This window comes from Lucilia sericata, unplaced genomic scaffold (genome assembly GCF_015586225.1).
Source record: "Lucilia sericata isolate MDLA Ls3-8-SP2 unplaced genomic scaffold, ASM1558622v1 Contig001768F_arrow, whole genome shotgun sequence".
Taxonomy (NCBI): domain Eukaryota; kingdom Metazoa; phylum Arthropoda; class Insecta; order Diptera; family Calliphoridae; genus Lucilia; species Lucilia sericata.
The window spans coordinates 19,959-92,047 of NW_023995668.1; the positions used below are offsets into that span (position 1 = coordinate 19,959).

At 30.5% G+C, this 72,089-nt stretch overlaps 1 protein-coding gene across 1 annotated transcript; it reads left to right on the plus strand.

The window, feature by feature from the left end:
* The first annotated feature begins 36,191 nt into the window (after positions 1 to 36,191).
* LOC119612620 lies at positions 36,192 to 58,690 on the plus strand. Its single transcript, XM_037968432.1, has 2 exons — positions 36,192 to 36,823; positions 56,794 to 58,690. The coding sequence occupies exons 1-2, from the start codon at positions 36,730 to 36,732 to the stop codon at positions 57,834 to 57,836; spliced, it is 1,137 nt and encodes a 378-aa protein (XP_037824360.1). The 5' UTR covers positions 36,192 to 36,729; the 3' UTR covers positions 57,837 to 58,690.
* The last annotated feature ends 13,399 nt before the right edge of the window (positions 58,691 to 72,089 follow it).

Below are 72,089 nucleotides of genomic sequence, written 5' to 3' on the forward strand. Positions count from 1 at the left end.
CTATGGTCAAGACTATAGACTTATCTATGGTCAAGTCTATAGACTTGTCTATAGTCAAGACTATAGACTTATCTATAGTCAAGACTATATACTTATCTATAGTCAAGACTATAGACTTGTCTATAGTCATGACTATAAACTGATCTATAGTGAAGACCATAGACTGATCTATAGTGAAGACTATAGACTGGTCTATAGTCAATAATATTGACTGATGTATAGTCAAGACTATAAACTGATGTATAGTCAAGACTATAGACTAAAATATAGTCAAAACTATAGATTGATCTATAGTCAAGAATATTGACTGACCTATAGTCAAGACTATAGACTTATCTATAGTCAACATTATAGACTTATCTATAGTCAAGAAAATAGACTTATATATGGTCAAGACTATGGACTTATCTATAGTCAAGACTATAGACTTATCTATAGTCAAGACTATAGACTTATCTATAGTCAAGATTATAGACTTATCTATAGTCAAGACTATAGCCTTATCTATAGTCAAGACAATAGACTTATCTATAGTCAAGACTATAGACTTATCTATGGTCAAGACTATAGACTTATCTACAGTCAAGGCTATAGACTTATCTACAGTCAATACAATAGACTTATCTATGATCAGGACTATAGACTTATCTATAGTCCAGACTATAGACTTATCTATAGTCAAGACGATAGACTTATCTATATTCAAGACTATAGACTTATCTATAGTCAAGACTATAGACTTATCTATAGTCAAGACTATAGACTTTTCTATAGTCAAGACTATAGACTTATCTATCGTCAAAACTATAGACTTATCTATAGTCAAGACTATAGACTGATCTATAGTGAAGACCATAGACTGATCTATATAGTGAAGACCATAGACTGATCTATAGTGAAGACTATAGACTGATCTATAGTGAAAACTATAGACTTATCTATAGTCAAGACTATAGACTGATCTATAGTGAAGACTATAGACTGATCTATAGTGAAAACCATAGGCTAATCTATAGTTAAGGTTATAGACTGGTCTATAGTCAAGAATATTGACTGATGTATAGTCAAGACTATAGACTGATGTATAGTCAAGACTACACAGAAAAAAATAACTAATATTAACAAGTAATTATATAAAATTGTTTAACTGTTAACTGATATTGTTAACAATTTTTTTATTAACAAGTTTGTAAATTATCATATTGACAATTTTCATAAGTTGATTAAAAATATTATATCAAAATATTAAAAATAAATGAAATTAAAAGTCAAAGTAAGAAACAATTGTTTCTATAAATTTCTTTTATAAGAAAAATAAAATATGGATGGCTGAAGAATGGAATTGCGCTAAACTAAGAGGTAAGACTAGTTATTGAGTTCACACAAGCAGCTATTACATTATCTGAGTTCTCATTTGAGTTGTACAGCCATTGAATTCATAAAAGTTATTTCAAGTTGATGGTTTTGGAATGTCCTATGCTAATAAAACCTTATACAAGTTATTTAAGCATACGACTCAAAAGCACAGACAGTGTAAAGGCAGCTTTATATTGGACTACTCATATACATATAATTAAACTAATCCATCATCTTTACTTTTAAGATTGTGAAACTTCCTGGTTAAGTTGGTGGTATCCATTGGACATATTTTGAAAAACCCACTAAATTTAATTTCAGAACACTGCATTTGCGATATATTCGTTACCAACATAAGCCTTCCCAACCGGGACACTGGTTTTAAATTTGTATATCTTAAGATAACAATTTGATAATGTAAAACTCCTAGCCAAATACGTTACAAATCTGGAAGCAGGAAGAATAGGTAGATCATATGTTTTTCCTTTTATACACTTTGAATTAGATATTCAATAATATTTTAAATAAAACTTGTCTTAATAGACTACAAAAATGGTTGTAAATGCAGTAACGAATTCTTTAACTGGGTACGATGTTTGTTCAAGATTCATAGCTTAGTGCAGAGTTATTATAAATTACAGTGGCCAACAAAATTTATAAAAAGTCGAACCCCAGAGACCAAAGTACACTTTTCTAAACTCAAATTTCTCTATCACATTAGGATTTGAGACGCTATAACATGGCAATCACATCTTTATTTATATTCTTGTGTCGTCTGAAAGTCCAATCTTTCGTCTTTTAAATAAAGGTTTAACTTTGTAATATTTTCTTCCTACTTTGAGATATCATAATCCAAAGTAAAAAACAGCTATAAATTCAAAAAATAAATTGTCTTTATTTTACAGCAAACATTTCAGCGGAAAATTCAAAAAGTATTATATATATTTCGATGAAAAAAAGATATATCTGAGGTTAAAGCTTTATTTTAAAGTCGACAGATCGAACACTAAGACAACATAACAAATTTTATAAATAAAGATGTCTTCGCGCTGTTATAACGGCTCAAATATGGCCAAAACGGGATCTTTTGATCTTAAAAACACGATAACTCGAAGTCAGCTTTGGATTCAGCGCAGCTCAATCCTTTAGAAAAAAATATTTTGGCCTTTGGGTTAAAATTTGTTAGCCTGTGTTATCTAAAACAAAGTAATTTGTAAAACCATTTATTTAAAATTTATAATAAAAATAATAGAAATGATATTAAAATTGCATTTTTTTATTTAAAAAAATATGACAAATTTATTATAGAAAGTAAAATTAACCACCAACAGTATAATTGTTCAATATAATAAATCCATTGTTTAAATAAAATTGTTGGTTGTCAACAATATAGTAGTTCTATTTTACAAACTAGTTGTTGAAAAATATTGTCAAAAGTTACCAATTTTAAATAACAAAAATATTTTTTGTATGCACAAAAACCGTTGTTGGTGCCTTTTCAATTAAAAAAATAATTGTATTTACAAATTTGGTTATTAATATGACAATTGATTTGTCGTAATTTTTTTTCTGTGTATAGACTGAAATATAGTCAAGACTGTATAGGCTGATCTATAGTTAAGGTTATAGACTGATCTATAGTCAAGAATATTGACTGACCTATAGTCAAGACTATAGACTGGTGTATAGTCAATACTATAGACTGATGTATATTGAAGACTATAGACTGAAATATAATCAAGACTATAGACTGATCTATAGTCAAGAATATTGACCGACCTATAGCCAAGACTATAGAGTTATCTATAGTCAAGACTATAACTGATCTATAGTACAGAGTATAGACTAATCTATAGTCAAGACTATAGACTGTTGAGACTACAGACTGATCTATTGTCAAGACTGATCTATAAACCAATTCTATAACTATATCTAGTCTAAAAACTGATTCATAGTCCAGAGTATAGACTGATCTATTGTCGGGACTGTAGACAGATCTATAATCAAAACTATTTAATGGTCTAAAGACAAGACTTTGGACAGATCTATAGTCAAAACTATTTAAAGATGCAAATACAATACTATAGACTGTCAAGACTATAGAGCATTCTAAAGCAAACTATAAGCTGATCTATAGTCTATATAGACTAGACTGATCTGCAGTCAAGACTGATCTATAGTACAGACTACAAACTGATCTTTTGTCAAATAGACTGATCTATAGTCCGGATTATAGACATATATATAGTATCTGCAGCTAAAGCTGACCTACAGTCAAAGCTATAGATTGCTTCAAGTTCTTAAATTTTTGGTAGGGTTCTACAAAAATTCTCTCTAACAAGTCTTCTAGAATTGATCACTAATTAATTCATTAGTCTATTAACTTCTTTTCTTTCGATTTCTTTACAGAATTTTAAATGATCATGCTTCCCATAATAAAATAGCAAAAATATATTCTTGTCTTAATCAGTATAAATATTGAAAACTGGAAATTAATATCCATGTTCCCAATTAATGCTGGAACTTAATGATGTATTAAGTTTCCTATAAAAACAAGACTCATAAACACAATTTCAAGTTTCATTCAAAATATTCAAATGATTCACAAAACATTTTTATACAATTCATTCAATCATTCGATTGCTGGCTCACTCGCTCGCTCGTTCACTTAATTATTTCAATATTTTTCAAAAGACATTTGATATTTCGATTGGAAATTCAAATAAATCCTGTTTCTAAACATATAAAAATTTCAAACGTGGGCGTTTTTTTTCTTAATTCCATTATATTTTGCAAAATTTTGTTTGTATATATATTTTTTTTTTGTGGGTATTTTATCAAATTTATTAAAAAAAAATATTTGTATTGTATTTCCAACAAATCTACTTATTGATGGCTATTAACTGTATATTTTGATACTTTTTCGTGTTTCTTTGAGGTTTTATTATGAAAACAAATTTATTTGTTTTTTTTTGTTGTTCATTTTTTTTGTGAAGATTCGTTTATAATTGAAAAATACAGTAGTTTTAGAAATGATCAGCATAAACAGTGTGGTTTGCATAACAATAATTGGCTTATTATTAAATGAAAACACAATAAAGATAGATTTAATAATATATGATATTTTGATGTTTCAAATTAACTAGAGGGTGTAAGTTTTATGAGATTTTAACAAACCAACTAAACAAAAAATCCATCTAACCATTCAACGAATAACCAAAGAGACAAAGTACCAGTCAGTTGGTTGCTGCGGGTTTTTATTTCTTCTTAAGCGGGTCATTAATATTTGGTATTTGAAAAATTATGATGTGATTAGTTTTAATAGAGAAGAAGTTAACAGATGAAGTTATTTGACAAAGAAGAATACAAACATTTTATCAATTGGTCTTTGTTTTGACAGCTTAAAATGAGGAGTGTCATCTCTTGTATGCTGGGTATTGATATATGTATAGCAATGACCTAAAAGTATTTTCATGTTTCTTTAAATATTGTTTAATATTTTACAGTGGGATTAAATTACAAATCAATAATACTTAAAAATTTAACAACTTCATTTCGAATAGAAAATTATGGAAAATTGTTTTAGAAACTAAAAAACACATGTATCGTTTAATAAACCTAAAGAGCTGTTAATGAGATACGGCGCCATTAAATATCAAATGTATGGGAACTATTTAAAATTTGCAATACAAATTCTATTCATTTGAAAAATTCGAAAGCCATACTAATTAGATAAATACATGTGATTTGTCGTCAAAAAGACAATAGAGCTTAAATGGGCTCGGCTCTATAAGGTATAGGATTTCATTTGCCTATTGTTCACTTATTTCGAGTTCTTTGTTTTGGAAGTTTGTTTTTTTTAGTAATGCTCGTGTACTAGGGCGTGGTTTTGCAAATTTCATAAATCTTAAGATTATTGTACAGAATTGTTATATATATTTTGAGGGATTAAAACTGTTACTTAAAGATGAAACCTGTAGTTTAAATATGTTTGGAGAAAACGCTTTAGTTTCTAAAGAAAGTAGTCATTTGTCTTTCACCAGAGAGAAAGCTTATTAGATTTGCAGTTTCACAGCTTTAACTTGCGGTTTCATCTAATTATATATAGCGGGAATTTTTTAATCCTTTCACGCGCAAAATTAAACCGCTGAGCACTTTACATGACAACTTTTGATGAAAAATGGATAAAGTGTTTTCGAAGGGTATCGCGAACTCAAAAGTATACGTCGAAAAATAAAAACAAAAACTTTGGAAATCGTGAAGGAGTTAAGCGATATCCTACTTTCAGTATGTAAGTTTTCCAGAACCCCAATTATTTTCACTTCGTAGACTTTCCTCAGTTCTTTTTCCATAAAGCTGTCACAAACCATAAAGGAATGAATTCTCTCCTGCGCTGATTTGAGATTCAACCTGTATGTTTATGTTGAACAGATCCCGAGTTGCAAATTTTACCGCTGAGGAATCGGGTATTCTGGTGAGGAGATCAAATATATCATTGCATAGTTAGTAGTTAATCATCGCATAGTAGTTAATATCGGATAGTTAGTTAGTTAGTTAGGTAGTAGTAGCGTAGTTAGTTCGTTAGTTAGTTAGTTAGTTAGTTAGTTAGTTAGTTAGTAGTTAGTAGTTAGTTAGTTAGTTAGTTAGTTAGTTAGTAGTTAGTTAGTTAGCTAGTTAGTTAGTTAGTTAGTTAGTTAGTTAGTTAGTTAGGTAGTTAGTTAGTTAGTTAGTTAGTTAGTTAGTAGTTAGTTAGTTAGTTAGTTAGTTAGTAGTTAGGTTAGTTAGTTAGTTAGTTAGTTAGTTAGTAGTTAGTAGTTAGTTAGTTAGTTAGTTAGTAGTTGTAGTTTAGTTAGTTAGTAGTTAGTTAGTTAGTAGTTAGTTAGTTAGTTAGTTAGTTAGTTAGTAGTTAGTTAGTTAGTTAGTTAGTTATTAGTTAGTTAGTTAGTTAGTTAGTTAGTAGTTAGTTAGTAGTTAGTAGTTAGTTGTTAGTTAGTTAGTTAGTTAGTTAGTTAGTTAGTAGTTAGTTAGTTAGTTAGTTAGTTAGTTAGTTAGTAGTTAGTTAGTTAGTTAGTTAGTTAGTAGTAGTTAGTTAGTTAGTTAGTTAGTTAGTTAGTGTTAGTAGTTAGTTAGTTAGTTAGTTAGTTAGTTAGTTAGTTAGTTAGTTAGTTAGTTAGTTAGTTAGTAGTAGTTAGTTAGTTAGTTAGTAGTTAGTTAGTTAGTTAGTTAGTTAGTTAGTTAGCTAGTTAGTTAGTTAGTTAGTAGTTAGTTAGTTAGTTAGTTAGTTAGTAGTTAGTTAGTTAGTAGTTAGTTAGTTAGTTAGTTAGTTAGTTAGTTAGTAGTTAGTTAGTTAGTTAGTTAGTTAGTTAGTTAGTTAGTTAGTTAGTTAGTTAGTTAGTAGTAGTTAGTTAGTTAGTAGTAGTAGTAGTTAGTAGTAGTTAGTTAGTGTTAGTTAGTAGTTAGTTAGTTAGTTAGTTAGTTAGTTAGTAGTTAGTTAGTTAGTTAGTTAGTTAGTTAGTTAGTTAGTTAGTTAGTTAGTAGTTAGTTAGTTAGTTAGTTAGTTATAGTTAGTTAGTCTAGTTAGTGTAGTTAGTTAGTTAGTTAGTTAGTAGTTAGTTAGTAGTTAGTAGTTAGTTAGTAGTTAGTTAGTTAGTTAGTTAGCTAGTTAGTTAGTAGTTAGTTAGTTAGTTAGTTAGTAGTTAGTTAGTTAGTTAGTAGTAGTTAGTTAGTTAGTTAGTTAGTTAGTTAGTTAGTAGTTAGTTAGTTAGTTAGTTAGTTAGTTAGTTAGTTAGTAGTTAGTTATTTAGTTAGTTAGTTAGTTAGTTAGTTAGTTAGTTAGTTAGTTAGTTAGTTAGTTAGTTAGTTAGTTAGTTAGTAGGTTAGTTAGTTAGTTAGTTAGTTAGTTAGTTAGTTAGTTAGTTAGTTTAGTTAGTTAGTTAGTTAGTTAGTTAGTTAGTTAGTTAGTTAGTTAGTTAGTTAGTAGGTAGTTAGTTAGTTAGTTAGTTAGTTAGTTAGTTAGTTAGTTAGTTAGTTAGTTAGTAGTTAGTTAGTTAGTTAGTTAGTAGTTAGTAGTTAGTTAGTTAGTTAGTTAGTTAGTTAGTTAGTTAGTAGTTAGTTAGTAGTTAGTTAGTTAGTTAGTTAGTTAGTTAGTTAGTTAGTTAGTAGTAGTTAGTTAGTTAGTTAGTAGTTAGTTAGTTAGTAGTTAGTTAGTTAGTTAGTTAGTAGTTAGTTAGTTAGTAGTTAGTTAGTAGTTAGTTAGTTAGTTAGTTAGTTAGTAGTTAGTTAGTTAGTTAGTTAGTTAGTTAGTTAGTTAGTTAGTTAGTAGTAGTTAGTTAGTTAGTTAGTAGTTAGTTAGGTTAGTAGTTAGTTAGTTAGTTAGTTAGTTAGTTAGTTAGTTAGTTAGTTAGTTAGTAGTTAGTTAGTTAGTTAGTTAGTAGTAGTTAGTAGTTAGTTAGTTAGTTAGTTCGTTAGTTAGTAGTTAGTTAGTAGTTAGTTAGTAGTTAGTTAGTTAGTTAGTTAGTTAGTTAGTTAGTTAGTTAGTTAGTTAGTTAGTTAGTTAGTTAGTTAGTTAGGTAGTTAGTTAGTTAGTTAGTTAGTTTAGTTAGTTAGTTAGTTAGTTAGTTAGTTAGTTAGTTAGTTAGTAGTTAGTTAGTTAGTTAGTTAGTTAGTTAGTTAGTTAGTTAGTTAGTTAGTTAGTTAGTTAGTTAGTTAGTTAGTTAGTTAGTTAGTTAGGTTAGTAGTTAGTTAGTAGTTAGTTAGTTAGTTAGTTAGTTAGTTAGTTAGTTAGTTAGTTAGTTAGTTAGTTAGTTAGTTAGTTAGTTAGTTAGTTAGTTAGTTAGTTAGTTAGTTAGTTAGTAGTTAGTTAGTTAGTTAGTTAGGTTAGTTAGTTTAGTTAGTTAGTTAGTTAGTTAGTTAGTTAGTTAGTTAGTTAGTTAGTTAGTTAGTTAGTAGTTAGTAGTTAGTTAGTAGTTAGTTAGTTAGTTAGTTAGTAGTAGTTAGTTAGTTAGTTAGTTAGTTAGTTTAGTTAGTTAGTTAGTTAGTTAGTGTAGTTAGTTAGTTAGTTAGTAGTTAGTTAGTTAGTTAGTTAGTTAGTTAGTTAGTTAGTTAGTTAGTTAGTTAGTTAGTTAGTTAGTTAGTTAGTTAGTTAGTTAGTAGTTAGTTAGTTAGTTAGTTAGTTAGTTAGTTAGTTAGTTAGTTAGTTAGTTAGTTAGTAGTTAGTTAGTTAGTTAGTTAGTTAGTTAGTTAGTTAGTTAGTTAGTTAGTTAGTTAGTTAGTAGTTAGTTAGTTAGTTAGTTAGTTAGTAGTTAGTTAGTTAGTAGTTAGTTAGTTAGTAGTTAGTTAGTTAGTTAGTTAGTTAGTTAGTAGTTAGTTAGTTAGTTAGTTAGTTAGTTAGTTAGTTAGTTAGTTAGTTAGTAGTTAGTTAGTTAGTTAGTTAGTTAGTTAGTTAGTTAGTTAGTTAGTTAGTTAGTTAGTTAGTTAGTTAGTTAGTTAGTTAGTTAGTTAGTTAGTTAGTTAGTTAGTTAGTAGTTAGTTAGTTAGTTAGTTAGTTAGTTAGTTAGTTAGTAGTTAGTTAGTTAGTAGTTAGTAGTTAGTTAGTTAGTTAGTTAGTTAGTTAGTTAGTAGTTAGTTAGTTAGTTAGTTAGTTAGTTAGTTAGTTAGTTAGTTAGTTTGAAAAGAGAATGTTTTAAACATTCATCACATCCTAAGAAATACATCTAGGCTTCTATAGGACCTGTTATGCGTTCCTTCATTATTGCCTCGACCTCACGACCAGAGGCCACACATCTTTTCTCTTCTTTTGGCTACAACTTCCAGTTAATCTACCTGATAATCTTCGTTTAAATGAGAATCACACCGTTTCGCTGCGATAATATGTGGGAACGCAATTCTTTATGTTCAGTCCTATGCTGCCTAGGTTAAGTCCAATTAGGCAGTTTATCAAAATTGATTTTCCCACGAAAAAAATCCGTCCCAAATAACTTTAAAACAAGAGGGAGTTATAACCTACTTATAGCATTCACAACTTCAGCAACAATCCCCCTACAACTAAATAACTCAATTATGGCAAAATATTTGTCTCACGATAAATTCGCACCTGACATTATCCCCAACGAATAACTTCAATATTCCCCCCTTTTTTGAACATTCTCAAGCTAATGATCATAATTTAAATTTATTTATAAACAATTTGTGTACAAAACACAAGCCAAAGAATGAAAAAGATATAATTTGTTGTTAACGTAATAACTTACAACATTCGCATCTCCCTCCCAAAAAACAACAGAACCCAACTCATCACATCACAGTCAACGAGTAACAAAAGCAAATCAATAAATATGTTCACGATGATGATTATTGCCCACGCACACATGAATTACGTTCATTTGTTCCATCCGTTCGGTTGTCTGCTTGAATTTTTTCTTTGACTCTAGTAAGCGACCATTCGTCCAACCATCCAGCCAGCCGTTCGTCTGTTTGTATATATATTTTTTTGTTTAGTCTATAAAGTAATCAAAAATACCCCAGGTGTACAAAATATGTATAGTAAATACGTTTAGCATTGGACAATCAAGAAAAAGGATACTGACACAAACAGACACCACTCAGTGGAGAGTGAGTGAGTGGCTAGCAAATAAAACAGACGCCGCCGCCACCATCGCCACCAACACCATGCAGAGTTAGTGGGGTCATACTAAAACTAACGCAGATTAAGTTGAGGAAGAGTTAGTTGAAGATGAGCTAAAACAGAAACCCCCATCAAGCCAATAACTAAATTTATTATTGAAAGTCGAAGAAGTATTAACAACCAGCTACATTTTTACCATGAGTGGAAAAAAAAAGCATACAAAATTTCAAATGCTAAGCAAATGATGCAAGTTGTTGGTTGCAAGGGAGAAAAAAATAAAAACAAGATTTCCGAAGCCGTAAAAAACATATAAATCCCTATGTTTAAAAAAGAAGAAAAAAGCAAGGAAAGCAACAACATTGAAGCCGATGCACAGTGTTACCTTAATTGAAGTTTTGATTTTGAAGGATTTGACCCAGTCTTCCGAAAATAAAGGTTTTTTGCTAATCCGTTGATAACTTTTTTGGCGGAGCGCCGTCTCAAAAAGGCTCTTCTGGAAGGAGTAATATGATTGAGGATTTTTGCTTGCCTTGCTGGAATTGAGACACAGCTTGGGAACCCAAAATCTGGTTTGCAGCTCTTTTACAGTAAGGGGCTGGTGTTGCAAGGTTGCCCGAAATTTTGTTCGCAACACCTTTGCCCACAATAGGCACTGGGCCGGCAATCAAGCGAGAGTTCGCACTGGAGGCCCTCGCAACAAAGTTTTCCATCGACATGTCCATACGGGTCAATGCAGCTGTTTTGGTAATTGGTTTGAAGTTCAGAGGTACCTCGCGGCGTATAGTGGGGCAACCCTTTTTATAGGATGACTTTTTTGTGCAGCTGGCGGATTTACTTCCCCTTATATCTTCCTGCTATTAATTCGCAGATTAGCCTGACTCAGCGCAGAGGGCGAACTAACCTGGATTTCATTGGCTTTGATTCACCGCAACCGGAAGACATCACCGTGCGAATAGGGTCTCAGGAGGTTGTAAGGCCGCCAATGTCTTCTCTGACATTCGAAAACTCGGAAATTTTAGAGAGACTGCCAGCCTTAGGACTGACAGAACACCAAGGCGCCCAATGTGGGAACATACGCTGGTGGATTTGACCTCATGAGATGGAGACAGCTGCATCCAGAAATCATTTTATTGCCTTCTTATAGGGAACAGACGATATCAGATATTGGGGGGTAATTCTTTATTAGTGATTACCATGAGCCCTTTTAGTATGGGTGTTCCTATCCATTATGGCCTACATAAGTCCATCTTATCAAGATGACTACAAGTCAAGAAATTGTGCTACTCCTCTCAACTTAATAGTTTAGGTGAATACATATAATCAACTTTCCGGATTATCCTTGGGAAAGACTTCACATATATGATTATGAAGTTCAATGACATCTCAGTCATTATTACAATAATTCTATAGAAATACTACGAGACTTCTGGACAGCTACGACGTGATTATAATAATATATATGTACAACTTGAAATCATTGTAGAACATTAGAAGTTGAACATGAATGGACAAAAAGAGCAACATTTTTAATTCTGCGGACCCTCATTTGGAAACGATTGTCATCATCAAACGACATCATCACTTTAAAAAATTGCTCGAACTCAGCCATTTTTAATTTTGTATATTTTGACAATTTATCGGAGGCTGTTAAGATCACATGATTTGAACATTCTTCATTTTGGGGGTCTTCCTTTGAGAATGTACATATCAGTCATGGTTGTCAGAACAATAGAAAATTTCATTCGGGCATGGTTCGCAGTGGATTCCTCGCTTTATTGACTTTTATGAATCTAAAATACAACTTTGCTCCTTCCCGGTACTACTCCGGGGTCATGTTACCTTAATGAATCATCTCATCTTATTTTTATTGCAATCCTGGAGAAAAGAGGAGCGACCAGTACTTCTAGTCTGCCGTGACTAAAAACTGGTGATGATCAAATGTATTCTCGGTTGAACCAGAGAACCACATAATCTGGTACCACGGGAACCAGTCGTCTACAGGGCACATTTTCGGACTTTGTCGTAATTGTGAAATGCCTGGATACACCTTGTATTTTAGTTTTCAAACTTTAAATCAGAATTATTCCATTGGGACTTGCGCTTCCAAGAATCTGGTTTTCTTTACATTCTAAACAAATTAAAATTCTAACGAAACCTAGACCACTGTGCAATGGATTATTTGCAAAACTAAAATAAATCTACAAACGAGGTAAAAACAAGTGAAAATTTACGCGAATTGTGAGGTAACTTAAGTGCATCATCACACAAACATTGAAGACGTTGCCGTCGTCGTCGTTACGTCGTCATCAATGGTGCTGTTTTTGCCACGGGTGACGATGATGATGTTGATGATGACGACTAAGCAACAACTATGTGGTAGTGGTTGATATTTACGTTAATCCATATGAAGAAGATGATACTTCTTTTTTGTTGTTGCTTCAAAAGAAGCAATAATGTAGAGAATGTTAAGCTTCTGGTGGTTATGCACGTATTTGTCTTTTTTTTTTTGTTTTGTTGCCAGCTTTTTTTTTGCTGTTGCTGCTGTCGTGAGCCCAGTTTTATGATACAAGTATGTACAAGATATGGAAACTTGCATACACACATACAGACTCACAATATTGAAATGACGTGAATGCCACCAACTGTGGAAATTGTGCGTATGTACATACATATATATATTTTTTTCATTTTAGATATTTTTATGCAAATCCTTTAAACGAATGTTGGTTTGTATGGTTGTAGATATATGTATGTATGTATCTTTTAAGTTTTATTTCTTTGTGGCTTTAGTCGCAAAACATGTTAAAGACACGACTGTCAGACTGTTTTCGTATATATGTTTGTATGTATTTATGATTGTGCATCATGTTGTGTGTGTTTAGTTTTGTTGGCGGTGTTGGCGTCAATGGCATAAGCCATTATAATTGTGGTAACACCAACGATTGCCAGTTGCAGACAACATCAAGAGAATATTAAATATACGATACAGTGTATGCAAAATGTGAGAAAGTTGCCATGTATATGAAAAATTTTGGAGCATGAATTTAAATGGTATTATTTTCAAAATTCTGAATTTTTTGAGCTTTAGAGTCGGCAGGATTTTATGCTTTCAGAGCGTTGCTTTTTCTGTTCCTGCTTTTGTGATGGTTTAAATATAGAGAAATCTGACGTTCTGTTCAAGAGAATTTATTATTGGAACTATCAATTTCTAAAATTTTGCATTATTATAAGTAATATAGAGTTATTTACAAACCATTATCTATGTATTTCTGATAGGTAGATATCTCGTTACCTTCTAAGCACATACTTAGGACCACGGTAAAACAGCGATTAGTTAGTTAGTTAGTTAGTTAGTTAGTTATTAGTTAGTTAGGTAGTTAGTTAGTTAGTTTAGTTAGTTAGTAGTTAGTTAGTTAGTTAGTTAGTTAGTTAGTTTGTTAGTTAGTTAGTTTGTTAGTTAGTTAGTTAGTTAGTTAGTTAGTTTTAGTTAGTTAGTTAGTTAGTTCGTTCGTTCGTTAGTTAGTTCGTTTAGTTAGTTAGTTCGTTGTTAGTTCGTTAGTTCGTTCGTTCGTTAGTTCGTTCTTAGTTTAGTTAGTTAGTTCGTTCGTTCGTTAGTTCGTTCGTTTAGTTAGTTAGTTAGTTAGTTCGTTATTCGTTCGTTTCGTTCGTTCGTTAGTTTTCGTTAGTTAGTTAGTTTAGTTCGTTCGTTTTTCGTTCGTTCGTTCGTTCGTTCGTTCGTTCGTTCGTTCGTTTTGTTTTCGTTTTCGTTCGTTCGTTCGTTCGTTTCTAGTTAGTTCGTTAGTTCGTTCGTTCTCGTTCGTTCGTTCGTTCGTTGTTCGTTTTTTCGTTCGTTCGTTCGTTCGTTCTTGTTCGTTCGTTCGTTCGTTCGTTCGTTCGTTCGTTCGTTCGTTCGTTCGTTTTTTTCGTTCGTTTCGTTCGTTCGTTTTCGTTCGTTCGTTCGTTCGTTTCGTTTCTTCGTTCGTTCGTTCGTTCTTTTCGTTTCTCGTTCGTTCGTTCGTTTTTCGTTCGTTCGTTCGTTTCGTTTTCGTTCTTCTTTCGTTCGTTTTCGTTCTTTCGTTCGTTTTTCTTCGTGTTCGTTCGTTCGTTCGTTCGTTCTTTCGTTCGTTCGTTCTTCGTTCGTTCGTCGTTTTCGTTCGTTCGTTCTCGCGGTGCTCCCCTTCTCCCCGTCTTTCCTGTTCGCTCCTGTCCCCTTCCGCTCTCTCTTTTGATGTATATCCCTTCATTCTTATGACATTTATAGCTCCAATAACCAACATCCTTGATTATTTAGACATCCGACCTGAAGGGCCGATCAAAGTCGCTAGTCAAAATCCACCAAGGTTACAATTGATTCCGACCTCGGTTAATAACTTTAAGAGTAACCAAAACTAATATCCCCTTAGTTATCCTTCACAACCTGTTGTTATGTCGGGACAACCCTGTTTGTTACGCAAAAAAGCGAATGTTTTTCATTTTCGGAAAAAAGTGTAAACTTTAAACTTTTGTACCATGCAAATGGAAATGCATGCGTTAAGATTTTTTTCAGTTTCAGCTAAAATCGCAAACGACATCATCAGAATATTTACACGAGTTGTTTGTTTGTATGAGCAACAACTACACCAACAACAACAATGAATCAAGTTGGCGTAGGCTGTATTAGCATGATGTTGTTTGGTTGCTGGATTGGTTTGGAAATGTACGTGAAATATGGTCGTATGGTTGTTATGGACCAGATGTGTTTGCACACAAACTTGCTATTGGTGTTGTTGTTGCTGGTGCAGCATGCATGCTTAAGTGGCACGACAACTGGCACTTATACCCTGAGAAGTAGATGATGATGATGAAGAAAAAAGAACAGACGAAATAACGATGCTGCTGTTTCTGGTGCTATTGTTGTTGTTGCTGTTGATGATGTGGAGGATAATACTGATGTTGTTGTAGTTTAGTGCCTCGTTTTCTTCTTATTTTTGTTGCTGCAGCGCCTTTATTGTTGTTTTATTTCGCAAGATTATAGAGACTAGTGGCGCTGATGAAGATGATGTTGTTGATGATAGTAGCTATGGTGCTGATGCTGGTGATGGCGGTGGTGTTGGTGGCAATTCTCTACTCTTACGTTATTCACACATGTATGCATGCATGGCTGCATGCTTGCATGCATGTGCATATTGTTTGCATATGAAACGTGCTGTTAATGTTACATTGAATTTATATGCATAACGTTCGTCGTTTATTTGTTTTCCCAACACAGCAACCCAAAGTACCAATCATTGCCAGTCAGCCAGCCAAGGCATACAAGCCTGCATACATAGTTGTCGAGATGTATGCATACTTGAATAATCCAACACTGACTCTGGTCAGTACTACCGTCAAAACCCAACACAGTCATATGTGCCTTCTAAAACGAATTGTGGTAAAATACTAAAAGAATGATAATCAACCTTCTAAACGTAAGTAGTAAAATGTCTAAATAACTGAATGGCAATTGTGTTAGAAGTTACAGAGTTAGTTGAACTTCAAAACAACAAATGATTTAATCCCAAAAATAAATCCTCTGCTCTTTTTTATGCGAAAATTGGCAAAACAATAGTATGTACATTGTATGAACATAGTTGTTTGTTTTGTTTTTGTTGAACCACAATTGGAATCTGCTTTCGCTTTTATAGACTTAATTCATAGTTTGCTAGTAGTGTCTTCCATACTGTTTATAACAATTCCAAATCTATTGTTAACACATCTCCACCATAAAAAGCACCTCCACTTTAGAAAACAAAGTTAAATAAAACGAGAACGAGAAAAAAAAGATACAACGCCGACAATCCTTATTGTTACGACTACTATTGACGACGATGCTGCTATTCCTTGGACAAAACGTGGTTGCATGCATCTGATAAAGCACATTTGTGGTACACAAACAAGCAAACTACCAACAACATGAGTAACTATGACGACGACTGCTGCTATAACTACAACTTCTGAATGCACCTACACGTATTGTATACAAAACTACTACATCCCTCCCTACAATCGTACACTCGCCACCGACATGATTATTTGAACATACTACTAGTTTGTTTAACCATTACGTGGCTGCCACATGTATTCTGATTGTATGCAGCTCTGAAGGATTTATTTAAATTTTCCAAATGCGTTGTTCATGTTTTCTGCCTTTTTTGCATTTTGGATTTGATCTGTTCGGTTTTTTTTTCTGTGCAATTTTTTCCTTAGTACATGTACGACTTAAGAAACAACACACTCGCACTAAGTATTGATGATGTTGTCTGAAAATTTAGTATGTAAGTAGTACCTCGTAACGAGGCAACAACATGAATCGAGGGGGTGTATGTTTAGTAAATCACTTTGGATGTAACAAGGATTTATTCTCTTTAAATACATTTCTTTTCCAAATTTATAGATGGATAATGCTTTTGATAATCATTGCGATTTCAAATCATAATTTTTAAATTTCGTTAGGAAGTCGTTCTAAAGAAATTTGTTTTGATAGTGTGATCCCAACTTTCCACTTGAGAAGAAAGAAGGTTAGAGTTCGCTAATGGATAGATTTTAATGACTAGAATGTGAGCAGATAACTCGATTGTTTATCATCAAATTTCGGCTACTGTATGGATGAAACGATCATCCAAAATTGTCAATTCCTGTACGTAACTTTGCGGACCATGTACCTACATGTACCTACTCCTTATAAGTATGTACAGGATCCCAACTCTTTAAAAGAGAGTTATGACCGAGTTTGAGTTCGCTGATGGGTAGATTTTTAAGGGTGAATGCCTCTGCTAAGTAATATAACGTGTGGGCTACTGTATTGACGAAATGACCTACCAAACTGGCTAGTAGCTGCCGTGAAGAAGTTCGGCTCTTATTACCTTGCTATACTAGCAGTGAAGCTGGTAAAACATGGTACCAGGCGCCTTTTACTCTCCCGGCTTATTTCCCCCCGGGGCCATGTTACCTTGGTGAAATCACCATCTTCGTGTTATTACAATATCCCGGGGAAAAGAGGTGCTACCAATACCTCTAGTCTGTCGGGACTATAAACTGGTGATGATCAAATGTATCCTCGGCCTTTCCTTGGAATGATTTGACATGTGGTCGAACCAGAGCACCATATAATCTGACACTACGGGTGGCCAGTTGCCAGATCTTGTCCTGGCTGGTCTGTTGTTTAAGGTTCCTTCGAGATCCACGTAGTGTCTGTGGCTTAAACCCAAATTCGCGGGGAGAGAACGTTGGTTTAAGGACTGATATATCCTATGCCATATATGTCTGGATTCTCTCTCCGGTGCTGTTGCCATCTCAACATATGTCACAGAGCAACTTATACATTCCTGAACCCATTCAGTATCTCTTACCCTTCCCCTAGTAGGGCGCCAGTATAGGTTGGGGAATTTTGACACTTGGAAGTTTCCTGTCATTCTGTAGATCGTTTTTTATGGTTTCAGAATGAAACTGATGAAAGTTGGTGAATGATCGGGAAAGACTTCTACCCGACAGGAGACTAGTACTGTTTTACTAAACCTTTTATTTCAGGGAAGTTCTTGGTGCTGTTGTCATCTCAACAGGATGCATATTGTTTCATGATACGCAACTTACGGTTGATGCCCACCACTCAACTTGTCGGTGCAATTATTGGGTTCGAATTGACTTTAGAAATTCCTTAGTAGTGTGGTTGCGCGGGCTTTAAAAGGTTAAGGAATGCATTGGAATGGGTCATTAGTTGATTGGGATTGCATTTTAAATAATGCAATTTTTCATGGTATCTAAAGGGTGGTCACCTTCCGGTATACCAGAAGATTGATTTCACCTGATGTTGGGGTTGTCTCTCCTTCTATTGACTTTAGAGCAGTAAATTTTTCCTTGTCGGGGTTTGAATTGGGATTGATCCCATGCTGCCTGTCATTCTGCAACGGGGCTTCTGTGGCAAGAGACATGTACCGGCACAGCTAATATAAAAATTAACACCTGAGATGGATGTAGGTGTATGCGAGCCTCAACCACCCTGGATTGAGTGTATCGAATATGTTTTTCTTAATGAGTGTGTCGAATGAATGAGAAATGTTGAATGATGATGGATGTATGGTACATTATACAAGTGATACCTTGTTTGGACATATTCAGAGTTTACTCTGTTCATGACAGATTTAACACTGTATGTTCTCTGTTAGTAAGACCAGTCTTTAGTGCTGTCGCAGAATTAACAGAGGCCATCCCAGAGGAAGTGATGTGTTTGTATCTCAGAAGTTAAGCAACAGAGGAGCAATGTTCAGAGTTTGGAAATATCGAGTACTTAAGCAAAATGCTTCTACATGGCGTGGCAGAACCATGTACAAAAATTTACACCGGCGTGTAAGGAGCAGATGTGGTTGTAAAAGTACCACCGTGAAATGAGTCCAACACGGCAGATGTTCCCGCAAGGCACTTCGACTTCTTGTCCCGGCTTGTGTCCCTAAGATACCATCTATATTGTTGTAGCACAAGGGAAACCGTAGTGTCCGAACCTTAGCAGCTATAACCATTGTTTCCGTCCAAAAGTCAGTCACTCGTCACTCACAAATATCTCACCCAATATCACCCACACCACACACAAGAACCTAATTACTATTTTAACCATCCAGAAACCAGACCCTGTTTATCCATATCACAAACATTGTGCTCGTCAGCACGTTGAACTAATGAATAGAAATAGCATACCACTATTGCCGCAGGATAGTCCAGGACAAATTACTTTTCTGATTAGCAATATCCGAGAAAAAACTGTGTTTATCCTTGCTGAAAATGTAGCATATTTTGCCACTTTCCGACTTCTATACCGGCATATGTGAGACAACTATGATGTCACTATCATTAAAACCATCCAATTCGATCTACTGATCACACATGCATAAATACCTATACACTTTTCTAAATATCGAAGCCAAGAATACGTCTAGAAGCCAGAAACCGATCACTCTTACCATAAACCTTTTTCGAACTTTAAACCCAAACTGTTTGGGTCCTAAGTGGCAATTGAAGCTAATCTTCGGATACTCAACTAACATTATCTCCACTTTCATGTCTCTCGAATGCTAAAGACAAACACCCAGTGCGAACTAGAATAGTATCGTTAAAAAGAAAGACATTAATCTTTGAACCAACATTTGCGCGACGCAATTTGATTTTTAATTAATTAACTACTTGACTTGGAAGCACAGTTCGGTTTCAATCACTTTTTTGAGAAAATATTCGAAATTTTAAATATGAAGTCCATATATTTATTTCAAAGTTGAGAAGGTTTCTAAAATTCGTCTTCAGCCTTTCTTACAAAAAAGCTTTTATACGTTGGTACTAAATTTAGAGATTTGCATCACTAGCGTCGCAGCACACATCTGTTATAACAATACAACTATAAATAATCCAACTCCAAGTAGACTCTACTACTCTCCTCACTTCTTAACAATACATAAATATTTTGTTTGCAATGATTATTGTTGCAGTGAATTTAAAATTCAAGGTTCGATAAAGTATAAAAAAATATGTGCATAAATATTTTGTGTTAATTTTCAAGAAGTGTAAATGTTTTTTTTATTTTATTTCATTTTTTAAAATTGCATATTGGGTGGTCAGCTGCGATACGAAGTTAAATTTACATACAGAAATTAAAATGCCAATAAAACTAGGATTCTAGTGCAAATCTATAGTGTAGAAGGGTAAGCAGTTAACAAGAGTCTTGTGTTAAAAACTAAGTGATTGAATGCATGAATGAGTGACACAGAAATGCACTTCCTCTTAAATACTAGATTGAGTGAGAATTGTTGAAAAAATCATGGAGACATTTATAAACTATTTACGTGTCTAGCATTGACAGTCAAGTGTGGGCCAGTAACGTGATAGTAAAACTGATATAGACTACAAGTGTATGGAATTATGGTTGACTATAAATAGGTGTTGATTTATTTTGCAAGTCATTAAATGTGACAGATTAGTAAGAATGGTGACATTTAAATATTATGCAAAATAATGATGAAGGCTATGATTGTGATATACGAATACTTAAGATCAAATAATATTATTATGGGTTATATGATGAGCAGTGATGTCGGAAAGTTAGGTTACTTTTAGGACCTGATGTTCATATAAGATATAGTGAAAAGTTGTTACTGACTTAACAAACCGACCTTTTGCTGGAGTCGTGTCTGAATATAAAAGGCTGTCGGTCTTTCAAATAGTCTACATACATACGTATTATGGAAATGCCGATCACATATTACCTCCGCTGTTTAATATTACGTTTCAGCATTAGAATGGACGAAATGTCATCGGCCACCTTTTACTAAACCCGGCTTATTCCCCGAGAGCATGTTACCTTGAGATTGGTGGTTCAAACTCAAATTCGCGGGAATAAGTCCGGTGCTGTTGCCGAGACAACAACAGATACTCTGCAGAGGAGTGATTGTGGGACTCAGCATTTGAAATGAGTTAGTGTACGCATACGGGATGTACGAACGGATATGCGGGCCTCACCATCTGTATACCGAGAGTGAGTGTGTCGTATGAAGTGTGCTGGGTTCAATAATTATGGATGTAGATATCTATTGGAGTAGATATCATTGAATTTTACTTCCTTGTCCGAGTATGTCCAAGGTTAACTCTGTTCATATTAGATTTACCACATACATACGTATTATGGAAATACCCCCTGGCAAAAATTACCTTTGGTCTTCTACTTTATACTTCAAACTGTAAGGCTTTGTTATATTAATGAAATTTCAGAAATTACAGTTTGTTTGTCATTTTCTCAAACTTTCAAAGGGTAAATTCCGTTGAATACTAACTCCATTATCCCTTTTTTTATTGCTTTTCGTTGGTGTCTACGAGAACGAACTTTTGCAACAATGCCATTTGGCACCACTTCTCATCCCAAGGAAATTGAGAACGATCGACATATTGTCCGTCAAAAACATGAAACATCCTTACGGACTTTCTGCAAATAATCTTTGACCACCACTTAAACGATGAAAAGAAGGTCCTCCCAGTCAAGGAATATAATGTTATGCTGACTAAACAATTACTCCTGGAATGTCACCAAAGAAGCATTAAGGAAGGACCTTCGATACCAGGAGAGAAAACGAAATTGTGTGAAGGATCCTTTGGATCTTACTTCATATACAGCAGTTTTGAAAGACATTCATAGCTGAGATCAGGATGGAGCAACAGGATCAATATCCTATTAGACCTATATGTATAGTTTTGAATCTAATATACTATACCCAGAATATGGGCAGGGGCAACTGCGAGCCCACCCTAGTTCACTTACACCAATGGATTAATAGACCAATCCAGTAGAAATAGCGCAATTTCAAAGCTAGGACCTCAATACAGAATTCCTGGATTAAAATTATATATAATTAGCAATTACAACAAAAACATGAGCTTCTTGCCTGCATTTGAGTCATCGTGGCTTATTAGACTTAACGAAAACCAACTTCATTTCCCAAAAAACAACCATCAAAGGACACTCCCTGAATATTTGCTAACCCTTAACAATAATAAACCGTCAATATTAAAATTTATTTCCACAAATCCAACATCTACAATGTTTCAATTAATTCTTATTAAAACGAATTCCCCAAAAAAAACGAAAAAGTAGCAATAATCTTAAACAAACAAAAAAATGCTCTTATCATGACAATGAAATCCTCCAAAAAAAGTACAAACAATACGGAAAAAAATTAAAAGAAAAACACCGATCCATATGTGACCATTTTCACAATAATATAAAACACATCAAAAACAATGTGTTATTCAGGTTCTTGGGTTTTATTTTACTTTTTGAATTTTGCAAAGCAAGTAGCAAACCAAGCCACCTTAAACAACACCCGTTGTTGCAACCAACTAACCAACAAAAAAACAACACAATAAACAAATGAATTTGAAGGCTGATTACAATAGAGCTAAAGCCGCCCCAGCTACAAACCAAAAAAATATAAAAATTTTATTAAAAATAAAAAACAACGTAAACTTGTAACATCAATGCTCAATGTCTGAGATACAGCAAAATATATAAATGAAAACCATATTGAAATCGAAAAAAAAAATAAGAAAACAATTCCCTAAAGCTTCTACAATGACGTTACAATTGAAAATACAAAACGCATTATAATAAAGGTAATGGAAAAAAAACTCCAAAAAAGCAGAAAAAAAAAACAGTTGATAAAATTTCGAATTGAACTTGCAAAAGATAAAAATATAAAACAACCCGAAATGAAGAGTAACCTCAACCTTTTTGTTTCATCTTTATGGTGACTGCCAAAAACAGCATGCGACACTTGAGGGCACATTCGGCAAACATTGTTTTGGGTTGTGGATCCATAAGCTCTTCAGTATTAGCGAATGACCATGGATGTTGCTCGTAGGACACAAGCACACAAATATGTATATGGATGAATAAATGAGACGGACATTTGTGAAGAAAATCGCAATTGCAAACATAAGGACCTACTGGTCAATGATTGGAAAAAGGAAATTTAAAATAAAAATCATCAACAACAATAATAAAATGCAGTTAAAAAGCGAGGGTTGTGTGATATATTTCAGGATTTGGTCGAAATTTGACTACAGTATCACCTTTTGCCAAAAAATTCCTTTTACGTTACAGATTAACTAGAACTGTACTAGAACTGCGCTGGAACTGAACTAGAACTGAACTAGAACTGAAGTAGAACTGAACTAGAACTGAACTAGAACTGAACTAGAACTGAACTAGAACTGAACTAGAACTGAACTAGAACTGAACTAGAACTGAAGTAGAACTGAACTAGAACTGAACTAGAACTAGAACTGAACTAGAACTGAACTAGAACTGAACTAGAACTGAACTAGAACTGAACTAGAACTGAACTAGAACTGAACTAGAACTGAACTGAACTAGAACTGAACTAGAACTGAACTAGAACTGAACTAGAACTGAACTAGAACTGAACTAGAACTGAACTAGAACTGAACTAGAACTGAACTAGAACTGAACTAGAACTGAACTAGAACTAGAACTGAACTAGAACTGAACTAGAACTGAACTAGAACTGAACTAGAACTGAACTAGAACTGAACTAGAACTGAACTAGAACTGAACTAGAACTGAACTAGAACTGAACTAGAACTGAACTAGAACTGAACTAGAACTGAACTAGAACTGAACTAGAACTGAACTAGAACTGAACTAGAACTGAACTAGAACTGAACTAGAACTGAACTAGAACTGAACTAGAACTGAACTAGAACTGAACTAGAACTGAACTAGAACTGAACTAGAACTGAACTAGAACTGAACTAGAACTGAACTAGAACTGAACTAGAACTGAACTAGAACTGAACTAGAACTGAACTAGAACTGAACTAGAACTGAACTAGAACTGAACTAGAACTGAACTAGAACTGAACTAGAACTGAACTAGAACTGAACTAGAACTGAACTAGAACTGAACTAGAACTGAACTAGAACTGAACTAGAACTGAACTAGAACTGAACTAGAACTGAACTAGAACTGAACTAGAACTGAACTAGAACTGAACTAGAACTGAACTAGAACTGAACTAGAACTGAACTAGAACTGAACTAGAACTGAACTAGAACTGAACTAGAACTGAACTAGAACTGAACTAGAACTGAACTGAACTAGAACTGAACTAGAACTGAACTAGAACTGAACTAGAACTGAACTAGAACTGAACTAGAACTGAACTAGAACTGAACTAGAACTGAACTAGAACTGAACTAGAACTGAACTAGAACTGAACTAGAACTGAACTAGAACTGAACTAGAACTGAACTAGAACTGAACTAGAACTGAACTAGAACTGAACTAGAACTGAACTAGAACTGAACTAGAACTGAACTAGAACTGAACTAGAACTGAACTAGAACTGAACTAGAACTGAACTAGATCTGAACTAAAACTTAACTAGAAATGAACTAGAACTAGACAAAGCGAAGCCATTAAACGATACAATAACAAGTAGTGACTTCGAAAATTCTGGAATCAGCAATGATACATATATCAGCGATAAACGGTCATAGTATACTGAAGTCAGCTTCAAATTAAAATGCAACTCCACCGCAGAAGCTGGATAGAATCTATGAACAACTAGTATTTAGAGATTTTTACACATCTACTTTATTTATTCGAATCTTTAAGCAACCCTCCTAAATTCTTACAGTATCAACTTGCTCTTACAATCGCATCGTTCAATATTTTGTTTGCAACAGTAACAAACTCACACATTTATTTAATATCGCAAACAATAATAACAGCAACAACAATAACAAAACAGCAACAGCAGAAGTTATCAACTAACAACAGATCCACATACACGCACACAATACAATATTCCTACAGCAAAAACAACAATAACGACAACATAAAACACAGCAACATTGAAGAAACAAACGAACAACAGCAGTTGGCAATGGTCCGTGCGGCGCCAGTTGTGTCATATTTTTGTGGAATGTGCTGCTGAATGTTGCTGCTGCTTATTGACTTGACTCGACTACCACACAAACACATACACACAAATATTCGTGCAATATGAAAATGAGTACGACCATGCCACCGCATGCCATTGCTATAGTATAGCCAACGCCAAAATCATACATATCCAAGCAACTGGCATGGCAATTCAGCCAAGCAGTCATGGTTAACTTTTTAAACCATATTTCCTTAATATGAGTGTACTTGTAGTGAGTGTGAGTGCTTGTTACTGTGTATTTGTTGGTTAAATTTTATAACAAGGAATAATGTTAAACCAAAAATAAAAATTAAAACAAATAAAGAAACTAAGTAGGAGAAGGGAGAGAGTGAAATGCTTTAATAATGATATCGACCTTTAAATACGCTGCTCCATTTCTAATGTTGTTTTAGAAATTAGATTAATGTCTTCGTTATGAAAGACAAATCGTTTAACTGTTTAAAATTTGCCATTGGATCAGTGTTCGGTATCCATATTCTGATTAAGGAACTCGGGCAGATCAGTAAGCAGTGACGACCGCAATGATCATCTTCATAGACTTTCTCATAGCTGTTGAGCATAAATGTTCCGGAGCAGAGGACCCAAAATTATCAATAAATCTTTCACAATTTGAAACGTCAGTCTATGCCACTTAATCATGACAAGATACATGCTTCAGGAATGTTTGTAAAAAGACGTGTGATTTAGACTCTTCAGCAACGTTAGATACAAACATCATTTTAACGCAGGAATGTTATTGTCGTATTAGTCCAAATAAAGAATTTTCCGTAAAATGCGTTCAGTGGTAGATAAAGGATTAATGTGATGTAAGTGTATGTCATGTATCGCGCGTGATTATTAGAGTAGAGTCCACTTTTGGCCGATGTTCAATTGAACTGTTTCGTTACCTATCAGATTAGCCATCCTTCTTTGGACCCCGTCATGCAGCTTAAGACTAGTCCTTGAAGCTCTAGTTCTTAATTGAAAGTAGAAGGGATGCAGTAAATAAAGTATTGTCAATCCTTATATAGATGTCAGATACATCGACAGGGTCGGGGCACCAATGAAGACGTATGAGGTCAGAGAAATTGACACGGTTTAGTTTAGATCATAAGATTATCGTCAATAGGTCGCGATGTAATGATAGTGTAATCTTGAACGTCGATGTTCCAGAGAATCAACAGAACCGAAGTCAGTTTAGTCATCTATAACACAGACCATCTTTCTGTTGACCCTTTCAAGCAACTCAAGTTATAGTTGAAGGCGGCAGCCCTCACGTAGAAATTATATTCCATTGAAGATGTGGGAAGTTCATATACAGTGTATATTGCGGTGAGTAATGTTGTGCAACGTCTCAATCGGTAGAATGTGAGAAGTAGCTAAAAGTTGATAATAATGGTGTCTCAAGTAATTTTTCTATTTAGAATATTGGTTTTTGCGAGCATTAAAATTGACTCGGTTTGGTTTGTCCCATGGAGTTATCATCTTTTGATAGCGATTTAATGAGATATTGAGAATCGAGACAAATTTCATATGGGTAAAAAATTGTAGAGAATACAAAGTTCTATGGAACTCCGAAATTTAGTATATAGTCATTAGAATTGATCTCTGCAGTACTATGCAGACTATAGTATGTTCGCTTTCACTAGCGCTTTGTTTTTATCGACAACACTGCTCTGAGAGTAACGTCATTAATTCGCCGGTAGATCGAGCGGGGCGAAAACTGAAACCAGCAGATCTAATCCTTTAATTAAAGCACATGCTTACCTTCCACTTCTACATATACTGTCGTTGGTTATCGTGGTAGTTTACCCCTCGCAAACGGTCAAGTAGAGTCAAAGAGATTCCGTTTTGACCCTACTATATTGTCACTTAAGCTTTGATTTCATTGGAACCTCTGATCAGAGAGAAATAGCATTAGTTCGCCGCGATCCTTTTCTTCAATTTTCTTGCTTTCTATTAGGAAACTCTTTCAGTGAAGAGATCGACAGATCTAAACCTTACATACAATCCTAGTGCGGAGATTACTTGATCCTCATTAGTTCACCTGTGGATCGACCGGGGCGAAAACTGAAACCAGAAGATCAAATCCTTTAATTGGATCACCTGCTTACCTTCCACTTCCATACTGTCGTTGGTTATCGTGGTAGTTTACCATGTGGAAACAGTCAAGTAGAGTCAAAGAGACTCCATTTTGACCCTACTATACAAGCGTTGATTTTATTGGAACCACTGATAAGAGAAAAATATGATTAGTTCGCCGCTGGATCGACTAGTGAGAAAACTGAAACCAGAAGATCCGTTTCTTCAATTTTCTTGCTTTCTATTAAGAAACTCTTTCAGTGAAGAAATCGACAGATCTAATCCTTACATATAATGCGGAGATTACTAGATCCTCATTAGTTCGCCTGTGGATCCCCTGGGGCGAAAACTGAAACCAGAAGATCAAATCCTTCAAATTGGATCACCTCTATACTGTCGTTGGTTATCGTGGTAGTTTATAGCGCGCAGTCGGTCAAGTTATACTGTCACTCAAGCGTTGATCTCATCGGAACACTGCTCTGAGAGAAATATCATTAGTTCCCCGCCGGATCGACTAGTGGGAAAACTGAAACCAGAAGATCCTATTCTTCAATATTCTTGCTTTCTATTAGGAAACTCTTTCAGTGAAGAGATCAACATATCTAAACCTTACATACAGTTCCAGTGCGGAGATTACTACATCCTCATTAGTTCGCCTGGGAGAAAACTGAAATCAGAAGATCAAATCCTTTTGGTTGTCGTGGTAGTTTACCGCGCTCGAGCAGTCAAGTAGAGTCAAAGAGACTCTGTTTTGACCCTATAATACTATCACTCAAGCGCTGATTTCATTGGAACCACTGATCAGAGAGAAATATCATTCTTAAAAATTCCTGCTTTCTATTAGAAAACTCTTCCAGTGAAGAGATCGACAGATCTGATCCTAGTGCGGTGATTACTAGATCCTCCATCTAGACTCTCTCATTAACGAATTGGGGTTGCTCATCATATTGTTGCAATATAAAGGACTCTGTGGAAATAAAATATCTAGGGGTAACCAAAATCTAATCTAAAAAATAGCTCCTGGATCTTAAGTATCATGAGAAGGTAAAGATTGAAACAACTAGTATGCTTACTTATGAAATTGCACACTGTGCCGTGGTATCCACGGCAACGGTATGTGTACAGCGAAAAGCAGTCTTTGGGCGCATCCCTCATCTTTATAAAGTTACAAGCACAATATTACACCTAATATACCCATTTAAACAGATATAGTTCTTTTTCATAAAAATTCATAAAAATCAGAAGCTTTAAAAACCATTTGCCTTTACTAAGCCATGCAAGAGAAGTGCATGGTTTAATACCTTTGATTACCAGATGAAGTGGAAGTAAAGAAAGAACTAAACAAAAACCTAAAAGCGAGAAGTATTAACATGAGCCCAGAGCAGCAGCAAACAACGACAACAACATTATCATCATCATCATCAGCTGTAGTGGTGGTGGTGGCACAACCAACAGCTCTGCAACAAACTCCATGCTACATTGGCAAAAATCCATGCAAAACAAGCAGTGGGCGCATTTTAAGAAATAGCAAAAAAACAATATAAATTCTTTCTGTTATTCAATGTTTTCTGAGTTTTATTTTCATATATTTGTTGTTATTTTGTTTTTGTTTTCACAATCATATAACAAATGCCGCATGTTGCACTTATCATAGTCATATAAACATACAACCAACAAACATATTGTTGCAAACAACAAATGTGGTTGTTCTTTTTATTTGTTCCTGCTGCTGCTGTTGTAGCCCCTTCCGTTTAGAATCTTATATAAATGTGTCCGCATGACCATTGTATTGTGTCTTAGAGAGAAGAGCCGTAATGACGGTGGCGGCATTTTTATAAAATTTTCAAAAGAATCTAGCAAAAAAAAAAACCCTCCTCATCAGCATTATCCATACCTATTTATACACATCCTCATATAATCATTGAAAGTTTGCCTGGCTGGTTGGCTGGCTGATGCTTCCCAATTGCTTATGACTTTTTCAACGTTATTGCCAGCCAGCACCACCAGCACGTTCTCTGTGCAACCACACAACAGCAACAACAACAACACCAACAGCAATATAATCTTGGCATTGCACAACTGTTGCGGTAATATATGCCTTTTAGGTTGTGGTTTTATAAGTAGATGAATAATTTAAACAAGTGACGATTTGGATTATCCCATCTCTGCACATTTTAGAATTAGCATTAAAATATCAATTGCTAATTTGTATTATAAGCTCGCTCGCTCCCTCTTACGAAAGCTATTTTTTTTAAGTTTTATTATACCCTACACCACTTTAGTGGGGAGGGTATATTGGGTTTGTGCTGATGTTTGTAACGCACAATAATATTGGTCCTATACCCACCTTAAAGTATACCAATCGGCTCAGAATCATTTTCTGAGTCGATTTAGCTATGTCCGTCCGTCTGTCCGTCCGTCTGTCCGTCCGTCTGTCCGTCCGTCTGTCCGTCCGTCTGTCCGTCCGTCCGTCCATGTAAACCTTGTAATCAAACTACAGGTCGCAATTTTGAAGATAATTCAATGAAATTTGGTACATGATCTTCTATTGCCCCAGTGACGAAGCCTATTGAAAATGGTTAAGATCGGTCCATTATTTCACCTAGCCCCCATACAACTGAACCCCCCAATAGGGCTTGTAATCCTTGTAATCAAACTACAGGTCGCAATTTTGAAGATAATTCAATGAAATTTGGTACATGATCTTTTATTGTCCCAGGGACGAAGCCTATTGAAAATGGTTAACATCGGTCCATTATTTCACCTAGCCCCCATACAACTGAACCCCTCGAATAGGGCTTTTAAAACTTGTAATCAAACTACAGGTCGCAATTTTGGAGATAATTCAATGAAATTTGGCACATGATATTTTATGGTACCGTAGATGAAGCCTGTTGAAAATGGTTTACATTGGTCCATTATTTCACCTAGCCCCCATACAACTGAACCCCTCGAATAGGGCTTTGAAACTTTGTAATCACACTACAGGTCGAAATTTTGGAGATAATTCAATGAAATTTGTCACATGCTCGTTTATGGTACCGTAGACAAAGTCTATTGAAAATGGTTAACATCGGTCCATTATTTCACCTAGCCTCCATACGACTGAACCCCCCGAATAGGGCTTTTAAACTTTGTAATCAAACTACAGGTCGCAATTTTGGAGATAATTCAATGAAATTTGGCACATGATCTTTTATGGTATCGTAGACGAAGCTTATTGAAAATGGTTAACATCGGTCCATTATTTCACCTAGCCCCCATACAACTGAACCCCCAAATAGAAATGATCAAACTACAGATCGCAATTTTGAAGATAATTTAATGACATTTGACACACGATCTTCTGTTGTACTAGAGACGAAGCGTTTTAAAAATGGTTAATTTCGGTCCTTTATTTCACCTAGCCCCCATACAACTGAAACCATCAAATAGGGCCTTTAAGTTCATCTCGACAAGAACCTGCAAAACCAAATTCTATACTAGCCTTGATAACCCTCATGAATTTTATAATTATAAGGCTCCTTTAGACCCTACCTCCTAAACAATTTCCTCTTCAAAATATGTGTTACATGACTGCAATTGTATTCAACAAGTATGAAGTTATAGTCGAGCGAAGCCGACCAGTTATAAACATAAAAGTTCCCATTAGAATCTTTAACGCCCATAGTTCAATTATAAATAATCAGAATATATCTTCAACGTCCATAGTTCAATTATAAATATTAGCATCACGATAATATTCGACGTAAATGACTTTTAGGTAAACATAAATCACTTGTTTTTTTTTTTGTATTTCATTTTTAATGCCGTCTTGATGGAGTCTTTGGATAATGAGATCTAGTCTTAGATCCATACCACCAACCTAAAATATTTATATAAACTTCAACGTGTTTTATTTGTTGGTTTCGTTTATTCATTAAGGCGGTGTGTGAGTTCTTTATAAATGCAGTTAGTTACAACAGCATGCCTGCATAAATATATTTTCTGGAATGATTACATTACTTTTTTTCCAATGCAGCTCCTCATCTTCAAGTAGTATGTTGTATAATCTGTGCTGGGCTACAGTTTAAACTGATAAATATTTATCTATTTGCATTGGGCTGGACTTTGTGTTAAGTTTTTCGTAGAATAAATCTTTGATTATTTGAAGATTTGTTAGAATTTCTTTTTTCTTTCTATCATTTGCAAATCAATTTTGTCCAGTTTTGGGTGCGTTCGTTCGTTCATAACACCACATGGCTGCTTAGTAAGCAAAAGGGAGTTTGTTGTATAATCTTAAAGTTGTTACGAGTCAAAAGTTTGGAATTAGCATGCAGTGAAAGCATGGCGATAATGTTAAAGGGTTTTGCATTAGGATATGTTTTCAATTTGCTAAAGCTATAAGTATTTGTTGCGAAATTTTCTCTAAGTGACTCCAATAACCCAGCAAAATGATGTTCCTACCCAAAAACTTACTTTTCTAAGACTACTACATACCATCTGCATTACTTAGAAGGTGTATTTTAATGACTTACAATTAACTAGCCTTGATATTTGTATGTAAAAGCTATTAGTAGAAACGATGGAAGTATTTTCGTCGGTTTTTGAACTTAAAGTAGTTTCGTATTCTGTAGGGTGTACGATAGCTACTTAAATCTCTTTAAATTTTGAAATTTGCATTTATTGATAGAAATTTTGGAAAAACACATGTTTCTTATTTCAATTTTACTTTTCATTTTATTCAGGTAAAAATTTGCTTTATTAAGGATACAATGTCAACCAAGGGTGTAAAATTTGGTTCGACTACCTGAAAATTAGTACAAGCAATAAAGCACAGATTTACTTATAGGTTTATATTAGGGTAAATTCTATTACTTATGTCTTAAGTAACAATGTATTATAAAATTTAAACTAATTTAAATTAAATACTAGTTGGTCATTTTAATTGTATATAAATTGTCTGTCATTGGTCGTATTTTGGGGTAATCAACGTTTGTGGGGAATCGTGGCGAATTACTTAATAATTACGTCTATGCCTTGTAATACTTTATTGCAAGTCAATGTTCTTTCTATTTAATTATATTCGATTCAAAATAGATACGAAATACGGACATATGCATATCGCTAAATCGACTCCTATATCAAAAATACCAGAATATATAAAATTATGTCTTATAACGCTGATGCACTGAAAGTGCAAGTTTTTATACCTTACACCACTATAGTGGGGAGGGTATTATGCGTTTGTGCTGATGTTTGTAACGCATAAAAATATTGATCCTACAACCACCTTGAAGTATACCGACCAGAATCATTTCCTGAGTCGATTAAGACATGTCCATATTATCCATGTAAACCTTGAGCACAAGCTACAGGCCACAGTTTTCAAGATATTTTGATTAAATTTGAACCATACGAGTTTTTCGGCACAAGGACGATGCCTATTGAAAATGGTTGAAATCCTGACCTTCCGGTTTGGGGTATTTAACTCATAATACTACAATCTCACCAAAAATTCTCACCAAAACTCCCTTTAAAAAAATATCTTAAACATCCAAAAATGTACTTATAACCATTAGTATCGCGATTAAATTCAGCATAACTAACTTTTATATAAAAATACATCCCTCTTATAATAGTATCTCGTAGAGATTACATGATTGGATTTCCTGTAAGATTTTCTATTGGATTGCTTTAAATAATCTCATCCAAAAAAATCGTAAGAAGACGCGGAAAGATATTCCCGCAAGTAGCATAAAGAATTACTTCTACTGTGCAAAGTTCTATGTAATTACTCTCGATCCTACCCAAACCAGTTTGTCAAGAGTATAAAGTGATTATCATATGACAGATTGTAGGGTTATCTACAAAGAATTTTGATTAGATATGTAAATCTTAATATAACCTGTAATAATTTTGGAAAAAATCTTTCACACATAGAAAAGTTGATATGCATGTGAAACTAGATTCCATTTATAACAATTCTGCGTACTACGATTTTTATAATCAGCTCTTATGTCCTTATAAAAGGACTTCAAAGTTTAAAGGACTAATAATTTCAAACGAAAATTTATATCCTACACCACTTTAGTGGGTAGGATATACCCTGGGTTTGTGCTGATGTTTGTAACACATAAAAATATTCGTCCTATATCTTAAAGTTTATCAATCGGTTTAGAATCATTTTCTGAATCGATTAAGCTTTGTCCGTCCGTCTGGCTGGTTGTCCATGTAAACCTTATGCCTTTTTACAGAGTAGGCTTAGACTTTTCGAGTTATTTTTAAATTCGCAACGGATTGTTTGTCAATAGTAAGCTTACCACGTTTGTTAACATTTAGACAACGGTTGTGTATAAGATTTCGACAACGAACTGTTGCAATGTTGTCAACATTACATATGTATATATGTACTTTGATAACGGATGGTATTGACAAATTATAAACAGTTTGGTGTCAATTTGGTACCAGGCGTTTATATTTCTTTTTCCCTCTGTATACATATCTTATCAACATTATGGCGAAAAAGGTGCATTGACTCTAGATTTTAGATAAAACTTAATCACAGTACTTACTATATTTTTAAAATAATAACTATTAGACATTTAAAAATTTTTTAAACGAAATACATATTAATTGATTATAATTACCTCAGCAACCACATAAGTAGTACTTAATTAGTTTTGAAATATTTCACTTACCCAGCAACATACTTTTCAATGATAACTCAATGCGTTTTCAAGACATAGAAGTAGTTTTATAATAACTTTTAAATACAATAATAGTAATTGCTAATTAGCAGGAAAACCAAAATATGCAAATGCATGTTTTTTATGCTCGTATGGACTCATGGAGAAGATATTTATACGTTTCAGAACAATTTAAGAATTTTGGCATCGATTTCTTATTACATACATATATTTGCATATTTTAGCTTTTAGAGCATATTTTTGCATGACTTGATTTTAACATCATATTTTCACGTTTTTAAAGCATATTTTACACGCATAGCGCATATTTTAATATTTCATGATTTTTTCCTGGGTACGTTTGTCATTACGAGTCCTTGTAGATAGCGGAGTTGTTTAAGCTATGTCCGTCCGTCTGTCTGCTTCTTTATACAAACAAAGCAAAGAAAGAACTACACGTTACGAATGAACCAGTGTGTTATTGCCTAGAAACATGAAATTAAGCATATAGAGTCCGAATTAAGTGGGAACCTATAAAAGGGGACTTTCTGGTACTTTTTCGTTCTTTAAAAGGTACCTTTTGAATTTTCTATAATATTGAACCTAGAAATATGAAAGTGAGCATGGATTTTTGGTACGTTTTCGTTCTATGGCTGATACTGTTTGGTTTTCATATGACACAAAGACTTGAAATAGCACTTAATCCACTAAGTCGATTAAGTGTGAATCCGAGAAAAACTAAGCTTGCACTCTATACTAGGAAATACAACATCGATAACTTCACGCTACCTCGATTAAACGGGGTCCTACTCTCACTTTCGGATAGTGCGATACTTGATAATAAACTATCATGCAAACCCAACATCACGGCCAGGGTGAATAAGGCCCTAACAGCAATGTACATTTGCAGGAAAGCTATAGCCAAATGATGTGGTATAAACTTCAAACTAGTAAACTGGATTTATTTCATTTCTTTTCATTAAATAGACTCTTCCAAGGAGTGGTTGTCTGGTGGAAAGCACTGGAAAAAAACTCCAACTCTATACTCCTTGACAAAGTCCATAGGAGGATATGAATCCTTATAACAGGATCTCTAAGTGAAACATCAACCAAATTTCTATTCGCACTACTGAACTGGATCTAAACTGATCTGTTGGCCATAAAATTACCACTTGGCATTGCCTTTAGACTCAATGCAATAGGTGCATGGACTCACAGGCCTTACGTTCATGCGAGTATTATAGAGGATATCCCTATTCTCCTAGCTCATATAAATGACTGGACTCCAAAACTCTTCTTCCATAGAAACTTCGGCTACATCATCTCCGAAAACTATTTACTGGAGGAAGACAGCTCCCCAAGAATCCTTTAACCCTGAATTTGGGATTAAAATAAATTTCAGAATACAATATTAATGTAGTCCATTACAGGCTGAACTATCGGCCATAAAAATAGCAGCAAACTGGCTTTGGTACTAGAGAATATCAAATAGAGATACTCAAATCTGTAACGATAGTCAAGCTGCTATTAAATCTCTGTATATATACACTACATCCACACTAGTCCAGGAATGCCGGACATCTTTAAATAGGATGGCGAGACATTCAACAATCGTGCTCAAATGGATACGGGAACACGGGAATTTGTGTGACCGATGAATTGGCAAAAGAGGAGTCTCTCTCTAACACATTTTATGAGGATAGTTCCATAATTGGCCATATCTCCATATTCATTCTTTAAAATTTTGTAATGCTCAATAAACCCGAGCTGTATGATACGGGCCTTTTAAAAATTATTATGAAATTAATATGTATAAGCAACAGTTATCTATTTTTTCCCCGATTTCCTGTTTGTTATAATATTCCTAATTTGCGTACATACTTGTTGCTGTCGAACAAGATCTTTTGATTAATATCTTGAAATCGAAAACGGAAATCATAAAAAATCTCGAAAAATCGTTATCATATAATTTTCAATTTATGCCCGTGTCCACTATGATTGTAATAGGAATTGTCTCCCGGGTTTCCTGTTTTAAATAAAAATTTTAATATTTTCTTTGAAAGCTAATTAATATGAATAAAAAAGAGTTTCATAACAAATTTCGCCAATCTAATAAGGCTTTATTAGAAAAAAAATTGCAATATATTTTATAATAAGATAACAAATAACCAAAAAAGGTTGATGTTTATTATCTTATCAATTTTATTCACTAAACACTAAATAATAAACGCAATCATGGGGCAAAGAAAAAGTACACATGCACTTTGATATAAAAGCCAGAAAAATATCGCATGCTAGAAAAAATATCTCTATAGTCAAACTGTTAAATACAAAATAAAGCAGCAATAAAACAATTTTCATTCATAAAAATTTCAACACGAACAAAACACATGAAAAGTTACGAATACGTTAAAAAGGTGTGATTAATAGCACCCGAACCTCAAACGAACCGGGCATAATGTTAGAAATATAAGAAAAAAACGAAGTATGAGCCCGAACGATTTGCAACCTCAAACGAGAAATGCAAAACTTTTACAAAAACAACAATAACAATATGGAAAAATATGACTTTAATGCAGGCGCCAATTAAGAGAAGAAGCAACAACTACAACAACAACAACAACATTTGCATAGTATCTACAAATTTGTTACTAGAAGATGCAAAGATATTCAAACAAACATACTAACTACACTTTAAAACATTTGTTGAGTCATTACCAACATGTGGCTTTGCAAAGTCAAACACATGTATGAGTTTGAAGGGTCGAGTTTTAGTTTCCCATAACGAGTGGGTGTTTGTGTTGTACACTGTATGGTAGGTTTGTGTGTTTGTTTGTTTACAACGGTGTGATGTTCGTGTTCGCTGGAAGTTGCAGGTAAAGCCGGGCGCAGACTGTTCTTTACTTTGCCGGGTCATACATTATTGTGCGAAATGTTTACACAGCATTTGTTGTATAGTCGTGCTCGATAACATTTCAGTCCGTTAACGACTACAAATGCTGACGGATGTTGATAGCGCGTGTGGACAAAATTTAATATAACACATGTTCTTTAGAAAAGAAATAAATAATTTGAAAAAAAACTAAAATCGGAAATATTTTGTATTAACAAACAAAAACTTTTATGTTAAAATTTATTGTACTAAAAAAAATACTATCCAAACAGTGTTTAAAAATTATTGAAAAAGTTAAAAAAATTAACAACATACAATTATGTTAAAATATTATGAATTTATTTAAATATTAACAAATTTTTAAAGTGTTGTGTTGTTTCATGTTAATAACAACCATTAAAATTAAATATATAAACAAACAACTTTAAACAATTTAAAGCAAAAAGAAAAAACCCCCCCATAAACAAAAAGTGCTAAATATTTTTTTTGTTCTAAATATCAAACAAACCGACCGCCTATATTTTTTGGATTACGCGCAAACTTTGGATTAATTTATCTACTATATATAGCTTTTGGGATTATATTTATTGTGACAAATACCTCGCTTTAATATGGCTGCTGATTTAACAACATCGACTACCGCCTCAACGGAAAATCTTTATATGCATTTAAATGCTTCTGAATTGTCGGCGATTATAATGAAAGGTAAGTTGAAACAACTTTTTTTATAGAAATTTTATTACTTTTTTATATATATTTTGCAAAGAGAGTTTGAGGTTTTAGATTTTGCTATGACTTAAAAAAAAAAAATATCGACAAAATTTTCAAAAATCTTGATTTTAGGAAAAAAGTAAATATTGATGTAAAAGTTGGAATGATCATGACCTCAGTTAAGTCTTTACAACTTTTGAATAGTCGAGATAACTTGAATCTTCCGACGGCTTTTATTTGATAAAAACAAATTTTAAAGTTAAAACTTGAAATTTAACAAAAAATTTAAAATTTACAAAATTTTATTAAATTTTAAAAAATTTATTGAAAAATTAAAAAAAAATTATTTAAAATTTTTAAATAATTTATTTAAAAATTTCAAAAATTTTTAAAAAATTAAAAGAATTTATTTAAAAACTTCAAAAATTTTATTCAAAAACTTAAAAAAAAAAATTTAATAAAAATTTATTTAAAAATTACAAAAAATTTTATTTAAAAATGAAAAAAATTTTATTTAAAAATTAAAAAAAAATTTATTTAAAAATTAAAAAAATTTTATTTAAAAATTAAAAAAAATTTATTTAAAAATTAAAAAAATTCTATTTAAAAATTTCAAACATTTTATTTAAAAATTTCAAAATAATTAAAATTAAAACATACAAAATATCCCATCAATAGAACGAAACCGTTTTAACGATCGTCACAATACTTCCTCGAGTTTCTTAGTTCGATCAGTAATAGTTCTGGATGCGATCGGTATTAGGTGATCTTCAGCATACAAAATATCCCATCAATACAACGAAACCGTTTTAACGATCGTCACAATACTTCCTCGAGTTTCTTAGTTAGATCAGTAACAGTTCTGGATGCGATCGGTATTAGGCGATCTTCAACATAAAATATTTCCCATCAACAGAAAAAAGCGTTTTAACGATCAACAGAGTGAGTGATCAGCATAAAACTTCCTTGAGTTTCTTAGTTTGATCTAGTAGTGATTAGTAATAGTTTTAGACGCGATCGATTAAAACTAAAGTTACATACAAAATTTCCAATGAATGGAACGAAAGCATTTTAGCGATCAACCATAGAGAGTGATCACAAATCTTTCCTGAATTTCTAAGTTTGATTACGTAGTAGTGATCAGTAATAATTTTGTACGCGATCGGTATTAAGTGAATTGCATTTGTAATCCTTTTTAAAAGCAACAACTTCTTGAAACAAATTAAATATAAAAAATTTTAATTCAAAGTGCTTTCGATCACTTTTCTATTCCAAAAAACTTAGCAGTGATAGTTTACGAAAGCATTTTAGCGATCAATATACAGAGTGATCATTTGCACAAATCTTCCCTGAGTTTCTAAGTTTTATCTAGTAGTGATCAGTAATTATTTACGACACGATCGGTATTAAGTGATCTTCATTTGTGATATTTTCTAAAACAAATAAAACATACAAAATTTCTAATCTAAAGATCGTAAACGTTTTAGCGATCAATATAGTATAGAGTGATCACTTTTACAAACCCTGCATTAGTTTCTAAAGATCAGCAACTTTGTTTTAGTAGTGAAATGGCATAAGTTAGTTGATCTTTACTTTAGTACTAAGTGATCTTCATTTGTGAACTTTTTAAACTTTAAAATAAATATTAAAAAATTTGCAATCTTAAGATCCAAAGCGTTTTAGTGATCAGCATAGAGAGGGATAGTTTTCACAAATATTCTATAAGTTTTTAAAGATCAGCTTTTTTTGATATGTTATAATTTTAGAACCTATTGCAATTAGATGATCTTCATTTGTGATCTTTTTAATAAAATTTTTGCAAATAGTAATTCGACGGCCTTTTATCAATTAAATCTTCCTTCCTTCAGCCTTTTAGTGATCAAAATGGACTGTGATCATTTATACAAATATAATAGTTTTTAAAGATCACAATATTACTTTTAGAGATCATTACGATCGGTATTAATTGATATTTTGTAATACTATGCATAAAGATCAGCAATTCTAAAGACGAACGTTATTAACTGAGATTCTGTTTTAGAACTTTATAAAGATCTCTATTACTATTACCGATCGTTTAGCTAAATCTTGTTTTAGAAACTATGAAAAGAAGATCTTTATTTAACAAAAATTTCTGTTTAAAGCCGACGGCATTTAAATTTTATTCTAATAAACTTTTTGCACTTTAAAATTATTAAAATTTTTTTTTTGGGAAATTTGTTAAGCAAAAGTCTAGACAACTATTTATACTATTAATTCGACTATAAAAAAACACATTTAAATAAACACACATGACCATAAAAATTACACCTAAATTAAGCAATCAATTTAAACAATTATAAAGTTTAAACTATAGAAAAAAAAGCCAAACAATTGTATACGTTAAAAAAACCCAACAACACCTGTTTATTATTTGAAAAAGCGCAACAAAAAAATAATATTGAAATTAAAATAATAAACACCCACTTAACAAAAATAATAATAATAATAAAACATTTTATAAACAAATAATAACATTTGCTAGCTGGCTTCCAAGAGAGGAACAATGTATCTGTTTAAGAAATAAGTTAAAATTATTTATCAAAAAGAAAATTAATAATGAAATGAAATGAAATGAGGTTTTTTTGTATAGCAATTATGGGGAAATGGAAATTAAATTAAAATAAATAATTAAAAAAAAAATTGAAATAAATAACAAATTTTTTTCGGATAGAAAAGGAAATGTGAATTTACAGTTTTTCTCTCTTGCTTATGTGTTAATTAATATGTTAGTAATGCTTAGTAGTTGTCTTTATCTCTGGTTTAAGTATAAATTAAAATCTATAGCCTAGCTTTAGGCTTTAGAATGCATAACCAACTTTAAGGCGGCTTTTTTTTTCCTATATATATAGAATGAAATGTAAAGGAAATGTAAATGTACCGTTTTTCTCTCTTGCTTATGTGTTAATTAATATGTCAGTAATGCTTAGTTGTTGTCTTTCTCTCTGGTTTAGATATAAATTAAAATCTATAGCCTAGCTTTAGGCTTTAGAATGTATAACCAACTTTAAGGCGGCTTTTTTTTCTATACTTCATAAAATTTTTATTTTCTGCTTTTAAATTAATTATTATTTTGTTAATAAACTTTCGAAATTATCAACATTTACACACACACACTCACAATTTAATTCATTATAATTAAAACGTTGAATGAACTTAATTTAAATATAATGAATAAATTTACTCCATAAAATCGTAACAAATTAAAAACTCATAAATTGTTGCTGATTTTTTTTTTTAAATGACACTTTAAAATGTTTCTTTAAAACAAACGAAACGACCTTAAAAAGTTTAAAAACCTTTTTTTCTCTCTCTCTCCCTCTCTCTTTCTCTTCCTCCAAAAAGTATGTAATTTATATCTTAACTGTTAATATCTATTAAAAATAAATATAGTTTCTAAATTTTTAAAACATTTTTCCAAAGGTTTCTTTTTAATTAATAAAAAATACAATATTTTTCTTTAAAAATTTTTTTGCTCCTTTTTTTGTTGAAATTCGATAAGTCAATGTGCCAATTTATTTAATGTTTATTTAATTTTTTGTTTTCTTTGAAATTTTTGCATTTCGTTAAAATTTTTATTTTTTTCATTTCGTTTAAGTAAATTGTAAAGAAATGTGTTAAAAATTCATTACAAAATTCAATACAACCCCTTATATTTTTTTTAAATATTTATTTTGCATTTCATTTGCTTTAGCTGTACGTCTGTCGGTTTGTATAAATTACACACGCAAAAAAAAAAGTGTCAACAGGTGTCAGCTATTAATGTGAAACTCAAAAAGTTTTATAAAAAATAAAAGCAAATTATTGTATATTTTTTGGCATTTTTTTCAAACAATTTTTTTAAGCTTTTTGTTTCGGTTAGTCAATTTTGATTTTTAAGGTGTAATCTGATATTTATTTATTTTTTTGGAACTTAAATTTTTTTTACTTCAGTTTTTTTGTTGAGGTTTGTCATTTATTTAAATTTTTGCTGACGTTTATTTTATTATACATATTTTTTTTGTTGTTTTAACTCAATCAATAAATAATTTAGAAAGAAACTGAAAATAACAACAAGAAAAAAATTAGCAATTTATATACAGTTTGACATAAATTTTTTTTGAAATTTTAAATAATCTTTTGACTGGAGTTAAAAATAAATAACATTTTTGTAGTTTATTTAATAAACTTTGAACTTTAAATTTAAATTTTTATTTTTTTAGAAAATGTTTAAGTTTTTTTATTAAAAGAAACATATTTATAGATCTTAGCTTTCCATTTTCTATTGCATAACTTAAGGTGTTGTAAAGAACACCTAAGCATTTACTTACTAATAGCAAAATATACACTTACTATTGAGATTTATGTATTTTTTGGCTTAAAACTTAAACTTTCTCTTTCATTCTCTCCTTTTAACTGCTTAAATATTGATTTAAAATGTATAGTATAACTTAAGGTGTTGTAAACAACAACCAAGCAATGATCGACAACTGACAACATACACATAAGCTGTTAAACATTGTGTACTCATTAGCTAACACAACATTTTCTCTTTCATTCTCTCTTTAACTACTTAAATTCTTTTTAAAATCTAAAGCATACCTTAAGGCGTTCTAAAAAAGCTTTTAAAACCAGTTGTTTAAGACATTATGCCCCAGATAAACGTTATTCATATGCATATTTGCTTTAATTCCAAAATTTTCTCTTTTATTAACTTTTAAATTTTCAAAAAATTAATTTAAAATATGTAGTATACCTTAGGGTGTTGTAAATAACGTTCAAGCAATTACTTAAGAGTTGTATACTCATTAACTTAGACATCAAACTTCTCTCTTTCATTCTCTCTTTAACTGCTTAAGTTCAATATAAAACGCGTAGCATACCTTTAGGTGTTTGAAAAAAGACGCTTAAGCTTTTTAAAATGAAATTATACACATTTCCTCAATTTGACTACAAACAAAGTAACAAATAAAATGATTAATTCTATGACCCGCACCCTTCACTATTGTCTATAAGACTCCACTCAATTACACAAAAATATTTACGAAATTCAAAAAAAAAAAAAAATTACTATTACAAAACAGATGGCGCCAAAACGCACACACACAAACAAAAATTTACACTTTAACAAATTATGGGGTCTCTATTACACAAAGCAAAAAGGAAACAAAAAAACAAATATAAAAACACAATGAAAAACTTTTTCTTTTACAATAAAAACAAAAAAATGAAAATTGGCAAAATGTGAAGGAAGCAAAAAAATTATAGACACACTGACTGACGTTTTAACTGAACAGAATTTGGGAGTTGTAGGGAAAAAAATTTAAATAACAATGTGGCAGAATGTTGCAGGGCTTTTGGGAGAAGCAGGAGGAGAAGGTTGGTAACTAAAAAAAGTAGGAAGTAGCAGTGGCAGCTTCTATAAATTCTTGCCCGAACAAATAGAAAAAAAAGTGAAATAAAAATCTTGTTTATAAAACACATAAAAACAGAGAAATATACCAAACGAGATGACACAGCTGTGTGTCATAAATGTGGGTTTTACTAAAACGAAAAAAAAGCATGAAATGGGTGGTTAAATGGGGATGATGGTGGATATGAAATTTCTGAATAATATTTCAATGATGTTACACACACACACACACACACAACAAAAGGGACCCCAAATGAGAAAAGAAAAACGAAGAAAAACAGATGAGCAAAATAAGAATGAAAAACTAATGTGATTGCCATGTGGCGCCACAAAATAATATTTCGATTTTTCTTACAATTTTGCTGATAATTTTTTCGTGTTTTTTTAGAGCAAGAAAAAAAACAGTAGTAAATCTTTTAATAATTAAAAAAAAATTAAAACACAACGCAGCAAATCTTTAGTGGTTTCTTTGCCATTAAAATTATAGAGATTTTTTCTTAAGCGTCATACATATTTACTCATGGGGGAAATATGTTATGTACTTTGTATGAGTATGTCTCAAGGAAGTGATTAATAATATGAAATTCTTGACATTACATTTGGTTTTAGCATAAAAATAGATCAAAATATAAATAAATTTCAATTTAATCATATACAACACCTCATCATCAACAGCAACAACATCATTATTATTATTGAATTCATCATTTGATTAGACATTTTTTACAAATGCGACAAATTTACCTCTAAACAACCGCAGACTTAAGTAAATACTCATCATCAGCAGCAGCCATAACAAAATCTAAAATGCATTTATATATATTTCTCTTAATGATGACAATTAAAAAAGTAAATTTATGCAATCATATTATTAAAACGTATCAATCAAATAGCCCACTCATTAAATTGAAAATAAATTTAGAAGGAAATTGTTAAAATGATTCATTATAATCAAAGAAATCGTAAATAGAAAGTTGACATTTAAGAAAAAACTGCTTAATAAAAGGATAATTATAACTTAAATTGGAACTCAAGGTTCTTTACATAATGATTTTAAATGCCTAAAGTAACTTTAACTTAGAATTAACACAAGTTTACATATTATTTAGCTGATTTTACGCAAAATATTCATTAATTACATTGTTGACATATGGTAAATATTAATTTTTTTTTTTGGAAATTTCTTTATATATTTGTTAATATTAAATTGAAAACATTTATAGCAAGATATGACATTGTTTACCCAATATTTACCTTGTTTTACTGTAAAAATAAGTTATTTTTACAATTATTTACATTGTTGACATTGGGTAAATGTAAACAAATTTAAGAAATTTCATTATTTATTTGTTAATATAAAATGGGAAACATTTGTTATAAGTTATAACATTGTTTACCTAATTTAATACCATGTTTTACTGTAAAATTATGTTATTTTAACCATTATTTACATTGTTGACATTGGGTAAATGTACGAAATTTAAGAAATGTCATTATATATATGATAATATGAAATTGGAAACATTTGTAACTAGTTATAACATTGTTTACCCAATATTTACCTTGCTTTACTGTCAAATTATGTTATTTTAACCATTATTTACATTGTTGACACTTGGTGTTTATTAAAATTTTTCTCAATTTTCATTATTTATACGTTAACATTAATTTTAAGACATTTGCAGCTAGAAATAACATTGTTTACCTATTGTTTACATTAGGTAAAAAATGTAATTTTTTGAAAAATTTAAAATTTTACTTAACAAAATGTTGCTTTTTTTAAATAGTTCAATAAAATTTCAAAATTTACATTATTTACATAAGGTAAAATATGTAAACAATAAAATTTAAAGCTTTTTTGAATAGAATTTTGTTGTTTTGAAAAGTTTAACTTAAAATGTAAATGTTTTTACATATTTTACATCATGTAAACAATATGATTTAGAGTAAATAATGAAATTTTAGCAAGTTTTTATTATGTTTTCTTAAAAAAAAATTAAGCAAAAATTCTTAAAATTTTAATATTTTACATAGTTGACATTATGTAAAATAGGTTTGCCTTGGTTTTCATAGATTATTCAATAACAAAATAAAAAAACTTTTCATTTTTGTTCAAAATTTTAAGAAATTTTACATATAAATTTGTAAGTTGTCATTGTTTACATTTTTGACATGATGTAAAAAATGAAATTTTGTAAACTATTAAATAATGTGAACATTTTGAGAACAAAAATCTTTAATTTTTCAATTGTTTACATTTTTGACATTGTGTAAACAATAATTTTTATTCAAAATTTCTTTTTCTTTACATGTTTTGAAAATGTAATTAGTAAATTCCTTTTAGATTTTACAATTTTTACATAGTTTACTTAGGTAAATAATGTAAAATTTCATTATTTACACCATATTTGAAAAATCTTTAACATTTTCATAATATTTAAACAAAGTTGTACATTTTTTAAAATTTTTACATTGTTGACATGATGCAAACTAGTATGTATGTATATAATCTTAGAATTTTGTTTATTTTACTTGGGTAACCAATGAAGTAAAAATCATTAGTTTTATTGTTTTTGTTTTTCATTTCTTAATTACTTGACACTTGTTTATAATTTACCCTGTACAATTACCATAAATATAAACAAGTGCCAACTTATTTGTACTAAACTACATTAATATGTTTATACTTACGTATGTAGGTATGTAAAAATCTATGTATATGAAATCAATTATTCAAAGCGCCATGGCATGATTAATTAAAAATGCGTTAAACGTTTTTAATAAAACAGAAACATATAAAATAATTATATTTATAGGAAAAAAACATAACAAATGTTTTGCAATCATTTAAATGATGGACGGCGACAACATGACATTTGTTAGTTGTTATTTGTATGCTCATTGTAATTGTTGTTGTTTGGTTTTTGGAATTAGTTATAAAATGGCTAATTATTTTAATAAAAATTTAACAATTAATAAACATGTTAATTTTTGGATTTTTTTTTTTCACAAAAACACCAAAAACTTGTCTTGTCAAATTTTAAATAAAACATGTTAATCTTACTTAAAAATTAAATTTAAAAAAATTTCTACATTTAAAAAGATTAACTACTTACAAAATAAGAAAAACAGCTGTTAATTTTAATCAAATTATGACTATTAATTCCTTTAGCTGTCACAAAAACTCATCTGTTTTATTAGTCATCAAAAAGTTTACTCTTTGATGACTACAACTACTACAAACACATGTTAACTAAAAGCAAACAAATAAACAAACAGCAGCAGCAACAACAATAACAACTATCAATTGTTAACTTAAGTTAACACCACTTTTACTTCTACAAACAACTATGAAAACCCAACGTCTTCTTTTTTCTTTTACTTTACAACAAATGTAAATTGTTGTTTTATTGCTCAATTTACCAAAAATGTATGTAAAGAAAACAAATGTTTTACTTTGTTTACAACAACTACTATACATTGTTTATAGTAGTAGAACAAAGCTAAAGTTGACAATAATTTGAACAAAATACAACAACAACTACAATCATAAATTGTTACCACTTCCTCTTTTGATACAAAACCTACATACCTCCCCCTCCGCTCAAAAGAGCGGCAATAAAACATGAAGATGACAATAAAAGTAAAACTTTTTTTTATTATCATAATCATCATCTGTTTTTTGTTGTCGTTGTCAATGTAACAGAAGGAAGAAAAAAACTTCAAGAGATTTAAACAATAGAAATGTAAATGTGTTTGAAAGAGAGTGGGAAGGGAGGGCAGGGATGAGAGAGAGAGACATATCCCAGCAGTTTTACAAGGAGTCTAAGTAATGCTTTTATCCTAATGAAAAGCCCTTGTAAAGATTCTTGTAATGCAGAGAGCAAGTTAAGTGTCGCTTTAGTGTCTCCAAGTAATCTATAAAGTAGACACTTTATATCATTATATTTAGACTCATAGATCAGATTTAGATTAAAGCTTAGAAAGTGGAAAGAAAATGACAAGAAGATGACAATAAAAGTAATAAATTTTCTTTATTATAATGTATATGAAAGAGAGGAGTGGTAAGAGAGAATGAGATACAGAGAGAGAAAGAGAGCTTTTAATAGTTTTACAGGCAGTCAATGTAAAGTTTTTCCTTAAATGTCTTAATTACTCGGTGGAAACGAATTTATAAGTATATTTTTACATCATTTGTATCGCAGGTACTTCTTGTACTGAAGATATTCAGTAATGTGTCACTTTAGTGTCCCTAAGTAATCTATAAAGTAGACACTTTAAATCATTATGTTCAAACTATAGTTTAGTAAGTGGAAGGAAGACAATGATAAAAAGATGACGATAAAAGTTATAAATCTTCATTATTATAATGTATATGAAAGAGAGAAGTGGTAAGAGAGAGAGAGAGAGAGAGAGAGAGAGAAAGAAAGAGAGTTTTTAATAGTTTTACGGGGAATCAATGTAAAGTTTTCCTTAAATGTCTTAATTACTCGGTGGACTCAAAATTTTACATCATTTGTATCGTAAGTAATTCTTGTACTAAAGAGAGCAAATTAAGCGTCACTTTAGTGTCCCTGAGTAATCTATAAAGTAGACACTTTAAATCATTGTGTTTAAACTAAGTCTTGGAAAGTGAAAATAAGTTAACAAGAAGAATATAACACTACAAATTCTTCTTTATAATAATGTATATGAAAGAGAGAAGGGTTGAGAGAGAGAGAGAAAGAGATAGAGCGAAAGATATTTCTTAAAATTTTTACTATAACGCTTTAAATCATATTTACAACTTATTCTTGAAAGTGAATTTATATATATTATGATCATTCGTATTGTATGCACTCTTTGTAATGCGGAGAGCTAGTTAAGCACTTCTTTAGTGTCCCCAAGTAATCTATAAAGTAGACACTTTAAAACATTATGTTGAAACTAGAGTTTGGAAAGTGAAAATAAGTTAACAAGAAGAATATAATACTACAACGTTGTTTATAGGTACATTTTCTTTATAATAATGTATATGAAACAGAAAAGGACAAAGAGAGAAAGAGAGCGAGAGAGAAAGAGATTTCTTAAAATTTTTACAAGAAACCTATATAACTCTTTAATCAAATTTGCAACTTATTCTTGAAGGTGAATTTATTTATATTTAGATCATTTGTAATGTATGTACTCTTTGTAATGCGGAGAGCTAGTTAAACACCACTCTAGTGTCCCCAAGTAATCTAGGGAGTAGACACTTTACAACTTCTTTTGTGAACTAAAGCTTAAAAAGTACTTAATGTTTTTCACAATTTTAGCTAAACTAAGGGATCAATTAATTTCATCCTAAAACAAGCCTAGGCTAATACAAAATACCCGCTAAAATTATTAGTTTGAGATTTATCTTCACAAACTGCAGGGTTAGAAAACAGTAGTTATCCAGCAATATGGTTAAATAAAAGGAAATATTGTGGGGGGAATATTTAATAAAGTTATTGTGTGTTTTATAAAATGAGGGGTAAATATGACGCCTGTCTGGTTTATTAAGACTTTTTCTTTACATTTAATACAATAAAGTTGGATTTAATAAATTTTGTTAAAATGTTGTAATGTTACTAAAACAAAAGACTTTTATAGGAAATTAATTACATTCGGTAATATACGTACAAACGCTTAAAATGTAAATTTAAAGGATTTCTTAAAAAAAATCTAAAAATCTTGCGAATTGAGGCAATAATCTTATTGTTTACATTAGGTAAACTAAGTAAATAATTAGAAAAATATTTAGTTTCTCTGCAGGTTTTAGCTAGAAACAAATTTAACTAAAATATGCAATTGTTTACCTTGTGTAAAAAATGATTTTATCCTCTTTTGCCTTTCTTAGATTAGATGAAAAACCTCTCTTGTTAACTATACTTTTTGAACACCATTTATGGTAAATGACTTAAATAATATGAAGAAGTTAAAAGAAAATCTTGAAATAAATTGCTGCTCATTGTATTTTGTTTTTATATTCACATATAATTTTCCACATGTCATCTTTGACATTACTAAACAACAATGACCAACTTTGGTATTTTAACTAAACAATTCTTTTATTATTATTATATATATTTTTTTTGCCCACAAATTCCTTACTTATTTGTGTATGGGTTCTTTTTTTTTTTTTTTTTTTTTTTTTGTTTAAGGTAAAGTATAAAAAATCACAAATTTCTGTCAATAACTAAGTAACTAGACAATAAAAAAAAATACAAAGACATTAAATGACAGTTTGTTTAAATTGCAAAACTATGCCTAATTAACCTTAAAAGGAGTGGGGGAGAGAGAAATGAACAAGTGCGTAGAGAAAATAAGAAAAAAATATTAATATAATGATGTATAGTTTACAATGAGGAAGTAAATTGTTAAGTCTTATCTGTTAAAGATTTTAGTTTTTTGTAAATAAATTGGTTTTAAATTTAGAATACAATATACTCAGGCTTTTGAAGAGTCATTTAGTATATAAAACTCTTAGGCTTAAACGTTGTTTGTTTGAGCTTTTTACTCTTTTTACACTAATGTTAGTATCAGCTAATTGTTCTTTGCTAAGAGTGTCTACTTCAGCTCTCTTATTGCTTACACATTTATTTTTAATCTGTTAGCTTAGTTGTTGCTCGCTGCCGATCCCTGGTCTTTTTGATGGGAGAGTTTGTTTACATTTTTATTGTCTTTTCTTTAGCCAGCCAAGATTTAAATACTTTACTGTTTTATATAAATAGAGCTTGTTTTCCTTTGCTTTCAATTGCTTATGTGTTATTTTGTTACTTAGAGAGAGAGAGAAAGGGTAGCAGCTATCAGTTAGTTTACTATTCTATTCTCTTTTCTTTAGTCAAGATTTATGTTTAATCATTTATATAAACAGAGCTTTTGTTGTTTTGTTATTTAGAGAGAGAGCGAGAGTAGCAGCTATCAGTTAGTTTACTATTCTATTCTCTTTTCTTTAGTCAAGATTTAAGTTTAATATAAACAGATCATTTTTTTCTTTGCTTTCAATTGCTTAAGTGTTCTTTTGTTATTTAGAGAGAGAGAGAGAGTATCTGCTATAAGTTTGTTTACTATTCTATTCTCTTTTCTTTAGTCAAGATTTTATTGTTTAAGTTTACTCATTTATATAATGACAACTTTTCAAATTTGCTTTCAATTGCTTAAGTGTTGTTTTGTTATTTATAGAGAGCGCGAGCGTACCAGCTCTGAGTTTGTTTACATCTCCAATTCTCTTTTCTTTAGTCAAGATTTTATTGTTTAAGTTTAGCCATTTATATAAAGAGAGTTTTTTTCTACATATTCTTTCAATTGCTTAAGTGTTGTTTTGTTATTTAGAGAGATAGAGGAAGAGAAAGAGTAGCAGCTATGAGTTTGCCAGCCAAGATTTTATAGCTTTAGTTTACATTTTTTTTATAAACAGAGCTTTTTTCTTTGCTTCCAATTGCTCAAGTGTTGTTTTGTTATTTAGAGAGAGCGAGAGAGTAGCAGCTATGAGTTTCTTTGCTTTCAATTGTTCAAGTGTTGTTTTGTTATATAGAGAGAGCGAGAGAGTAGCAGCTATGAGTTTGTTTACATTTCTGTTCTCTTTTCTTTAGTCAAAATTTTATTGTTTTAGTTTAATTATTTATATAAAGAGAGCTTTTTAACTTTGCCCAAGTGTTGTTTTGTTGGGTTTTTCTTATTTAAAGAGAGAGAGAGTAGCAGCTATGTCAGATAGTAAAAACTAAGTTCACTGACTTGTTTTGTTTGTTTTTAAACATGTGTGAGTATACATTGTTTTAGTGAGTAAGTTTATCGGTTAATGAGAGTTTCTCTTCTTATTTGCAATTGCTGAGGTGTTGTTTTCTCACTGCTATTGCAGATAAGGGCGAGACAGCACTGCTGTTTAAGTACTTTTCATTTCATTTTTCTTTATTAATTTTTATTAATTTGTTATTTTATTTTAATTATGTAAAAATTTAGTTCAAAGTCTTTTCTTGTGTTTATTTTTGGCAAATTTAAACATTAGCTAATGATTAATATATATTTTATTTAAAAATTATTAAATATAAATATGAAACTAAAATAATTTCAGTTTATAAGGAAACCTACCAGACAAAACAAAAATTCTCTAAAAAAATTCAAACACAAAATCTATGTCAAATCTGTGGTATTTAAATGGCCAAGACCTGGTTTGTATTGTGTCTTACAAATGGTTAAATGGTTATTTTGGCAAATAGTTTTTAACAAAAAAAAAATGATTTTTGCATATATTTAAAAAAACAATTAATTATATTTCATTTAAATATGGTCCACAAAAACAAAAAACAAATCAACGATATAATAATGATCAATAAACAAGATTAAGTAAATTGTTATAATAATGAAGTTGTAACAGAAAAATATGTATATTGATCATTTGTTGTTATGGCTTGGGAAGTCATACCTTATGGTGTAGCCCCCCCCCCCCCCCTTCACAATTATATATTTTTTCTTTAACTTGAATGACGCACATTGTATGTATGTATTTGTTGGTTTGATTTAGTTGGGGAAGGGGGTTGAAGGGGAAATTTTGGTTATTTTTTGCTAAACATTTTTATGATGAAGCTGCTCTGTATATTGTTGTGTATATGTTTTGGACAGCTTGTAGGCACATTGATGATGTTTAGGTTGATGTTTTTGTTGTTGTTTATGATGCTGTTGGTTTGTTTTTTATACATATTCTGCTAAATATTGGCTGGTTTGTTCCATTTGTTTTTTGTATTATTTAAAAATGTTGGGGGTTTCATATGTTGATTATGACGATAATGTTTTTTGTTTATTTTTTTGCTAAGTTGTGGTTTTTTGTTGTTTTTTTCTTGCTGATGATGTCTTGGATATTGATGAGGTATACATATACATAATTTCAACAGATGTTTTATTTAGTTATAAAAAATATCACAGAAATATTTCTTTTAATTTTTTTTCTGTCTATGTGTGTGTTTTTTTTTATATGATTGTTCAATTATTTTTCACATGCAATTTTACATTTCTCTTGCATACATTTTAATTTACTAGAAATTAAAGGTTTTTTTTTGCATTTTTTTTTTCTCTCGTATCATTCATATGATCAATTTAAGTTGTCAATGCAGTATGGCGCCAATAATAATTTATTTAAATTTTCCTATAAAATCAAGCGGCAATTTAAATAGAAAGTATTTAGTGGCCAAAGGTTTTTTGGTTTTTTTTTTTCAATAAAGAAATTATAGAGGGAAAAATTCAATAAATTTTGTAATTGAAAAGGAAGGGGTTTCAGTGTAATATTTGTTACAATATAAAATTTGAAAAGAGAATATTTTTGAAGAAATTTTGAGAAGGTGGTTGTCTTAGCTAAAGAGTAAAGAGCATAAAAGAGCAAAATGTGACTAGAAAATAAGTTTTTAAAAAAGATATTACGATCGCGTTTAAATTCTAGAAATTGGCTCTAGATTGTCGTCATCTTGGGCAGAGAGAGAGAGGGAGAGAGCATTAATAAGGCTGTTGTTTTAGCTATGAATTCCTTACCAACTACCAAGATTGTTATCTTGGGTAGATAGAGAGAGAGTGAGCGCATATTAATCGGGTTGTTGTCTTAGCTATAAAGTTATTTATACTTAAGCAGATCATTAACAATTTTTAATGATATTTTAATGTAGTCTTAGCTATAAAGGTTTTAGTCTTAAATAAAGACAAGATCATAAGAATAATAAGCAATTTATCTTGGTTTTTAAAGGGTTAATTTGAACTGAAAAACCATGTTTGTCTATTCATTATCTCGCTGTTTTAAGATTCATTAAAAGCAATTTCGAAAGTGATCACAATCTCTATAGAATTGAAAAGAGTTTTTGGTTCCAGAAGTTTAAGGATTAACAACTTTTAATGATTAACAACTAGAAACATGATTGTCTTGGGTAGAGAGAAGAGAGAGATAGAGAGAGCATAAACAAGGTTGTAATCTTAGCTATAAAGGGTTTAGTCTTAAACTAACACAAGATCATAATAATAACAGCAATTTCTTTTGCTTTTAAAGGGTTAATTTAAACTGAAAAACCATATTTGCCCATTTTATTTACATTGTTACTATTGTAAGATTCATTTAAAAGAATTTCGAAAGTGATCGCAATTTCCATAGAATTGAAATGGATATGAAACAAATTTCGATCGTTTTTAGCTCCATATGTGTAATGATTAACAACTAGCAACATGATTGTCTTGGGTAGAGAAGAAAGAGAGAGTGCATAAACAAGGTTGTGGTCTCAGCTATAAAGTTTTTAGTCTTAAAGACAAGATCATAAGAATTAAAGCAAATGCTCTGGGGTTTTAAAGGGTTAATTTGAACTGAACAAAAAGCATGTTTGCCTTTTCTACTATCTCTCTATTTTAAGATTTCATTCATAAAAATTTAAAACGTGTATTTACATTTCTTTTTTTTTCACAACTGATAAGAGTTTTAAAATATATAAAAATAAAATGCGTATTAAACATGATCATTTTTTTACTACAAAAGATCATGAACAAATGAATAGTTTAAAATAGTTAGAGATTATAAATAAAACGAAATATAGAAAAAAAAAACTTAAGACACATGTCTGAACCACGTCTCCTACTACAAGATAACCTTTAGTCAAGAAATCCAAAAAAAAGTAATAATTAAAATTAAATTTTGAAAAAGAAACAATTGGACTTTTACCTAAAAAAAAAAGAAAATTTTTGAAATAAGAAACAAAAACACTTAAATTAGAAAAATATTTGACTAACAAACTGCAACAGGTAGCGTTAATAATCACAGGTGATTAAACAAATCTTATGTAATATAACAAAACACTTGTCTTAACAAATTTCTTCAAAAGAAATCAATTTCCACACTTAATTCTAGCATTAAATCTATTTTGAACAGAAAACAGCTGCCTTTTCTTTACAAAAATGAAAAATTGTTACATTCTATAGGGGTTGTTTTTTTTTTCTCTTCTTTATTTTATATAATTCAACTTTGATTTCAATGTAATCGAACAACAACAACAACAATAAAGGAAAACAATAATGCCGTAACCCCAGTTACCTCATCTTTTCAGTTATCACTCGTTTTCATCTCAACTGTTACCAAAGTGACAACAAGTGATTATTTTCACATCATATTTTATTTATGAAACTGTATGTATTTGAACTTCCACCGTTACGTGACTTGATCCTTTACAGGTGTTAACTGAAAACAATGTACGAATTAGAGATTATTTTCTCTATAAAATAATAACTGATAAGGGTTAGAATGAAAGAAAGAAAAAAGGTCAAGTGAGAAAATAAGTGTGTTTATCTGATAAGTTTTTTTTTTAATTTAATCTCTGGGATTCTAAGCAGGATGTTAAGTTTCTTTAAAAAATTAGAACTCATAAATTATAGATACATGTTTTTTTTAACGGAAAATTATACCAAATGAGTGATAGAAATCAAAAATTAAGCAGAAATCTAAAACAGTTAAGATAAGGTGACTGGATTAGGAATTAAGGAGAATAGGTACTTTTCAATAATATTTGGAATTTTTTGACAATAAAATTTGTTTTACATTGATTTTAATAAAAAATTACATAACATGGGTTACTACTTGATAAATTTGATTGATATGATTAAAAATTTACATTACTTTGCTTGCTACTTAGTAAATTTGATTGATTTTATTAAACAAATTTATTACTTTAGTTTCAACTTTATTATTTAATCGATTTGATTAAAAATTTACATCACTTTAGTTTCTAATTTCATTGAAAATTTACATTACTTTAGCTTAGAATGATTCTATTAAAATTTTACTTTACTTTAGTTTCTATTTTGTAAAGTTAATTGGTTTTATTAAACACTTACATTACTTTGGTTTCCAATTAGGACATTTCATTGATTCTATTAAACATTTACATTATTTGGTATTGATAAATTTGTTTGATTTAATTAAAAATTTACATTACTTGGCTGGCTACTTAGTAAATTTGATTGATTTTATTAAACATTTTAATTAATTGAGTTTCAACTTTGTTATTTAATTGATTTGATTAAAAACTTACATTACTTTAGTTTCTAAATTGATTGATTTGATTAACAATTTACATTACTTTAGCTGAGAATGATTCTATTAAAATTTTACATTGTTTTAGTTTCTATTTTGTAAATTTAATTGATTTTATTAAAAACTTACATTACTTTGGTTTCCAATTAGGACATTTGATTGATTCTATTAAACATTTGTATTATTTGGGTTTCTACTTTAGAAATTTAATTGATTTAAATAAAAACTAACATTACTTTAGTTTCTACTATCAAAATTTAACGGATTCTATTAAAAATTACTTTAGCTTTGATTGATTCTATTAAAATTTTACATCATTTTAGTTTCTCTTTTATAAATTTAATTGATTTTATTAAAAATTTACATTACTTTGCTTTCAACTTTGTACATTTGATTGATTCTATTAAACTTTTACATTATTTGGCTTTCTTATTAACAAATTTAATTGATTTTATTAAAATTTACTTCACCTTGATTTGTACTGTAAAAATTTGATTAATTTTATTAAACATTTTCATTGCCTTAGTTTCAAATTTAATTGATTTTATTACACATTTACATTACATTTCTTTTTTCTTTGTAAATTTGTTTGCTTTAATTAAAAAATTACTTCACTATAGTTTCTAGTTTGTAAATTTAATTGTTTCTATTAAAAACTTCTATTACTTCCATATCAATTTTAAAAATTTTATAGATTTTATTAAAAATTTCCATTGCTTTTGGCTAACTTTATCAAAAATCTTCATAACTTTAGTTTCTACTTAGTAAATTTGTATTATTTTTGTAACATTGAGCAGCTATGCCTCTTTTTTTCAATTAAAATCCAATTAACCTTTTTAATTAAACTGTATTTCCGGTTTCAATCCATAAAAAACTTGAAAATCCCAGCAAATCCATGAAATTTCTTAAAAAAAAAACACTTGTTGTATGTTTTCATTCCTTACTTAATACGATTTTAATGATGTTTGTAAAAGCCCGGCAGTTTTAAGGGCCTATTACCATCTTACTCATCACTTTCATTACAAATGGTTAAATAAATCGACAGCAAATTACTTTAACCCCCATTTTCACCAAGTTCAGTTACAATTTAACTTTAAGATATATTGACAGTTCTCATACAAACATTGTCTTAACTGAAAGAATAACTACCAGTTAAACGATAACTGGAGGTGGTGAAAATGGGATTAAATAGTTTAAATAACTTTACAGGATTTAATTTGTAAACTTTTAAGTTTACTTTGCAACACTAAAGTGACAATTGATTACCAGGTGCATTACTTCGGGATAATAAAATAATCAATGACTTTCTTTGTGCATTACAAAGAGTACATTGGGGAAATTGTTTCAACATTTTTTAATTCGAGTCGCCGAGGTTTACATGGTCCACATTAAAAACTTTTTAGTTTACTTTGCAACACTAAAGTGACAATTGATTACCATGTGCATTACTTAGGGATACTAAAGTAAACAATGACTTTCTCTGTGTATTACAAAGAGTACATTAGGGAAATTTTTTCAACATTTTTCAATTCTAGTCATCGAGGTTTACATTGTCCTCCTTCAAAACTGTTGGGGTTTTTGATATTTCTCCCATAACCACCACAATGAAACTGTGTCGACAGGTAAAAAACAATACAAATGTTTTTTGAACTGCAAGCGCAATATTATGGCGGTTGAGTTCGTTTTTTTTTTGCAGATGAAAACCTGGCGGCAAAATTTTAAATTTTATAAATTTTTTTTTTAACAAACTAAATGTGAGTGTTTCAATTTTTTTTTAAGGTTAACAAGTTTAATGGCTTTGTTGAACTTGAAATTTATATACATTTTTTTTGCAGGAAAAATGATAATACAAATTTATTATAAAAAGTACATATTTAACAAACAACCACAACAAGTTGTATACAAAAAAACAAATTTCCTTTGAAAACTTTGCAAAAAATCAAACGAAGAAAAGGGGTCATAAAACCAGCTTAAAAAGAGTTAAAAAATCCTGTAATAATTTAAAGATTTATCACTTGTTGAAATCTTGCTTAACAGGTTAATGTTAAAATTTTTGCATATTTTTTTTTTCCTATAAAAAACAAATAATTTATTAACTAAAACATACCGACAACAAAACAAAATCTTAAAAAAAAAATAATCACATAATCATGGTATAGCAAAAACCTTTTTAAATCTATTATCAACTTAAACTGGTTCAACCTCTTTAAAAAATAGCGTAGGCGGATTGAAAACAATAATCTGGGGAATTTTTTTTTCTGAAATATTTTAACCAACTTGACATAGAAAGTCTCAAACACAGATTTAGCATAAAAACTAAAAAGTAAGTTAAGGTTAAGTCAAAACGAATAGGAAATTAGCTACAACATTAGCTCACTCTCTTTGTATTATTTTGCAATAAATATTTGAAAAAAAAAAATTATGTTAATTTAAAATTTTAACCACAAATTATTAATTTGTTTTTGAATTATTCCATTTTAGGTTCACCCCATTCCAATGATCGCGATGCTGGTTTTTGTTCGGGCAGTTCAGAAGGTGGTGATGATTATTTTAGTGATAATTTACGCATGGAACCCAGTAGTCCTACGGATAATTCTGAAGACTCAGTGGAAGTTAAAGTCACCCCTATATCTTTGGTGCGCAATAAACGCAAAAGTTCAGAGCCTTCTAAGGTAGTGGAGGAAAAATCTACCGCTTCTCAATCGAATGGACCGCTTAAGAAACGCATACGTTATTCCTCGAATACCGATTCGGGTGTTGTCTTAACACCGCCAGCGGTAACAGTAACCTCACCACCACCACAACTATGGGATCCTAGTCAGATATTACCTCATGAAATGATGCCAAATCCGGCCCAGGTATTTGTAAGACATCCTGGTGTTACCACTCTGCATAGACTGCCTTTGGAAAATGAACATCAAAGCGAGGAACAACAAGAACCCTTGGCTTTAGTCTTAAAGAAACCCGTAACGGATTCGGAAAGCTGTAAGGAAACCTCTACATCTAAGGGTTTAACGCCTAAAAAAAGATTTACCCGCGAATCGTCTATAGAACAAACACCACCCAAGAAGAATGCCAGCAGTAATAGCTGTAGTACGGAACAGGCTTCGGTAACCCTAGTACCACCACCAGCTCTCTCCTTAACCTCCTCCCATGAAGAATCTTCTCTAAATACCTCAGGCTCACAGAAAAACTCCTCGAAACCCCAACAGCGTAACTATAAAAATATGACCCGGGAAAGACGCATAGAGGCCAATGCCCGTGAACGTTCAAGAGTACATACCATCTCGGCGGCCTATGAAACCTTAAGAAAAGCTGTACCCTCCTATTCGAATAATCAAAAGCTTTCAAAGCTTTCCGTGTTAAGAGTGGCCTGTTCCTATATTTTGACTTTGTCCAGAATGGCTGGTTATGATTATAGTCAAGATGAGTCTGAGCCCTCAATAGCTTCCTGTTTTGAGGCCGTTACCGCTACCATACAAACGGAGGGTAAAATACGCAAGAAGAAGGAAGATGAGAAATAAATTTAAACATAAATAAAATAAAAAACTCTTTAAGGACTGATGAACACTTTAAAATAATAATTTATATAAATTTAGTTTAAAAATTTAAGCTTTTGGAAAATGTTTAAAAAAAAACTTTAAGATAACTAATGAAGCTTCAAAGCTTTAAACATTTCCCAAAAGTTTTAAAACTAATTTTTTTATAAAAAAACACAACTTCGTTAAGGCTTTAATTACAACATTGTTGAATAGCTTTTAAGCTATTTACAGTCATTATTTCATAAGTTAATCATTCTTTAAGCTTTCTTTATTAAAGCTTTCCTTATACGTTTGTAAGTTTAAAACAAAATAATAAACTATATGATATTAAATCATTTCTTAAATGTGATGTTGCTTTAAACAAACAATTTGTAAAAAAAATACTTAAATTTAAAATAAAACTAACCCACTGTTAAATTAAAAAAAAAGCTTTCATTCCAATTAAAGCTTTTTCAAAAAAAAAGACAATAAATTGTAAATTAATATATGAAAAACAAAAACAAATTTTGTAATAAATTATATGACAATAATTTTGAAAATTTATTAATTAAAACAACAACATGTACAAATTCTTTTTAAATTTAAAAAAAAAAAAAACAGAAATTACAAAAAAAATTATATTTGTAAATTTAAAATTAATATAAAAGCAAAAAAATTTCTGAAAAAAAATTTACTGTATATTGTTTATAATTTAATTGTAATCTCATTGTTTTAGTTATTTAAGTCTTTATTATTAAAGTGCCATAAGAAAAGGAGCCAGAAAATTTTGAAAAAAATAAAATTTAAAAAAATTCAAACACTTTTTTAAAAAAGTGTTTAACATTTTTGTGAAAATTTAAATTAACAATTGTTTTATTTTTAATATTTAGCCGGCAATTTTGTGTTATTTCATTGCTTATCTTTTAAAACATTCTGCCAGTCAGCAGGACAGACAGACTTATTGTCATTGATCTTGTTGTATGGGTTGTGGGGTTAAAATGACTGAGTAACACATACTAGACCATGCGCTATAATCAACCACATCTTTGTGTGTGTGTGTGTGTATTGTGCTGATATTGCTGTCTTCAAGCTTCCAGCTTGTGCCTAAACTGATAAAGCTACTGGGTACGTTGTGCTTGACTTCAATCTTTTGTGGGTGAAATATACTCCTATCAGCGGTATTTCAACAGCTGTTGAAATGTGTGTATTTTTTTTTATAAATTTTTTTCCATTTAAAGAAATACTACGTCAATGCGATACCACCATATGGGGTAAATATTCTAATTAGCAGGTGATAATTTTTTCAAAATATTTTTAAACAAAAAAAAAAAAAAATATATATATATATTCAAAAATTATTCACAAATTTTTATGGTTTTGTTATTAAATATTTCTAATAAAATATCTATACTAGACACTGATGAGCCGCTAAAAAATATTTGCTTTAAAGGCCGGTTTATTAAGAAAATAACATGAAAAATGCAAATTAAATTGAAAGTGTTTTGGTTTTTTTATATATTTAATAAATTAAACAAAATCTATTGTTTTATGCAATATTGATTGTTTTAATATAAAATAAAACATGCATAGTTGATTAGAAATGTAAAGTTAACCTTTTAAAATATTTATCCATTATAAGGTTTCTGAACTAAAGAGATGATTTTACGCATAACTTTGCTGACGCACTTTTACATGTTCAGAAAACCTGATTCTTGTTGAGCTGTTACCATGGTTAGCTGTAATGTAATTTTTCGTGAAATTGATCTACATATGGCAAAAAATGATTTAGAGCATATCTAGCTTCTACAAACTTGAAGACGATACAAAGAAAGTTTCTTAATTATTTCTCTTGACTTTAGTGGCTATATTCTCGTGAAAGGAAATGCTAAAACAATTGGAATCAAACAAGGGCAAAGGATCCGAAGTTAGAGAATTGTTAGTTAAACTATACTGTAAAATAGCGAAAACTTAGCCTACAGTTTGAACTTGCAATGAAGAAAAACAAGAGCTTAAAAAAAACACAAAGTGTTTATTCTGTAAATAAAGCTTTACTTTTGAATTTTTCATTGAACTAACATTACCCAATAAAAATCCTTTACTGCTTAACTCCCTGTCTAGTAGGCCTCAGGTAGGTAAGTGGTTGGTGTTATAGTCTGGTAGACCGGAGGTGGTGGGTTCGATTTCCACCTGAGGCACTGGTTAAGGAACGCACAACAGGACCGGTAGAGCCCAAGGTGTATTTCTTCGGGTTTGATGTATACACATCCTAACTAACTAACTAACTAACTAACTAACTAACTAACTAACTAACTAACTAACTAACTAACTAACTAACTAACTACTAACTAACTAACTAACTAACTAACTAACTAACTAACTACTAACTAACTAACTAACTACTAACTAACTAACTACTAACTAACTACTAACTAACTAACTAACTAACTAACTAACTACTAACTAACTAACTAACTAACTAACTAACTAACTAACTAACTAACTAACTAACTAACTAACTAACTAACTAACTAACTAACTAACTAACTAACTAACTAACTAACTAACTAACTACTAACTAACTAACTAACTAACTAACTAACTACTAACTAACTAACTAACTAACTAACTAACTAACTAACTAACTAACTAACTAACTAACTAACTAACTAACTAACTAACTACTAACTAACTAACTACTAACTAACTAACTAACTAACTAACTAACTAACTAACTAACTAACTAACTAACTAACTAACTAACTAACTAACTAACTAACTAACTAACTAACTAACTAACTAACTAACTAACTAACTAACTAACTAACTAACTAACTAACTAACTAACTAACTAACTAACTAACTAACTAACTAACTAACTAACTAACTAACTAACTAACTAACTAACTACTAACTAACTAACTAACTAACTAACTAACTAACTAACTAACTAACTAACTAACTAACTAACTAACTAACTAACTAACTAACTAACTAACTAACTAACTAACTAACTAACTAACTAACTACTAACTAACTAACTAACTAACTAACTAACTACTACTAACTAACTAACTAACTAACTAACTAACTAACTACTAACTAACTAACTAACTAACTAACTACTAACTAACTAACTAACTAACTAACTAACTAACTACTAACTAACTAACTAACTAACTAACTAACTAACTAACTAACTAACTAACTAACTAACTAACTAACTAACTAACTAACTAACTAACTAACTAACTAACTAACTAACCTAACTAACTAACTAACTAACTAACTAACTAACTAACTACTAACTAACTAACTAACTAACTAACTAACTAACTAACTAACTAACTACTAACTAACTACTAACTAACTAACTAACTAACTAACTAACTAACTAACTAACTAACTAACTAACTAACTAACTAACTAACTAACTAACTACTAACTAACTAACTAACTAACTAACTAACTAACTAACTAACTAACTAACTAACTAACTAACTAACTAACTAACTAACTAACTAACTAACTAACTAACTACTAACTAACTAACTAACTAACTAACTAACTAACTAACTAACTAACTAACTAACTACTAACTAACTAACTAACTAACTAACTAACTAACTAACTAACTAACTACTAACTAACTAACTAACTAACTAACTAACTAACTAACCTAACTAACTAACTAACTAACTAACTAACTAACTAACTAACTAGCTAACTTTAAGAATCTTTTCTAATTACCGAAACCTTGCATCAAATCTCCTTGAAACTTAAGCGAAGCTATAACTTGAGAAAAGCTGCAACTTAAGAGAAGCTGTACCTTATTACTTTAACAATCAAAAGCGTTAAAGCTGTCCTCAAGACTAAATTTTACCCTAGGATTGACCTATATAAACATCGCGATCCGTTTTCAAACCTAGTCATCTGACGTCTATAAGAGAGGGATATAAAATAAAATAGTTATATTTAAACGATAACAGATCTGCAGCCAGCAGTAATATTTTGATAAACAGTTCTTAAGGAGAACATCTATTCTTAATATTCAAACTTAAATACAAAGTAACCATCTGTTTTCTGAAAATTTTCAAATTGCGATTTTAGAAATTAATATTTAAATCTATATAAACCTCAAACATTCTTTCATTCTTGCATAATTCTCTAGAAATAGAAAAACTATAGAAACGTTTAGAAGGGATTTCATAAGATTTCTGATGAAATCCCTGACAGGCAAGACATCAGCGTAATAGTTCCATTGCAGCTCGGAAAACTAATTAACATATCTGGCAGTTATTACAAAACAAATACGATTTTATTAAAACAATATAAAGACAGAGAGTGTATAACAAAAAAAGAAAAAAACACCGATCTGGAAAAACAAGAAATTATTATTTATATTATTTTTTCCAATTCATTCTTTAAGACAAAATCTTTACGCAACAATTCAATAAAACGAGTGTAAACAGCATGTAATCGGGTGTTAAAATTACATCAGATTTTAAATGTACATTTGCTTATGAACTTTTTGTTTCTGTAATATTTGAAATAAAAATCTTAATAATTTTGCATAAATTAATAAAAAAAAAATCGAAGTGAACTTTTTTTTATATATAAAATACAAAATAACAATGGCTTTTCAGGCGTTTTAAAAGGCAATACCAACAGGTGTTGGTTGAAGTTATAAAAACAAATAAAAATTTTATTTTTACGCAAAAATTCAGTTCGAATTGCAACTTTGTAACTGAATTGACACTGAAATGGTTAATGAAATATCCATTAAGCAACAAGACACACCTTATTAATAATTCAGACAACTAGGTGGCAAAGAGCTACTTATGGCGAGCACAACAGCAAGTAAGAGTAAAGGTGTGAAAGAGAGAGAGAGTTTGTAATTTTATTGTTTAAATTTAGGTTTCCTAATTTGTCTACGGCTGCCAGCCAGCCGCTTGAAATCTGTACACTTCCGTTCTATTATTTGCAATGTTATTGTAGTTTTTGTTTTCTCATTTTAGCTTGGAAACTTGGCCAGCGATAACAATAATCTGATAAATACGTTTTATTTATTGTATTCATAGTTACGTTTGTAATAAAGTGGGTAGTATTTATTTTTTTTTTTTTGCTTGGTTTTGTGCTTTTATTAATCAGCAATTTATTTTTGTTAGTTTATTTGTATAATAATGAACAATTCCCTTTATGGGTGCTTAAATATCTGATGACAAATACACCTGTTGCCTTGCTGGGTTGCGCTAGTTTTAATATATTAAAGAGAGTACACGACTATGATGAGGGCAAATTTTACTTTTTGGTCAAAAATAATAAATGTTAAACCATCGAATTAATGCTTTCCATTTTACACGTGTAAAACTTGAACTATATGTAGACTGGGCTATAGTCTTGAATATATTTTCGACTAACGTGTGGACTGTATATATGGACTGTACTTTATAGTTTATATTCTGGACTATAACTTAGCCTATATTCAGAAATATAACATAGATTATAGTCTAGAATATAACCTTGAATAAAGTCTGAAATATAGCCTTGATTTTAGTCTGGCCTTTTGCGATACCCCCACCACATTTTCGGCACTTTTTCCAAACTTATAAACTTTTGATAAGTAGTCCACATAATTGACAATAGACCAGTCTATAGTCTATAGTCCAGTCTATAGTCTAGTCTATAGTCTAGTCTATAGTCCAGTCTATAGTCTAGTCTATAGTCTAGTCTATAGTCCAGTCTATAGTCTAGTCTATAGTCTAGTCTATAGTCCAGTCTATAGTCTAGTCTATAGTATAGTCTATAGTCTAGTCTAGTCTATAGTCTAGTCTATAGTCTAGTCTATAGTATAGTCTATATATATATAGTCTAGTCTAGTCTATAGTCTAGTCTATAGTCTAGTCTATAGTCTAGTCTATAGTCTAGTCTATAGTCTAGTCTATAGTCTAGTCTATAGTCTAGTCTATAGTCTAGTCTATAGTCTAGTCTATAGTCTAGTCTATAGTCTAGTCTATAGTCTAGTCTAGTCTATAGTCTAGTCTATAGTCTAGTCTATAGTCTAGTCTATAGTATAGTCTATATATATAGTCTAGTCTAGTCTATAGTCTAGTCTATAGTCTAGTCTATAGTCTAGTCTATAGTCTAGTCTATAGTCTAGTCTATAGTCTAGTCTAGTCTAGTCTATAGTCTAGTCTATAGTCTAGTCTATAGTATAGTCTATATATATATAGTCTAGTCTAGTCTATAGTCTAGTCTATAGTCTAGTCTATAGTCTAGTCTATAGTCTAGTCTATAGTCTAGTCTATAGTCTAGTCTATAGTCTAGTCTATAGTCTAGTCTATAGTCTAGTCTATAGTCTAGTCTATAGTCTAGTCTATAGTCTAGTCTATAGTCTAGTCTATAGTCTAGTCTATAGTCTAGTCTATAGTCTAGTCTATAGTCTAGTCTATAGTCTAGTCTATAGTCTAGTCTATAGTCTAGTCTATAGTCTAGTCTATAGTCTAGTCTATAGTCTAGTCTATAGTCTAGTCTATAGTCTAGTCTATAGTCTAGTCTATAGTCTAGTCTATAGTCTAGTCTATAGTCTAGTCTATAGTCTAGTCTATAGTCTAGTCTATAGTCTAGTCTATAGTCTAGTCTATAGTCTAGTCTATAGTCTAGTCTATAGTCTTATTTATAGTCTATTGTCGAGACTATAGTCTACTCTATAGTCTGGGCTATAGTCTAGTCTATAGTCCGGACTATTGCTCTGGAATACAACGTGTATTATAACCTATAGTGTAAATTATCGTCTAAAGTATTGAGTGGACTATATTCTTGATTATAATCATGACTATAGCATACTCTTTAATGTGGACTATAGCCTAGATTATACTGTTGCCTTTATTATGGTCTGGATGATGCCATAGTCTATATTTAGGAGTGGATATTGTCCGATATGTACAATTACATTTAACCTAATTGTAATACGTAATTCGCCTTCAAAATGACCTCGTGTACAAGCTTTAGCAAAGTACTAATGCACTCCCTAACACACTATCTAATATTACGAACACTCGATAACCAAATTACTATACTGCCCACCTATTATATCATTTACTCACTCACTCAACGTAACTTTTTAAAAAAATGCAAAAAAAAAGCACAAACTTTCTCATACATAACGCTTCATTGCCATATTGTGATAAGAAATAAATTTAGTTTGCTTTTTTTATTTTGGGTTTAATCGTAAAACAAAAAACAGTTAACTATTGAACAAACTGTCTGATATTGAAGTCCATTGGTATCATTCTATAAAAAAAAAAAACGAAAACAAGCGTATCATAAAAACGCATACAACGTTCTGTGGAATTTCGCATATGGGTTCACCTGTACTACAGGGTTTATTTTATCAGCATTTTGCTGGAATTTTATGTAATTTGTGATTTTTTTTTTCATAATGAAATTATCAATTTATTTATGATTTTATCGTCGAACACACACTTAATAAACGATAAAAAAATATTTTTAACGAACTGAAAAAAAAATTGTTTTAAAATTCGATAAAAATCTAAAACAAAAATTGCAAACGAGATTTTAAACCTTGATTGAAAGAACTGATAGATAAAATGTTTAATTAAAACTGACAGGAACATTTTTTAGCATTAAGAAACATTGAAAAATGTGTGTATGTATTTGTATGGAAAATGTGCTAAATTGTATGGTTATTGCAAATTCAGCTGGTTAAACTGTTTTTGAATAAAAAATACATTTTTGGTTTCTTTTAATTTCCCATTAAGCATGGATTTTTGGGAGTCAAAATGTAAAGTTCCATTTTTTCGTAAACTCAGAACACGAGAGCGAAACGCATAAAAATCGGTTATCACTTCAGTCCCTCAGTCTGTCCGTCCGTCCGTCCGTCTGCCTGCCTGCCTGTCTGTCTGTCTGTCTGTCTGTCTGTCTGTCTGTCTGTCTGTCTGTCTGTCTGTCTGTCTGTCTGTCTGTCTGTCCTTCTGTGTGTCCATGTAAACCTTGTGTGCACGCTACAGGTCGCAATTTTCAATATAATTTACTGAAATTTGACACATGCTCTTCTTTTCAACCAAGGACGAAGACTAATGGTTAAAATCAGTTCATTATTCGCATAGTACCCATACAACCGTACCCCCCGAATAGAGCTTTAGAGCTCATAATTACGTGAAATGTTCCTATATCTTTCCAAAAATCTTAGTTTAATATAAAAGTTAGTTTTATCTTAGTCTTAATGCTGATTTTCGTAATGATGAGGCCTCATTTAACCCTATTCCCCATACAAAGTCCCCTTTAGAAAATGACTTGATGATCAAAATTCACTTATAAACTCTTATAATCTGCATAAATAACTTTAATATTGACTTAAATTCCTCTAGCAGAATTTATAAGGAAAGGCCCACTTGGTCGGTCATGCCCGACTATAAATTCTTACTTGTTTCAAATAAAATATTTTCTTTCATTGTTTTAAATATTTCTTTTTCTTTACAGATCAGACAAATCTGTCTATTTGGTAAGTTTTATCATATAAAGCTCTATTTTCGAAATTTTAAACTTTAAATGATCATGAATGCAAGTTCTATTTGCTAAAGTTACTTTAACCTTAATATGCTCTGAAATTTTTTCAGATTTAGACTTTGGCGTTTCCCGTTTTTTTGTTGTTTTCAAAACAATTCGTTTAATAATTACTTAATTTAATGTATAAACAATATATGCATGTAGACTGTCAATAAAAACATGTTTTTATTATAAATCGTAATTTACATACACACAAAGAAATAATTTGTAACTGAAATGAATTTCGTAACGAATATTATGAAACGAATATGACTTTTTCATTCATAGTAGGAAAAGTTCATACATAGTATGAAATTGGGCATGATATTCATTATTAATAATCTAAAGTCAAAAATTAATCTAAAAGTCAAACATTTGTTAACAAATAGATAAACATAAATGAAATTTTAAAACCAGACTTTCAATATAAAAAATTTCATACTATTGATGAACTTTTTCTTAAATGTCAAAGTGTCAATGAAAACAGTTCATAGAATTTATGCTAAAACTTTTTTTCTCTGTGTACATATGGAAATTTTATTATTTTTATTTTGCATTCTGTAATTACACTTTGTATATGTATTTTTTTCTAAACAATTAAATTTTACAAACCAAATGTCATTGATCTTCTTGTCAAATGTCATTAAAACAGTACTAACAATCATAATAATTTATAACAAAATAACAACAACAACAATAACAAAACTGTATATATGAATCATTGACAAATCAAATACAAATATACATAAAATTTTGAAATTAATACTTAGAATACGTGCCCGCCACCACTAACAAAACAAAAACAAATAACATTTAATTACATTTAATTAATAACAATTTTACAACAACATTATCAATTAAATGATTAGCAGGAAAATAAAAATTTCAAATATTGTAGTTACAAATATTTATGAGATTTAAATATGAGATTAACAAATACGACGCGATTTAAAGATTTCAAAAATATTTAAACGAACGATCGATCACTTAATGGTAACATGATCGTTACTGCAAAAAAAAAACATAATAGAATGAGATAGTTAGTGACTGAGTGTGTGTGTGTGTTTGCTATAGAGTGTTACATATTCTAGCGTAAATACAATTGGCTTGTAGTAACTAGGAGGGTTGCTTAAACAGTAAGGTTAACAATTAAAATAAATTATACAATTGTCGGTTTCGCGATCACTTAACTCTTTTCTTGTTTACTAAACAAACTCTCTCTTTTCTGCCAACCCTCCTATTTTCCCGCTGTCTCCTAGGGAGAGTTCAATTATCTCAAAAAGTAACAACAATCATGCACTGATCCCCATCATGTATTACAAAAGTGCAATGGATTAAACAAAACTAAACCACTGCTTTTATTTATATATGTAGTCGATTTTCTACATTGACAATTTGTTTTAGTACCCAAACTACTACCAACAAGTCATATTTCGTTTAGAAACTGTTACAAAGATTCGAACGATTGAAAGTTTAGTAAACCACGCGTCTGGCGCAATAAGTATAATGATTAAAATTGGCGCATATGTTTTTAATCGCTTACAGTCACTCACTCATTCAGCTAGCCACAGTCATTTCATAGTTTTTGCATTGATTGCATTAAATTTATTTTAGTTGCTAGTTTTTAGTTTTTTTTCTTGTCTGTCTGTCGGTGTCTAGTTTTACAACTGTTTTAGATTTAATAAATGAGTTTTGTCTTGATCATGATGAAACGCATTTACGTAGTAGATTTGTTTGCTTAGAAATTTACAACACATTTAACAAATTTGATACTAAATTAATTGATAATTGGAATTATTGTTACAGTGGGTTTTTAGTAAAAAAATTACATTAAATTTGTGTTATTATTTAATTAGACAGTTAATGATAGTTTCTTTGCTTTAATATTGGTTCATTTGGTCATAGAAATTTGACATGATTGATAGCGATCTGCTTATTTGAAATAGGTAAAGTTAAGATTGGATTAGATTAAGTTTAGATTAGGTTAGTTAAAGTTTAGTAAGGATTAAATGGGGAAACAATTTAACTAACTAAGTAACTAACTAACTAACTAACTAACTAACTAACTAACTAACTAACTAACTAACTAACTAACTAACTAACTAACTAACTAACTAACTAACTAACTAACTAACTAACTAACTAACTAACTAACTAACTAACTAACTAACTACTAACTAACTAACTAACTAACTAACTAACTAACTAACTAACTAACTAACTAACTAACTAACTAACTAACTAACTAACTAACTAACTAACTAACTAACTAACTACTAACTAACTAACTAACTAACTAACTAACTAACTAACTAACTAACTAACTAACTAACTAACTAACTAACTAACTAACTACTAACTAACTAACTAACTAACTAACTAACTAACTAACTAACTAACTAACTAACTAACTAACTAACTAACTAACTAACTAACTAACTAACTAACTAACTAACTAACTAACTAACTAACTAACTAACTACTAACTAACTAACTAACTAACTAACTAACTAACTAACTAACTAACTAACTACTAACTAACTAACTACTAACTACTAACTAACTACTAACTAACTAACTAACTAACTAACTAACTAACTAACTACTAACTAACTAACTAACTAACTAACTAACTAACTAACTAACTAACTAACTAACTAACTAACTAACTAACTACTACTAACTAACTAACTAACTAACTAACTAACTAACTAACTAACTAACTAACTAACTAACTAACTAACTAACTAACTAACTAACTAACTAACTAACTAACTAACTAACTAACTAACTAACTAACTAACTAACTAACTAACTAACTAACTAACTAACTAACTAACTAACTAACTAACTAACTAACTAACTAACTAACTAACTAACTAACTAACTAACTAACTAACTAACTAACTAACTAACTAACTAACTAACTAACTACTAACTAACTAACTAACTACTAACTAACTAACTAACTAACTAACTAACTAACTAACTAACTAACTACTAACTAACTAACTAACTAACTAACTAACTAACTAACTAACTACTAACTAACTAACTAACTAACTAACTAACTAACTAACTAACTAACTAACTAACTACTAACTAACTAACTAACTAACTAACTAACTAACTAACTAACTAACTAACTAACTAACTAACTAACTAACTAACTAACTACCTAACTAACTAACTAACTAACTAACTAACTAACTAACTAACTAACTAACTAACTAACTACTAACTAACTAACTAACTACTAACTAACTAACTAACTACTAACTAACTAACTAACTAACTAACTAACTAACTAACTAACTACTAACTAACTAACTAACTAACTAACTAACTAACTAACTAACTAACTAACTAACTAACTAACTAACTAACTAACTAACTACTAACTAACTAACTAACTAACTAACTAACTAACTAACTAACTAACTAACTAACTAACTAACTAACTAACTAACTAACTAACTAACTAACTAACTACTAACTAACTAACTAACTAACTAACTAACTAACTAACTAACTAACTAACTAACTAACTAACTAACTAACTAACTAACTAACTAACTAACTAACTAACTAACTAACTAACTAACTAACTAACTAACTAACTAACTAACTAACTACTACTAACTAACTACTAACTAACTAACTAACTAACTAACTAACTACTAACTAACTAACTAACTAACTAACTAACTACTAACTACTAACTAACTAACTAACTAACTAACTAACTAACTAACTAACTAACTACTAACTAACTAACTAACTAACTAACTAACTAACTAACTAACTAACTAACTAACTAACTAACTAACTAACTAACTAACTAACTAACTAACTACTAACTAACTAACTAACTAACTAACTAACTAACTAACTAACTAACTAACTAACTAACTAACTAACTAACTAACTAACTAACTAACTAACTAACTAACTAACTAACTAACTAACTAACTAACTAACTAACTAACTAACTAACTAACTAACTAACTAACTAACTAACTAACTAACTAACTAACTAACTAACTAACTAACTAACTAACTAACTAACTAACTACTAACTAACTAACTAACTAACTAACTAACTAACTAACTAACTAACTAACTAACTAACTAACTAACTAACTAACTAACTAACTAACTAACTAACTAACTAACTAACTAACTAACTAACTAACTAACTAACTAACTAACTAACTAACTAACTAACTAACTAACTAACTAACTAACTACTAACTAACTAACTAACTAACTAACTATACTAACTACAACTAACTAACTAACTAACGAACTAACTAACTAACGAACTAACTAACTACTAACTACTAACTAACTAACTAACTAACTAACTAACTAACTAACTACTAACTAACTAACTAACTAAACTAACTAACTAACTAACTAACTAACTACCTAACTAACTAACTAACTAACTAACTAACTAACTAACTAACTAACTAACTAACTAACTAACTAACTAACTAACTAACTAACTAACTAACTAACTAACTAACTAACTAACTAACTAACTAACTACACTACACTAACTAACTAACTACATAACTAACTAACTAACTAACTAACTAACTAACTACTAACTAACTAACTAACTAACTAACTAACTAACTAACTAACTAACTAACTAACTAACTAACTAACTAACTAACTAACTAACTCTAACTAACTAACTAACTAACTAACTAACTAACTAACTAACTACTAACTAACTAACTAACTAACTAACTAACTAACTAACTAACTAACTACTAACTAACTAACTAACTAACTAACTAACTAACTAACTAACTAACTAACTAACTAACTAACTAACTAACTAACTAACTAACTAACTAACTAACTAACTACAAAAATCGGCAGTGAGATTGTAGTATATTTTACACAATCGGGACAATAATAACCAAGGTGTACTTGTATTGGGCTAAGTGAAATACTGGACTGATTTCAGCCATTTTTAATATGCAAAACATTTCGAAATCGCGGCCTTTACCTTGCGGACAAGATTTTAATGGGTAACCAGCCAACCAGCCGGACAAAACAGACGAACATGTCTTAATCGACTCAAAAAGTGATCTGAATTGAACATCCACTCCACTATGGTGGTGTAGTTTATAAAAATGAATTTTTGAAAAATCTAATCTATAACATATCGTTAAAGAACTTCTTTCCTTCTTTTAGATATCTGAATCTAAAGCTCAGAAGAACTATAAGATTTTAGATTCAAAAAATGTACAATCTTTGAGCAAAGTAAACTCTGGGATAACAATTCGTTAATCTGTGTTATTATTAGTTAAAAACAAAGTTTTTCTTATTTATAAATTTTAATTATTTTATTCTATTTTTACCTAATCACCAGTTTAGTTAAATTTCTTTTTAACTACTTACACACACGCCCATATGAACTTACTTTCGATTACATAGTTCAAGACCATAATTAAATTTTTATTTTTATCCTATTTAATTGACAGTAATAGTACATATGTAAATCCCCTACGTATACGTAATATGGCGAATTAACAGAATATGCATTACGTATACGTTAAAGTGGTAACACTTAACAGTTGGCCCTTTTTCTAGTGAAAAACGTTAAACTAAATAATTAACATATTTATTTAATGATGAAATTAGATGTATTCCATATGATATACAAACTAG

Bases quoted from the DNA above. Each gene is read 5' to 3' on its own strand.
- LOC119612620 (XM_037968432.1), top strand. From the start codon at position 36,730: ATGGCTGCTGATTTAACAACATCGACTACCGCCTCAACGGAAAATCTT. The intron at 36,824-56,793 runs GTAAGTTGAAAC...ATTCCATTTTAG, and splicing joins GTCGGCGATTATAATGAAAG to GTTCACCCCATTCCAATGAT.